This window comes from Acipenser ruthenus, unplaced genomic scaffold, assembly GCF_902713425.1.
Source record: "Acipenser ruthenus unplaced genomic scaffold, fAciRut3.2 maternal haplotype, whole genome shotgun sequence".
Lineage (NCBI taxonomy): Eukaryota > Metazoa > Chordata > Actinopteri > Acipenseriformes > Acipenseridae > Acipenser > Acipenser ruthenus.
In genome coordinates, this window is record NW_026708379.1 from 1 (window position 1) to 62,930 (window position 62,930).

The 62,930-nt window shown below is 49.6% G+C and overlaps 2 protein-coding genes across 3 annotated transcripts; both read right to left on the reverse strand.

Annotated features, from left to right (window-relative positions):
• Nucleotides 1–833: 833 nt before the first annotated feature.
• On the reverse strand, nt 834–26,975 carry tab1 (TGF-beta activated kinase 1/MAP3K7 binding protein 1; the record flags this gene model as incomplete). Its single annotated transcript, XM_059021047.1, is given in 9 exon segments — nt 834–1,059; nt 2,183–2,327; nt 4,500–4,611; nt 8,390–8,506; nt 11,270–11,408; nt 12,359–12,445; nt 14,246–14,399; nt 15,018–15,154; nt 26,824–26,975. Coding segments are annotated over 9 exon segments (1,150 nt in total), but the record flags the coding sequence as incomplete, so codon positions are not given.
• Nucleotides 26,976–31,933: 4,958 nt separating this feature from the next.
• On the reverse strand, nt 31,934–56,177 carry LOC131732037 (synaptogyrin-1-like). 2 transcript variants are annotated; one of them, XM_059021048.1, is made up of 4 exons: nt 55,783–56,164; nt 36,488–36,725; nt 35,105–35,250; nt 31,934–32,976 (listed from the first exon to the last, which is right to left on the reverse strand). In XM_059021048.1, exons 1-4 carry the CDS (start codon nt 55,879–55,881, stop codon nt 32,758–32,760), a joined length of 702 nt encoding a protein of 233 aa, XP_058877031.1. In that variant the 5' UTR covers nt 55,882–56,164; the 3' UTR covers nt 31,934–32,757. The 2 variants fall into 2 exon arrangements, with proteins under 2 accessions (XP_058877031.1, XP_058877032.1); XM_059021049.1 differs by lacking the exon at nt 31,934–32,976 and adding an exon at nt 33,938–34,879 and having other exon boundaries at nt 55,783–56,177.
• Nucleotides 56,178–62,930: the final 6,753 nt, after the last annotated feature.

A 62,930-nucleotide genomic window follows, 5' to 3' on the forward strand; every position in this document is an offset into this window, starting at 1 on the left:
TCCCTCTCCCCCTCCTCCTCCTCCTCCCTCTCCCCTTCCCTCCTCTCCTCCTCCCTCCCCCACTCTCCCTCTCCTCTCCACCCCCCTCCTCTCCCCCGCCCCCTCCCCCATCCCCTCCCCTTCTTCCCCTCCCTCCCCCATCCCTATCCCTCTCTCCCCCTCCCCCTCTTCCCCACCTCCCCTCCCTCTCCTCCTCCCCTCCCTCCTCTCCCCTCCCTCCTCTCCCCTCCCTGTCCCCCCTCTCTCCTCTCCTCCCTCCCCTCTCTTCTCCCCCTCCCCTCTCTCCCTTACCCTCTCCTCTCCCCTCCCCCTCTCTCCTCTGCCCCCTCCCCTCTCCCCTCCCCTCCCCTCCCCCTCTCTCCTCTGCCCCCTCCCCTCTCCTCTCTCCCCTACCCTCTCCTCTCCCCTCCCCTCCCCCCTCTCTCTCCTCTGCCCCCTCCCCTCTCCTCTCTCCCCTACCCTCTCCTCTCCCCTCCCCCTCTCTCTCTCCTCCCCTCTCCTCTCTCCCCTACCCTCTCCTCTCCCCTCCCCCTCTCTCTCCTCTGCCCCCTCCCCTCTCCTCTCCTCTCTCCCCTACCCTCTCCTCTCCCCTCCCCTCCCCCTCTCTCTCTCCTCTCCCCCTCCCCTCCCCTCCCCCTCTCTCTCTCCTCTCCCCCTCCCCTCTCCTCTCCTCTCTCCCCCTCCCCTCTCCTCTCCCATCCCCCTCTCCCCTCTCCTCCTCCCCCCCTCCCCTCTCCTCCTCCCCCCCTCCCCTCTCCTCTCCTCTCTCCTCCCCCTCTCTCCCCTCCCATCCCCCTCTCATCCCCCTCTCTCCCTCTCCCCTCCTGGTTTACCTTGTGTGGGTGTGAGCGCGGGGTCGCAGGCCTCGCCCCCCAGCGGGTAGTTGAAGTTCCTGATCAGCAGGGTCATGTCCTCGTGGCGCTGGCACTCCTTGGCGCGCTCGCGGCCGCTGGCGAAGGTGTCATGGTGAAGCCGGCACACCCGCTCCACCACGGCCTGAGCCACGGCGTCCAGGGAGGTCTGCTGAGCACACTCCGCGGCCACGGTCGCCACCAGCTCCTGGGGAACACGAGAGCAGCAGCGTGACCCGACAGCAGAGGCTCCCGTCTCCCGCACCCCAAGGAGGGTCTCTCTACGCCATGCCCACCAGCTAGCATGCCAACAGGCATTATTAAACACGCAGACTGGCATTTGAAACCCCTAAGGAGGAACCAACGCTGCTTAAGAACATAAGAAAGTTTCCAAACGAGAGGAGGCCCCATTCAGCCCATCTTGCTCGTTTGGTTGTTAGTAGCTTATTGATCCCAGAATCTCATCAAGCAGCTTCTTGAAGGATCCCAGGGTGTCAGCTTCAACAACATTACTGGGGAGTTGGTTCCAGACCCTCACAATTCTCTGTGTAAAAAAGCGCCTCCTATTTTCTGTTCTGAATGCCCCTTTATCTAATCTCCATTCCCCTGGTCCTGGTTTCTTTTTTCAGGTCCCCTGGGTCGACATTGTCTATACCTTTTAGGATTTTGAATGCTTGAATCAGATCGCCGCGTAGTCTTCTTTGTTCAAGACTGAACAGATTCAATTCTTTTAGCCTGTCTGCATACGACATGCCTTTTAAACCCGGGATAATTCTGGTCGCTCTTCTTTGCACTCTTTCTAGAGCAGCAATCTCCTTTTTGTAACGAGGTGACCAGAACTGAACACAATATTCTAGGTGAGGTCTTACTAATGCATTGTAAAGTTTTAACATTACTTCCCTTGATTTAAATTCATCACAATATATCCGAGCATCTCGTTGGCCTTTTTTATAGCTTCCCCACATTGTCTAGATGAAGACATTTCTGAGTCAACATAAACTCCTAGATCTTTATCATAGATCTTCAATTTCAGTATCTCCCATATGATATTTATAATGCACATTTTTATTGCCTGCATGCAGCACCTTACACTTTTCTCTATTAAATGTCATTTGCCATGTGTCTGCCCAGTTCTGAATGCTGTCGAGATCATTTTGAATGACCTTTGCTGATCAGCCACACAGTGTGGAGAAGCAAGGGGGAAAGGCAAACAGAACGCTGTCTTTTTCTGTACAAAGCACAAAGCTCGGACTCTTTCAACAACAGAAGGGCCGAACACATCAGGAGCGATCCCATTGGGTGCAGGAACCACAAGGAAGTAGATCTCTCACCTGATTGGCTTGTTCAGGCCCGTGGGCCGCCTCCAGGGCTTTGTACAGCCCATCAGACATGAGGAGGAGGAACCCGGTCACTCCGTCCAATGAGTGACCTCCGTGGATCTCCGGCTCGGCGATGATTGGCTTAGACTTGGAGGCGCTGTCAGGAACAACAAACAACCCCAGGATCTTCAATTGAACTCTCAAACTTTATCAAAAGGGATTACAGCTGACAAAACAATGCTAGCCAGTGTTCACTTCCATTAGCTACACAGCACTCAAAGGTACACTTAAACCCTGTGTAATAAACTCCAAATAAACATGAACTGCTGCTGCTGCTGCTGCACCCAGTCCTGGGGTTCAGAGCTCCCCTCAATGAAGTCTAGTATTATTAATACTGAAATGATCAGGAGCCAGGAGTTTGAGCAGGGTTACAAACTCACACTAGCCCTGCTGCTGCTGCTGCTGCTGCACCCAGTCCTGGGGTTCAGAGCTCCCCTCAATGAAGTCTAGTATTATTAATATTGAAATGATCAGGAGCCAGGAGTTTGAGCAGGGTTACAAACTCACACTAGCCCTGCTGCTGCTGCACCCAGTCCTGGGGTTCAGAGCTCCCCTCAATGAAGTCTAGTATTATTAATATTGAAATGATCAGGAGCCAGGAGTTTGAGCAGGGTTACAAACTCACACTAGCCCTGCTGCTGCTGCACCCAGTCCTGGGGTTCATAACTCCTCTCAAAGTCTATTATTGAGATGATCAGGAGCCACAAGTATGACCTCACACTAATTGTTCCTCCCTTACAGCTGCAGGAACAGCTTTTAATAACCCTACAGACTCAGGTGTGACTCGTTCACGCTGTGATCTGTGTAGTCAGCTGAATTACCAGGGGGTCTGACTGTTCAATCTACCAGCAGCTGTCCATTTCAACAATGCACTTTGCAGTCGTGGAAGTTCTGAAGTCCTGGACTGTGTGCAGCGGGGCCAGCGCACTTTCCAAGGTCTTGCGCTGGGAGTCACTGAAACAGAACAGGGGCACGTGGCTGTCCTGCCCACACAGATGACGTCAGTCTCTATATCTGGTGTCCTTTTGCACAGAGAGAGAGCAGACTGCTGGTAATACAATCCATCTCATACTCAGCACAGTGACAGCAACAGCTAAAGCACACAGCGTTTCAAAGACACCCTTCTTTTTGCAGTCAGTTGATCTGCAGTCGCTCGCCTGTTCTGCCTTTGCGCTTGGAATGAACGCACGGATATCACGATCCTGGAGTATGCGCTTCCGCCCGCTGTTGCCCTTTGCTAATGATGTCATTCCCTCGGGGTTCCATGCCACACCTTAGACACCGCTGCTCGTGAAACATCAGCAAGTTGAGCTGTCTCGGTCACTGAAGCTCCTGCCAAACGCGTCCCCCGACAATCACCCCTCTTTCAAAGTCACCGAGGTCTCCTCTTGCAGCCATGCTAGCCAGAATTCTAGGCAACCAGGCCTGTCCAGCATTTTTCTACCTGCCCCTAAGCATGCTGGGATTTGCTTAATTAACGCAGGAGCCACACCTGTGTGGAAGCCCTTGCTTTCAATATACTCGGTGTCCCTCGTTCGTCTCTGTCTGTCTCTCTCTCTCCCTCTGTCTCTCCCTCTCTCTCTGCCTCTGTCTGTTTCTCTCTCCCTCTCCCCCCCCCTCCCTCCCCCTCCCTGCCTCTCCCCCCCCTGCCTCTCCCCCCTCCCTCTCCCTCCCTGCCTCTCCCCCCTCCCTCTCCCTCCCTCCCTCCCCCTCCCTGCCTCTCCCCCCCTCCCTCTCCCTGCCTCTCCCCCCTCCCTCCCTGCCTCTCCCCCCTTCCTCCCTCCCTGCCTCTCCCCCTTCTCCCTCCCTCCCTCCCTCCCCCTCCCTGCCTCTCCCCCCTCCCTCTCCCTCCTGCCTCTCCCTCCCTCCCTCCCTGCCTCTCCCCCCTTCCTCCTTCCTGCCTCTCCCCCTTCTCCCTCCCTCCCTCCCTCCCTCCCTCCCTGCCTCTACCCCCTTCCTCCCTCCCTGCCTCTCCCCCTTCCTCCCTCCCTGCCTCTCCCCTTCTCCCTCCCTCTCCCTTCCTCCCTCCCTGCCTCTCCCCCTTCCTCCCTCCCTGCCTCTCCCCCTTCTCCCTCCCTCTCCCTTCCTCCCTCCCTGCCTCTCCCCCTTCCTCCCTCCCTGCCTCTCCCCCCCTTCCTCCCTCCCTGCCTCTCCCCTTTCTCCCTCCCCCTTCTCCCTCCCTCCCTGCCTCTCCCCCTCCTCTCCCCCCTCCTCTCCTCTCCCCCTCTCCCCCCTCTCCTCTCCCCTCCCCCCCCTCCCCCTCCCTCACCTGAACAGATCCATGTCCGAATAGCCGTACTTCACTCTGTAATCTCCGATCCTGCGAGTGCTGTTCTGTCCTCCGATCAGCCCAGCCTGCTTGATACGAGCCCCGTCCAGCCCTGCAGGGACACAGAGAGAGACGAGGCTCAGTGCAAACAAGCAGACACCTCCGTACAGAGCCCTGGCATTCGAACCCGTTACTCTCCAGAGTGAACTAACACCTCAGCCCAGCCTGCTGGATACAAACCCCGTCCAGCCCTGCATCAGCTTTGCAAATAAACCAGCGACAAACTGCTGCTCTCTGCTAGCGATCCTGTAGACTGTTTCCTGAGGTATTTGGATTCATATAAACCTCGTGTCCCATCGGCTTGTCTTTCTGTGTCTCTGCTCACGCTGTGCAGCCAGGGATTAAAACACCTGTCACTGGTATCTGTCTACAGCGACAGCAGCGTGCAACTGCCTCACAACTCCCAGGGCTCCTGGGGGTTTTGATTGGTAGGAGGCTGTGTGGTCCCAGTGGTTAAAGAAAAGGGCTTGTAACCAGGAGGTCCCCGGTTCAAATCCCACCTCAGCCACTGACTCATTGTGTGATCCTGAGCAAGTCACTTCACCTCCTTGTGCTCCGTCTTTGAGGTGAGACGTAGTTGTAAGTGACTCTGCAGCTGATGCATAGTTCACACACCCTAGTCTCTGTAAGTCGCCTTGGATAAAGGCGTCTGCTAAATAAACAAATACTAATAATAATAATTTATGACTTGAATAGGCCACAGAGCCACAAATGGTAAAACGCAGGAGACTTTTTAAGTTAAAAAGCTACAGAGGTTTGTACGCAGGTACAGCTGTGGCCAAAAGTTTACTATTATTATTATTATTATTATTATTATTATTATTATTATTATTAGTTTATTTAGCAGACGCCTTTATCCAAGGCGACTTACAGAGACTTGGGTGTGTGAACTATGCATCAGCTGCAGAGTCACTTACAACTACGTCTCACCCGAAAGACGGAGCACAAGGAGGTGAAGTGACTTGCTCAGGGTCACACAGTGAGTCAGTGGCTGAGGTGGGATTTGAACCGGGGACCTCCTGGTTACAAGCCCTTTTCTTTAACCACTGAACCACACAGCCTCCTCTGTTTAGCGTCGCCCGATAGAACAAACTCATTTTGCTTCATAAAGTCGAACGAAACCTGCTGAATAATGTCACGTTAACATATTGAATTAGATACCGCTTTGTGGTTTTCCAGATACTTCACGAAAAACTGACAAATTAAAAAATGTGACATTTCGAAATCCTCACACGAAATACTGTGCTACCATTATGGCTTCCGGTAGACTTTTGTGATCTCATTTTGTAGTTTCTTTACATGATGTTAAATTAAAGATCTAAATTATGTTCATGATAGATAGATAGATAGATAGATAGATAGCAAGAACTACATTTCCCATCATCCTCCTGCTCCCATATGTATCTGAGATGGATTTACCAGTGAGCAGGAGGATGATGGGAAATGTAGTTCTGGGAGGTCCATTACATTTCCCATCATCCTCCTGCTCACTGGTAAATCCATCTGTTACATATGGGAGCAGGAGGATGATGGGAAATGTAGTTCTGGGAGGTCCATTACATTTCCCATCACCTTCCTGCTCACTGGTAAATCCATCTGTTACATATGGGAGCAGGAGGATGATGGGAAATGTAGTTCTGAGAGTTCTGTTACATTTCCACTCTGAAAATCTGGTAACCCTAGCAACGGCAGGAATTCTTATCTCAGAACAAACAAAAGTTAGTATAAGGTGAAAGTCAACGATGAACGTTTACTGTGAGAATCCAAGGCACAGGAAGTGACCTCAGAGAGGGGGCGGGGTTTGAGTGACAGAGAAATCAACAACGTGGAAAACTGGGCAACCTCCTTTAAAACCAGAAGGCATACCGGTCCCCAAAAACCAGGACTTCACCTGCACCTCAAAACAGCAACTGGGATTCAAATATGTTGGAAATGTTTCTGTAAATCTCTAGCTGAGAGACGTTCTGGAACACACTCTCACTCATCCGAGGACAAACGACTTCCTGCAGATTGCTTATCTGAAGAAAACTGGAGCCGCTCTGGCTAAAAATGGGAGCTTGTTTAGACAAACAACGGATTTGTAAGGAGCTTTGTTTTGAAATGTCTCTCAGTTGAGTGTTTTGCTGGACTGACCTTCCCTGTGCTTTTTAAAAGACGGTGCTAGCCTGCGGCCTTGCACGCAATAACAACCTCACAGACTCCAGACAGATAGAGAGGCACTGACATCCTCCACACCCCTCCTCGCTGCGCTGTTAAACGAGCCATCTCTCAAACAACTTCTAATGAGCTGGTCTGAAGAGTATCAACAGGTTCACATATCAATACCAGAGACTGAGGAGCTCCGACATCACACTACCAGAGACTGAGGAGCTCCGACATCACACTACCAGAGACTGAGGAGCTCCAAGACATCACACTACCAGAGACTGAGGAGCTCCGACATCACACTACCAGAGACTGAGGAGCTCCGACATTACACTACCAGAGAGACTGAGGAGCTCCGACATTACACTACCAGAGACTGAGGAGCTCCGACATCACACTACCAGAGACTGAGGAGCTCCGACATCACACTACCAGAGAGACTGAGGAGCTCTGACATTACACTACCAGAGAGACTGAGGAGCTCTGACATTACACTACCAGAGAGACTGAGGAGCTCTGACATTACACTACCAGAGAGACTGAGGAGCTCTGACATTACACTACCAGAGAGACTGAGGAGCTCTGACATTACACTACCAGAGACTGAGGAGCTCCGACATCACACTACCAGAGACTGAGGAGCTCCGACATCACACTACCAGAGACTGAGGAGCTCTGACATCACACTACCAGAGAGACTGAGGAGCTCCGACATTACACTACCAGAGAGACTGAGGAGCTCCGACATTACACTACCAGAGACTGAGGAGCTGTGACATTACACTACCAGAGACTGAGGAGCTCCGACATTACACTACCAGAGACTGAGGAGCTCCGACATTACACTACCAGAGACTGAGGAGCTGTGACATTACACTACCAGAGACTGAGGAGCTGTGACATCACACTACCAGAGACTGAGGAGCTGTGACATTACACTACCAGAGACTGAGGAGCTCTGACATTACACTACCAGAGAGACTGAGGAGCTCCGACATTACACTACCAGAGAGACTGAGGAGCTCCAACATTACACTACCAGAGACTGAGGAGCTCCGACATCACACTACCAGAGACTGAGGAGCTCCGACATTACACTACCAGAGACTGAAGAGCTCTGACATCACACTACCAGAGACTGAAGAGCTGTGACATTACACTACCAGAGACTGAAGAGCTCCGACATTACACTACCAGAGACTGAAGAGCTCCGACATTACACTACCAGAGACTGAGGAGCTCTGACATTACACTACCAGAGACTGAGGAGCTCCGACATCACACTACCAGAGACTGAGGAGCTCCGAGACATTACACTACCAGAGACTGAGGAGCTCCGACATTACACTACCAGAGACTGAGGAGCTGTGACATTACACTACCAGAGACTGAGGAGCTCCGAGACATTACACTACCAGAGACTGAGGAGCTCCGACATTACACTACCAGAGACTGAGGAGCTCCGACATTACACTACCAGAGACTGAGGAGCTCCGAGACATTACACTACCAGAGACTGAGGAGCTCCGACATTACACTACCAGAGACTGAGGAGCTCCGACATTACACTACCAGACTGAGTAAAGTGCTTTCCTTTAGCAGAGCTGCGATGTGTTGTTTCTGATACACCTTCAAACCCCTGCGTTTCCTCTAATCAGCGCCGGCTGTGCTGTCAGTTTACTCACCCAGCTGGGCCAGGCGGAAGAGCTCATCCTCGTTCTCAGCGGTGTGGTCCATTCCGATCTGGGTCACCTGGTTCTGCCCGTCACTGGAGGACTTGCAGATCAGTGCTCGGTTGGTACCTAACAAGAGGAGAAGCGCCGTCAAAGACAGGATTATAATCCCTGGGCTCCCTCAGTGACACGCCCCTTAGTGATAGGATTATAATCCCTGGGATCCCTCAGTGACACGCCCCTTAGTGATAGGATTATAATCCCTGGGCTCCCTCAGTGACACGCCCCCTAGTGATAGGATTATAATCCCTGGGCTCCCTCAGTGACACGCCCCTTAGTGATAGGATTATAATCCCTGGGCTCCCTCAGTGACACGCCCCTTAGTGATAGGATTATAATCCCTGGGCTCCCTCAGTGACACGCCCCCTAGTGATAGGATTATAATCGCTGGGATCCCTCAGTGACACGCCCCCTAGTGATAGGATTATAATCCCTGGGCTCCCTCAGTGACACGCCCCCTAGTGATAGGATTATAATCCCTGGGATCCCTCAGTGACACGCCCCTTAGTGATAGGATTATAATCCCTGGGATCCCTCAGTGACTCGCCCCCTAGTGATAGGATTAGAATCCCTGGGCTCCCTCAGTGACTCGCCCCTGAGTGATAGGATTAGAATCCCTGGGATCCCTCAGTGACACGCCCCCTAGTGATAGGATTATAATCCCTGGGATCCCTCAGTGACTCGCCCCCTAGTGATAGGATTAGAATCCCTGGGCTCCCTCAGTGACTCGCCCCTGAGTGATAGGATTAGAATCCCTGGGATCCCTCAGTGACACGCCCCCTAGTGATAGGATTATAATCCCTGGGATCCCTCAGTGACACGCCCCCTAGTGATAGGATTATAATCCCTGGGATCCCTCAGTGACACGCCCCCTAGTGATAGGATTATAATCCCTGGGCTCCCTCAGTGACACGCCCCTGAGTGATAGGATTATAATCCCTGGGCTCCCTCAGTGACACGCCCCTGAGTGATAGGATTAGAATCCCTGGGATCCCTCAGTGACACGCCCCCTAGTGAGAGAGTCAGAGAGAGAGACATGCTGCCACGTACCCACGTTGGCGATGTAGAGCTTGTTGAGAGAGAGGGAGGGGGAGAGGGAGGGAGGACGGGAGAGAGTCAGAGAGAGAGACATGCTGCCACGTACCCACGTTGGCGATGTAGAGCTTGTTGAGAGAGAGGGAGGGGGAGAGGGAGGGAGGACGGGAGAGAGTCAGAGAGAGAGACATGCTGCCACGCACCCACGTTGGCGATGTAGAGCTTGTTGAGAGAGAGGGAGGGGGAGAGGGAGGGAGGACGGGAGAGAGTCAGAGAGAGAGACATGCTGCCACGTACCCACGTTGGCGATGTAGAGCTTGTTGAGAGAGAGGGAGGGGGAGAGGGAGGGAGGACGGGAGAGAGTCAGAGAGAGAGACATGCTGCCACGTACCCACGTTGGCGATGTAGAGCTTGTTGAGAGAGAGGGAGGGGGAGAGGGAGGGAGGACGGGAGAGAGTCAGAGAGAGAGACATGCTGCCACGTACCCACGTTGGCGATGTAGAGCTTGTTGAGAGAGAGGGAGGGGGAGAGGGAGGGAGGACGGGAGAGAGTCAGAGAGAGAGACATGCTGCCACGTACCCACGTTGGCGATGTAGAGCTTGTTGAGAGAGAGGGAGGGGGAGAGGGAGGGAGGACGGGAGAGAGTCAGAGAGAGAGACATGCTGCCACGTACCCACGTTGGCGATGTAGAGCTTGTTGAGAGAGAGGGAGGGGGAGAGGGAGGGAGGACGGGAGAGAGTCAGAGAGAGAGACATGCTGCCACGTACCCACGTTGGCGATGTAGAGCTTGTTGAGAGAGAGGGAGGGGGAGAGGGAGGGAGGACGGGAGAGAGTCAGAGAGAGAGACATGCTGCCACGTACCCACGTTGGCGATGTAGAGCTTGTTGAGAGAGAGGGAGGGGGAGAGGGAGGGAGGACGGGAGAGAGTCAGAGAGAGAGACATGCTGCCACGCACCCACGTTGGCGATGTAGAGCTTGTTGAGAGAGAGGGAGGGGGAGAGGGAGGGAGGACGGGAGAGAGTCAGAGAGAGAGACATGCTGCCACGTACCCACGTTGGCGATGTAGAGCTTGTTGAGAGAGAGGGAGGGGGAGAGGGAGGGAGGACGGGAGAGAGTCAGAGAGAGAGACATGCTGCCACGTACCCACGTTGGCGATGTAGAGCTTGTTGAGAGAGAGGGAGGGGGAGAGGGAGGGAGGACGGGAGAGAGTCAGAGAGAGAGACATGCTGCCACGTACCCACGTTGGTGATGTAGAGCTTGTTGAGAGAGAGGGAGGGGGAGAGGGAGGGAGGACGGGAGAGAGTCAGAGAGAGAGACATGCTGCCAACCCACGTTGGCGATGTAGAGCTTGTTGAGGAGAGGGAGGGGGAGAGGGAGGGAGGACGGGAGAGAGTCAGAGAGAGAGACATGCTGCCACGTACCCACGTTGGCGATGTAGAGCTTGTTGAGAGAGAGGGAGGGGGAGAGGGAGGGAGGACGGGAGAGAGTCAGAGAGAGAGACATGCTGCCACGTACCCACGTTGGCGATGTAGAGCTTGTTGAGAGAGAGGGAGGGGGAGAGGGAGGGAGGACGGGAGAGAGTCAGAGAGAGAGACATGCTGCCACGTACCCACGTTGGCGATGTAGAGCTTGTTGAGAGAGAGGGAGGGGGAGAGGGAGGGAGGACGGGAGAGAGTCAGAGAGAGAGACATGCTGCCACGCACCCACGTTGGCGATGTAGAGCTTGTTGAGAGAGAGGGAGGGGGAGAGGGAGGGAGGACGGGAGAGAGTCAGAGAGAGAGACATGCTGCCACGTACCCACGTTGGCGATGTAGAGCTTGTGGTTGAGGATGAGAGCCACCACGGCCGTGGCTCCTCCAGAGACCTCCTGCTCCACAACACTGACCCGCTCTGCAATCTGCTGAAGCTGCTGGGGGAGCTGGTGAAAAGGGACCCCCTGAGAGAGAGGGGGGGAGGGGGGGAGAGGGGGGGGGAGAGGGAGAGGGGGAGAGAGAGGGAGGGAGGGAGGGGGAGGAGAGGAGAGAGACAGAGAGGAGAGAGAGGGAGGGAGGGAGGGAGGGAGGGAGAGAGAGAGGGGGAGGGAGGGAGGGAGGGAGAGAGAGGGGGAGGGAGGGAGGGAGGGAGAGGAGAGAGGGGGAGGGAGAGAGAGGGGAAGGGAGGGAGGGAGGGAAGGGGGAGGGAGGGAGAGAGAGAGGGGGAGGGAGAGAGAGAGAGGGGGAGGGAAAGAGAGGGGGAGGGGGGAGGGAGGGAGAGAGAGAGAGGGGGGAGGGGGGAGGGAGAGAGAGAGGGGGAGGGGGGGAGAGAGAGAGGGGGGAGGGGGGGAGAGAGAGGGGGGGAGGGAGGGAGAGAAAGAGAGGGAGGGAGAGATGGAGAGAGAGAGGGGGGAGGGAGAGAGAGAGGGGGGGAGGGAGAGAGAGAGGGGGAGAGAGAGAGGGGGGAGGGAGGGAGGGAGAGATAATTTTGGTTTAATTGAACAATTCCTGCTTTGAAACTTCATGTTGTATTTGATTTATTGTATAATGTATTACATTTGTATTCAAACATGAACCAAAACTAAAACTGTAATCCAGACCGTACCACCTTAAATAAGTCATGACAGTAAAACAAGTCATGACATTTTCCCAGCATGCAAACTGACCCAATGACCAGAGTCCCCTTAAATTGAACAAATTATTTGCTTAATTGATCAATAACTTCCATGTGTTCCAAGTCTTTAGAAAATTAGCGATTTAGAGTGACCTACAAAACTTCCTGGACAGGGGCTCCCCAGGACCGGGTTCGAGCAGCACTGCTTTACAAGGTGAGCAGACAATTCTGTCTGTGTGATTTACTCCAGCAGGATGCATCCTGGGACACACGTCTGGCCTCCCCGCCTGGGTTTCTTACCTCAGGGAGCTGTGAGAGGAGGTTAGCTCTTTCTGCCAGCGCATCATCAATGGACTCCAGGAAGCTCTTCTCAACCACGTCAAAAGCCTGCGGAGAAGAGAGAGGCAATGCCACCAAATCGAGACTCACAAAAGAAACCTCGCTGCTCTTCAGAAACAAGCACTTCACTGACATTCACCCAAGCCCATTCCACACCCTCACCGCTTTAGAAGTGTCTAAGAAAGTTTCCAAACGAGAGGAGGCCCCCATTCGGCCCGTCTTTTGCTCGTTTGGTTGTTAGTAGCTTATTGATCCCAGAATCTCATCAAGCAGCTTCTTGAAGGATCCCAGGGTGTCAGCTTCAACAACATTACTGGGGAGTTGGTTCCAGACCCTCACAATTCTCTGTGTAAAAAAAGTGCCTCCTATTTTCTGTTCTGAATGCCCCTTTATCTAATCTCCATTTGTGACCCCTGGTCCTTGTTTGTTTTTTCAGGTCCCCTGGGTCGACATTGTCAGTACCTTTTAGGATTGTGAATGCTTGAATCAGATCACCGCGTAGTCTTCTTTGTTCAAGACTGAACAGATTCAATTCTTTTAGCCTGTCTGCATACGACATGCCTTTTAAACCCGGGATAATTCTGGTTGACCCCTTCGAAGACTTGAAAGACTTCAAACATGTCCTCCCTAATTCATCTGAGCTCAACAGGAGTCATTTCAGCCTATATTCGTAGTTCAGTCCTTTAGAGTAAAGGAAAATCTAGCAACAACTGTTGAAATAATGCACCTGGCATTTTTATTTTCACCGTTAACACCCTGACAACCTTTTACACCGAACTTGAAAGTCTGTTTCAAAGCTCTTTTTTCAAAAATGTCTGCTCTAGTGCTCTGACAGCGCGAGACTCATTCCCCGCACTGTCAAACAGGCAACGCAGCGAGAACGCTCCGCGATGTGGCACTGAAACGCCAGAGATTCAGGAGGACAGATCTCAACCCCCAGGGCACTAGAGCGGACATTTCGGAAAGAGCTTTGAAACAGACTTCACAGTTACAAGTGTAAAAAGTTGTCAGGATGTTAACAATGAAAATGAAAAACTCAGGTCTGTTTATTCAGCGCGTCGGGTCCAATTTATTTTCACAAGCAGTGTGGAGTAGCGGTTAGGGCTCTGGACTCTTGACCGGAGGGTCGTGGGTTCAATCCCAGGTGGGGGACACTGCTGCTGTACCCTTGAGCAAGGTACTTTACCTAGATTGCTTTAGTAAAAACCGTATAAATGGGGAATTGTATGTAAAAATAATGTGATATCTGTATAATGTGAAATAATGTATAATGTGATATGTTGTAACAATTGTAAGTTGCCCTGGATAAGGGCGTCTGCTAAGAAATAAATAATAATAATTTTATTTCACAGTAAAACGGGTTTAAAAGTCTCTGCAGATCAACAGGACTCTCAGTACTGCATCTCCAGCCCCTCTCCTTGTTCTCTGTATTTATCACATACCTCTTCATAGTCGTGCGTACCGATAAATCATCTCCTGATCGCTCGTTTCATCACCAAACTCCTCGATCACGCGATCCGAGTCGTTATTTTATTAATGTAACATCTCAAAACGCTCTGCAGATGTCTGTGATGTTCTCTGAGCGCTGGATGCAGAAGCAGCTGTCTTGTTTGTGTATGTTCGTGTTTTCTATGTGGTGTCGGGTCAGTATTCATGAGATAGGCCCCTTTTTTTCGGCTTGTCTCGACTCCTATCGGTCTCGCTCGGCCATTGAATGGTTTTCTCGGCTTTTTCCGGAGAAAAAAAACGTCTAGAGACCTGTTTTTTGCGTCTTTTTGATGATGTCGGACCAGGTCCGACACAGGACCACAAAGGGTTGAACCTGTTTTACTGTGGCTGCTCCCGTACCTGCAGCAGGACTCTCCTGACGTCCGCGTCGCTGTGGCTCGCATTGAGCTGCCCCAGCAGCAGCTCAGCAGACAGCCTCTGAGACATGAAGTTCACCACGTGGCTCCCGTCATAGCCGTTAAACACGGCGTACAGGAAACAGCCGTTCTCCCCCCTGAAACACACACACACAGAGCAGCACCAGTCAAGAGAGAAACCACTCGGAAAAGAACAGCAGTCAGTCAGTCGATTCACCCCCCTGCGCTCCCCTGACTGTGTGACTCCCCCCCCCTGCACATCACGCGGCCGTGCCTTTACCAGGGGGGACCCTCGGGGACCCCTGCGCTCCCCTGACTGTGTGACTCCCCCCCCCCCCCTGCACACCACGCGGCCGTGCCTTTACCAGGGGAGACCCTCAGGGACCCCTGCGCTCCCCTGACTGTGTGACTCCCCCCCCCTGCACACCACGCGGCCGTGCCTTTACCAGGGGGGACCCTGGGGGACCCCTGCGCTCCCCTGACTGTGTGACTCCCCCCCCCTGCACACCACGCGGCCGTGCCTTTACCAGGGGGGACCCTCGGGGACCCCTGCGCTCCCCTGACTGTGTGACTCCCCCCCTGCACACCACGCGGCCGTGCCTTTACCAGGGGAGACCCTCGGGGACCCCTGCGCTCCCCTGACTGTGTGACTCCCCCCCCATGCACATCACGCGGCCGTGCCTTTACCAGGGGAGACCCTCGGGGACCCCTGCGCTCCCCTGACTGCGTGACTCCCTGTGCTGTGCTTCACTCACTGGAATCGCATGTATCCATCCTCATAGGGGTGCTCTGCAACTGCTTTCCCGTCCGCTCCGTACACGGAATTCACCGCGGAACCGACTCCACACAGCCGGCAGAGCGGGAGATCATCCGTCCAGCTCTGAGGCTGATCCTGCAAGCAACACACACACACAGAGACGTCAATTAAACAACCCCCTCTCACACACAGAGACATCAATTAAACAACCCCCTCCACACACAGAGACATCAATTAAACAACCCCCTCTCACACAGAGAGACGTCAATTAAACAACCCCCCCTCACACACAGAGACGTCAATTAAACAACCCCCCCCACACACACAGAGACATCAATTAAACAACCCCCTCTCACACACAGAGACGTCAATTAAACAACCCCCTCTCACACACAGAGACGTCAATTAAACAACCCCCTCTCACACACAGAGACGTCAATTAAACAACCCCCTCTCACACACAGAGACGTCAATTAAACAACCCCCTCTCACACACAGAGACGTCAATTAAACAACCCCCTCTCACACACAGAGACGTCAATTAAACAACCCCCTCTCACACACAGAGACGTCAATTAAACAACCCCCTCTCACACACAGAGACGTCAATTAAACAACCCCCTCTCACACACAGAGACGTCAATTAAACAACCCCCTCTCACACACAGAGACGTCAATTAAACAACCCCCTCTCACACACAGAGACATCAATTAAACAACCCCCCCCCACACACACAGAGTCGTCAATTAAACAACCCCCTCTCACACACAGAGACGTCAATTAAACAACCCCCCCTCACACAGAGAGACATCAATTAAACAACCCCCCCTCACACAGAGACGTCAATTAAACAACCCCCTCTCACACACAGAGACATCAATTAAACAACCCCCCCCCACACACACAGAGTCGTCAATTAAACAACCCCCTCTCACACACAGAGACGTCAATTAAACAACCCCCCCTCACACAGAGAGACATCAATTAAACAACCCCCCCTCACACAGAGACGTCAATTAAACAACCCCCCCTCACACACAGAGACGTCAATTAAACAACCCCCTCTCACACACAGAGACGTCAATTAAACAACCCCCTCTCACACACAGAGACGTCAATTACACAACCCCCTCTCACACACAGAGACGTCAATTAAACAACCCCCCCTCACACACAGAGACGCCAATTAAACAACCCCCTCTCACACACAGAGACGTCAATTAAACAACCCCCTCTCACACACAGAGACGTCAATTAAACAACCCCCTCTCACACAGAGACGTCAATTAAACAACCCCCCCCACACACAGAGACGCCAATTAAACAACCCCCTCCACACACAGAGATGTCAATTAAACAACCCCCTCTCACACACAGAGACGTCAATTAAACAACCCCCTCTCACACACAGAGACGTCAATTAAACAACCCCCTCCACACACAGAGATGTCAATTAAACAACCCCCTCTCAAACACAGAGATGTCAATTAAACAACCCCCTCTCACACACAGAGACGTCAATTAAACAACCCCCTCTCACACACAGAGACGTCAATTAAACAACCCCCTCTCACACACAGAGACGTCAATTAAACAACCCCCCCTCACACACAGAGACGTCAATTAAACAACCCCCTCACACAGAGAGACGTCAATTAAACAACCCCCCCTCACACACAGAGACGCCAATTAAACAACCCCCCCTCACACACAGAGACGTCAATTAAACAACCCCCCCTCACACACAGAGACGTCAATTAAACAACCCCCCCTCACACACACAGAGACATCAATTAAACAACCCCCTCTCACACACAGAGACGTCAATTAAACAACCCCCTCCACACACAGAGACGTCAATTAAACAACCCCCTCTCACACAGAGACGTCAATTAAACAACCCCCTCTCACACACAGAGACGTCAATTAAACAACCCCCTCTCACACACAGAGACGTCAATTAAACAACCCCCCCTCACACACAGAGACGTCAATTAAACAACCCCCCCTCACACAGAGACGTCAATTAAACAACCCCCTCCACACACAGAGACGTCAATTAAACAACCCCCCCTCACACACAGAGACGTCAATTAAACAACCCCCCCTCACACACAGAGACGTCAATTAAACAACCCCCCCTCACACACACAGAGACGTCAATTAAACAACCCCCTCTCACACACAGAGACGTCAATTAAACAACCCCCTCTCACACACAGAGACGTCAATTAAACAACCCCCTCACACACACAGAGACATCAATTACACAACCCCCTCTCACACACAGAGACGTCAATTAAACAACCCCCTCTCACACACAGAGACGTCAATTAAACAACCCCCTCTCACACACAGAGACGTCAATTAAACAACCCCCCCTCACACACAGAGACGTCAATTAAACAACCCCCCTCACACACAGAGACGCCAATTAAACAACCCCCTCTCACACACAGAGACGTCAATTAAACAACCCCCCCTCACACACAGAGACGTCAATTAAACAACCCCCCCTCACACACACAGAGACATCAATTAAACAACCCCCCCTCACACACACAGAGACGTCAATTAAACAACCCCCTCTCACACACAGAGACGTCAATTAAACAACCCCCCCTCACACAGAGAGACATCAATTAAACAACCCCCCCTCACACAGAGACGTCAATTAAACAACCCCCCCTCACACACACAGAGACGTCAATTAAACAACCCCCTCACACACAGAGACGTCAATTAAACAACCCCCCCTCACACACACAGAGACGTCAATTAAACAACCCCCCCTCACACACAGAGACGTCAATTAAACAACCCCCCCCCCTCACACACACAGAGACGTCAATTAAACAACCCCCTCTCACACACAGAGACGCCAATTAAACAACCCCCTCTCACACACAGAGACGTCAATTAAACAACCCCCCTCACACACAGAGACGTCAATTAAACAACCCCCCCTCACACACACAGAGACGTCAATTAAACAACCCCCCCTCACACACAGAGACGTCAATTAAACAACCCCCCCTCACACACAGAGACGTCAATTACACAACCCCCTCTCACACACAGAGACGTCAATTAAACAACCCCCTCTCACACACAGAGACATCAATTAAACAACCCCCCCTCACACACACAGAGACGTCAATTAAACAACCCCCCCTCACACACAGAGACGTCAATTAAACAACCCCCCCTCACACACAGAGACGTCAATTACACAACCCCCTCTCACACACAGAGACGTCAATTACACAACCCCCTCTCACACACACAGAGACGTCAATTAAACAACCCCCCCTCACACACAGAGACGTCAATTAAACAACCCCCCCTCACACACACAGAGACGTCAATTAAACAACCCCCCCTCACACACAGAGACGTCAATTAAACAACCCCCCCTCACACACAGAGACGTCAATTACACAACCCCCTCTCACACACAGAGACGTCAATTAAACAACCCCCCCTCACACACACAGAGACGTCAATTAAACAACCCCCCCTCACACACACAGAGACGTCAATTAAACAACCCCCTCTCACACACAGAGACGTCAATTAAACAACCCCCCCTCACACACACAGAGACGTCAATTAAACAACCCCCCCTCACACACACAGAGACGTCAATTAAACAACCCCCCCTCACACACAGAGAGACATCAATTAAACAACCCCCTCACACACAGAGACGTCAATTAAACAACCCCCTCTCACACACAGAGACATCAATTAAACAACCCCCCCTCACACACACAGAGACGTCAATTAAACAACCCCCCCTCACACACAGAGACGTCAATTAAACAACCCCCCCTCACACACAGAGACGTCAATTAAACAACCCCCCCTCACACACAGAGACGTCAATTACACAACCCCCTCTCACACACAGAGACGTCAATTAAACAACCCCCCCTCACACACAGAGACGTCAATTAAACAACCCCCCCTCACACACAGAGACGTCAATTAAACAACCCCCCCTCACACACAGAGACGTCAATTAAACAACCCCCCCTCACACACAGAGACGTCAATTACACAACCCCCTCACACACAGAGACGTCAATTAAACAACCCCCCTCACACACAGAGACGTCAATTAAACAACCCCCCCTCACACACACAGAGACGTCAATTAAACAACCCCCCCTCACACACACAGAGACGTCAATTAAACAACCCCCCCCTCACAGAGACGTCAATTAAACAACCCCCTCTCACACACAGAGACGTCAATTAAACAACCCGCCCTCACACACACAGAGACGTCAATTAAACAACCCCCTCTCACACACAGAGACGTCAATTAAACAACCCCCCCTCACACACACAGAGACGTCAATTAAACAACCCCCCCCTCACAGAGACGTCAATTAAACAACCCCCTCTCACACACAGAGACGTCAATTAAACAACCCCCCCTCACACACACAGAGACGTCAATTAAACAACCCCCCCTCACACACACAGAGACATCAATTAAACAACCCCCCCCCACACACACAGAGTCGTCAATTAAACAACCCCCTCTCACACACAGAGACGTCAATTAAACAACCCCCCCCCACACACACAGAGTCGTCAATTAAACAACCCCCTCTCACACACAGAGACGTCAATTAAACAACCCCCCCTCACACACACAGAGACGTCAATTAAACAACCCCCTCTCACACACAGAGACGTCAATTAAACAACCCCCCCTCACACAGAGAGACGTCAATTAAACAACCCCCTCACACACACAGAGACGTCAATTAAACAACCCCCCCTCACACAGAGACGTCAATTAAACAACCCCCCCTCACACACAGAGAGACATCAATTAAACAACCCCCTCACACACAGAGACGTCAATTAAACAACCCCCCCTCACACACACAGAGACGTCAATTAAACAACCCCCCCTCACACACACAGAGACGTCAATTAAACAACCCCCCCCTCACAGAGACGTCAATTAAACAACCCCCTCTCACACACAGAGACGTCAATTAAACAACCCCCCCTCACACACACAGAGACGTCAATTAAACAACCCCCTCTCACACACAGAGACGTCAATTAAACAACCCCCCCTCACACACACAGAGACGTCAATTAAACAACCCCCCCCTCACAGAGACGTCAATTAAACAACCCCCTCTCACACACAGAGACGTCAATTAAACAACCCCCCCTCACACACACAGAGACGTCAATTAAACAACCCCCCCTCACACACACAGAGACATCAATTAAACAACCCCCCCCCACACACACAGAGTCGTCAATTAAACAACCCCCTCTCACACACAGAGACGTCAATTAAACAACCCCCCCCCACACACACAGAGTCGTCAATTAAACAACCCCCTCTCACACACAGAGACGTCAATTAAACAACCCCCCCTCACACACACAGAGACGTCAATTAAACAACCCCCTCTCACACACAGAGACGTCAATTAAACAACCCCCCCTCACACACACAGAGACGTCAATTAAACAACCCCCCCCTCACAGAGACGTCAATTAAACAACCCCCTCTCACACACAGAGACGTCAATTAAACAACCCCCCCTCACACACACAGAGACGTCAATTAAACAACCCCCCCTCACACACACAGAGACATCAATTAAACAACCCCCCCTCACACACACAGAGACGTCAATTAAACAACCCCCTCTCACACACAGAGACGTCAATTAAACAACCCCCTCTCACACACAGAGACGTCAATTAAACAACCCCCCCCACACACAGAGACGTCAATTAAACAACCCCCCCTCACACACAGAGACGTCAATTAAACAACCCCCTCACACACACAGAGACGTCAATTAAACAACCCCCCCTCACACACAGAGACGTCAATTAAACAACCCCCCCTCACACACAGAGACGTCAATTAAACAACCCCCCCTCACACACAGAGACGTCAATTAAACAACCCCCCCTCACACACAGAGACGTCAATTAAACAACCCCCTCTCACACACAGAGACGTCAATTAAACAACCCCCCCTCACACACACAGAGACGTCAATTAAACAACCCCCTCTCACACACAGAGACGTCAATTAAACAACCCCCTCTCACACACAGAGACGTCAATTAAACAACCCCCTCTCACACACACAGAGATGTCAATTAAACAACCCCCTCTCACACACAGAGACGTCAATTAAACAACCCCCTCTCACACACAGAGACGTCAATTAAACAACCCCCCCTCACACACACAGAGACGTCAATTAAACAACCCCCCCTCACACACAGAGACGTCAATTAAACAACCCCCTCTCACACACAGAGACGTCAATTAAACAACCCCCCCTCACACACAGAGACGTCAATTAAACAACCCCCTCTCACACACAGAGACGTCAATTAAACAACCCCCTCTCACACACAGAGACGTCAATTAAACAACCCCCTCTCACACACAGAGACGTCAATTAAACAACCCCCCCCCACACACACAGAGTCGTCAATTAAACAACCCCCTCTCACACACATAGACGTCAATTAAACAACCCCCTCTCACACACAGAGACGTCAATTAAACAACCCCCCCCACACACACAGAGTCGTCAATTAAACAACCCCCTCTCACACACAGAGACGTCAATTAAACAACCCCCCCTCACACAGAGAGACATCAATTAAACAACCCCCCCTCACACACACAGAGACATCAATTAAACAACCCCCTCTCACACACAGAGACGTCAATTAAACAACCCCCTCTCACACACAGAGACGTCAATTAAACAACCCCCCCTCACACACACAGAGACATCAATTAAACAACCCCCCCACACACACAGAGACATCAATTAAACAACCCCCTCTCACACACAGAGACGTCAATTAAACAACCCCCCCTCACACACACAGAGACATCAATTAAACAACCCCCCCTCACACAGAGACGTCAATTAAACAACCCCCTCTCACACACACAGAGACGTCAATTAAACAACCCCCTCTCACACACAGAGACGTCAATTAAACAACCCCCTCTCACACACAGAGACGTCAATTAAACAACCCCCTCTCACACACACAGAGACGTCAATTAAACAACCCCCTCTCACACAGAGACGTCAATTAAACAACCCCCTCTCACACACAGAGACGTCAATTAAACAACCCCCCCTCACACACACAGAGACATCAATTAAACAACCCCCCCTCACACAGAGACGTCAATTAAACAACCCCCTCTCACACACACAGAGACGTCAATTAAACAACCCCCTCTCACACACAGAGACGTCAATTAAACAACCCCCCCCCACACACACAGAGACATCAATTAAACAACCCCCCCTCACACAGAGACGTCAATTAAACAACCCCCTCTCACACACACAGAGATGTCAATTAAACAACCCCCTCTCACACAGAGACGTCAATTAAACAACCCCCTCTCACACAGAGACGTCAATTAAACAACCCCCTCTCACACACAGAGACGTCAATTAAACAACCCCCCTCACACACACAGAGACGTCAATTAAACAACCCCCCCTCACACACACAGAGACGTCAATTAAACAACCCCCCCTCACACAGAGACGTCAATTAAACAACCCCCCCCCCACACACAGAGACATCAATTAAACAACCCCCCCTCACACACAGAGACGTCAATTAAACAACCCCCCCTCACACAGAGACGTCAATTAAACAACCCCCTCTCACACACACAGAGACGTCAATTAAACAACCCCCTCTCACACAGAGACGTCAATTAAACAACCCCCTCTCACACACAGAGACGTCAATTAAACAACCCCCCCTCACACACACAGAGACATCAATTAAACAACCCCCCCTCACACAGAGACGTCAATTAAACAACCCCCTCTCACACACACAGAGACGTCAATTAAACAACCCCCTCTCACACACAGAGACGTCAATTAAACAACCCCCCCACACACACACAGAGACATCAATTAAACAACCCCCCCTCACACAGAGACGTCAATTAAACAACCCCCTCTCACACACACAGAGATGTCAATTAAACAACCCCCTCTCACACAGAGACGTCAATTAAACAACCCCCTCTCACACAGAGACGTCAATTAAACAACCCCCTCTCACACACAGAGACGTCAATTAAACAACCCCCCCTCACACACACAGAGACGTCAATTAAACAACCCCCCCTCACACACACAGAGACGTCAATTAAACAACCCCCCCTCACACACACAGAGACGCCAATTAAACAACCCCCTCTCACACAGAGACGTCAATTAAACAACCCCCTCTCACACAGAGACATCAATTAAACAACCCCCTCTCACACACAGAGACGTCAATTAAACAACCCCCCTCACACACACAGAGATGTCAATTAAACAACCCCCCCTCACACACAGAGACGTCAATTAAACAACCCCCCCTCACACACAGAGACGTCAATTAAACAACCCCCCTCTCACACACAGAGACGTCAATTAAACAACCCCCTCTCACACACAGAGACGTCAATTAAACAACCCCCTCTCACACACAGAGACGTCAATTAAACAACCCCCTCTCACACACAGAGACGTCAATTAAACAACCCCCTCTCACACACAGAGACGTCAATTAAACAACCCCCCTCTCACACACAGAGACGTCAATTAAACACACCCCCCCTCACACACAGAGACGTCAATTAAACAACCCCCCTCACACACAGAGACGTCAATTAAACAACCCCCCCCCTCACACACAGAGACATCAATTAAACAACCCCCCCTCACACACAGAGACATCAATTAAACAACCCCCTCACACACAGAGACGTCAATTAAACAACCCCCCCTCACACACAGAGACGTCAATTAAACAACCCCCCCCCACACACAGAGACGTCAATTACACAACCCCCCCCCCTCACACACACAGAGACGTCAATTAAACAACCCCCTCTCACACACAGAGACGTCAATTAAACAACCCCCCCTCACACACAGAGACGTCAATTAAACAACCCCCCCTCACACAGAGACATCAATTAAACAACCCCCTCTCACACACAGAGACGTCAATTAAACAACCCCCCCCACACACAGAGACGTCAATTAAACCACCCCCTCACACAGAGAGACGTTAATGAACATTTCTGTACTGTGGGTGTTGTCGAGTGATTGAAAACGAGACACCTTGTGTTTGATTGTAAGTCCCCATGTGGTCTTCGGAGGTTAACGTGGGTTAGTCTTTGCCCCTCCCAATAATTGGACATTACTAAACTGGGGAAAAAACTATCAAAGTAATTAGCTTATATATTATTATTATTATTATTATTATTATTATTATTTATTTCTTAGCAGACGCCCTTATCCAGGGCGACTTACAATTGTTACAAGATATCACATTATTTTTACATACAATTCCCCATTTATACAGTTGGGTTTTTACTGGAGCAATCTAGGTAAAGTACCTTGCTCAAGGGTACAGCAGCAGTGCCCCCCACTGGGGATTGAACCCACGACCCTCCGGTCAAGAGTCCAGAGCCCTGACCGCTACTCCACGCTGCTGCCCTACATATATAAATTGTCTTGTCAATTCTATTAACCTTCGTTTGTTAAGCGACTCTAGAGAAATCTTCAGAGGCCCTCCTAGTCAGTTTTTTTAACACCCTTACATTGTGAAGACCAATCGACAGCTTTGGATTCATATTAACGAACACAAGACTGCTATTCATAGAGCTGGTCTAAAACCACCAACGGAGAGACACTTTATAGACACACAACACTATTTCAAAGTCCTGTGCTATTGAGAAATGATCACCAGTCTCAGAGCTGGTGACTTAGAACAGAAACTACCACATCTAAATGGATTCATCTCCAAGCAATGCAACCTGCAGGGCTGAACGAAGACCTGTCCCGTTGCTTCCTTTGATAGTATTTGCTGTTTGCATGGATTGAGGCGTGTGCGTGTGCGTGTGCGTGTGCTAATACCTTACCGCGTGCGATATTTGCCACCTCAACATTAGGACCGACACGTTCGCATTTTATTTAGCATTTAATATCTTCTTAACCTGATCACCGGGGCTGAAAATCAGGAAACATTTAAAACCAGCCTTCCGGTGCCTCCTCAAGACTCACCTTTTCAAACAACACCTGTCAAACTCTCTCCCTCTGCACTATATAGTGCATTTAATAGACTTTAACAAGCACGTATCTGCCCCCTATTTCACTGTATTTAATCCTGCATTTAACATGTATTCATTTTAATTATATAGTGCCTTTGTGGAGCTTTATTAGACTAAGAGAAAGTGAAATGGCAGAAGGTAGAAGGTACGTTTATTGGGCAAGGGTGAGGAAATAGTGTTGCTACTGTGAGAACAGAGGGCAGCAGTGTGGAGTAGCGGTCAGGGCTCTGGACTCTTGACCGGAGGGTCGTGGGTTCAATCCCAGGTGGGGGACACTGTTGCTGTACCCTTGAGCAAGGTACTTTACCTAGATTGCTCCAGTAAAAACCCAACTGTATAAATGGGTAATTGTATGTAAAAATAATGTGATATCTTGTAAGAATTGTAAGTCGCCCTGGATAAGGGCGTATGCTAAGAAATTAATAATAATAATAATAATAATAATAATAATAATAATGAGAGGCTTGGGCAGGGTTGGGCTAGCAAGCAGGGTCTGTTTAATATGGATTGGGAGTTTATTCCATTGAAGGGGAGCCAGGAGGGAGATGGAACGGATTGGGCACAGGGCAAGGGTGGGACCGAGAGGGGCAACAGAGTTTGAGAGCGTAAGGGACGGGGGGGGGGGGGGGGAGCGTAGTAAGAGATAAGTGCAGCCAGGTAGGGTGGGGAGAGACCGTGGAGGGATTTATAGACTAGAGTAAGGAATATCCAGCTCGTATATCATAATTATTATTATTATTATTATTAGTTTATTTAGCAGACGCCTTTATCCAAGACGACTTACAGAGACTAGGGTGTGTGAACTATGCATCAGCTGCAGAGTCACTTACAGCTACGTCTCACCCGAAAGACGGAGCACAAGGAGGTGAAGCGACTCGCTCAGGGTCACACAGTGAGTCAGTGGCTGAGGTGGAACCGGGGACCTCCTGCTTACAAGCCCTTTTCTTTAACCACTGGACCGCACAACATCCTAATTGTACTGAAATTTCTTGATATGTATTTGCTTACAATTGTAAGTCGCCCTGGGTAAAGGTGTCCGCTAATAATAATAATAATAATAATAGTAATAATAATAATAATAATAATAATAATAATAATAATAATAATAATAATAATAATAATCAGTATTTTGACTTCATACACAGTATTGCACAGATCAGACTTGCTGGAAAGGAGGACTGCAGTTCAGTTTAGCGATTATAATATGAATGTTTATTGCAAATAGCAGCTTTTAAAAATCAAACTTTCTTTATCATCAAACTTCCGCATCCACCGGCGTAGTACGTGACCACGAACGCGCGCACCTGAACAACAATGACGTCGTTACGTAAACACAGCAAAGTTCAGAAAAATAATCTTCTGTTTCTTTAATAAGGTGTCGTTTGTCCGCGTGTAGCGTGATTAAAACTAAATTATCTTTGCATCGCAGCGCCGGGGCAGTTTAAAAACGCTGCGTCTGTTATATTCAAAGCACAGCAACATTTTAAAAGGTATGTTTGATAAAGAAGCTCCTGCGTGAACAACAACACGCGCCCTCTCGGCGTTACGTCATGTGGTCAGCAATAAACCTTTTATCAGCAAATGCAAAACTTGCTTCAGAAACTGAGTTTAATTAAAAAGCGTTCTTACCGTCTGCATCAGACGCCTCCTTTGCACAGCCATTTTGACCGGAACTGATGTTATTTTCCTTCAAGGGCGCCTGCCGTACAACTGCGTCCCTGATCCGCGCCATATTGATACCTAATGCCGTACAACTGCGTCCCTTCATCAGCGCCATATTGATACCTAATGCAGTACAACTGCGTCCCTGATCCGCGCCATATTGATACCTAATGCCGTACAACTGCGTCTCTGATCCGCGCCACATTGATACCTAATGCCGTACAACTGCGTCTCTGATCCGCGCCACATTGATACCTAATGCCGTACAACTGCGTCCCTTCATCAGCGCCATATTGATACCTAATGCCGTACAACTGCGTCCCTGATCCGCGCCATATTGATACCTAATGCCGTACAACTGCGTCCCTGATCCGCGCCATATTGATACCTAATGCCGTACAACTGCGTCCCCTGATCCGCGCCATATTGATACCTAATGCCGTACAACTGCGTCCCTGATCCGCGCCATATTGATACCTAATGCCGTACAACTGCGTCCCTGATCCGCGCCACCTTCTTCTTCTGTTTTCTCCATCTGGTTTCTGTCGAAACGTTTTTTGTCGCCACCTACTGTTCAGATTTGGCTATTAAAGCCGCAGCGGACCCTTCTTCAAATCTCTCTGCATGTTAAATATTCTCGCGTCTTCCAGCGTTCAGGATATATTTTGCAATACATCCAGTAATACCTTTCAGTGTTTTATAATAAACCTTATCAATGCTCTTAATTTCTATACCACCTTTCCCCAATTTAAACCTTACTTCGAGCCTTATAAAACGTCCTACCCTTTTTTAAAATCCCACATATTCTGCCATTGATTAATAATCTGTTTCTCAATTATTTTATAATATTTAAACCTTACGGCACATCCACACCCACCCTCTTTCGTTTTAGCTAACTTATCCTCTATATGACCCTGAATCATCCTCGCCGCGTTGATAGCGGCTGAACTAGAACAACAATAAGGGTGTTAAATACAAGCTTTGAGTATTGAAGGGGGGAGAGCCTGAGTTTAGCTCAAAAACCGCTACAGCTCGAAACAGCTGCATACAGACGGGAGCGGAGAGAATATATATACCTCGAAGTAATGCAGCATTGTATTGAAGATTGTGTAAGATTCTCTTTAGAAGCGTTTCTAAATACCCAGAGGTGTTGTGACAATAGTGACGTTTTTTGATGCTGTTTTGAAGGCAAAGGGTGGTCACACCAAATATGGATTTGATTTAGATTTTTCTTCTGTTCACTCACTTTGCATTTAGTTAATTGATAAATATAATCTATTAACATGTCTATTTTTGAAAGCATTCTTACTTTACAGCATTTTTTCACACCTGCCTAAAACTTTTGCACAGTACTGTGTATATATATATATATAGAGAGAGAGAGAGAGAGAGAGAGAGAGAGAGAGAGAGATCTATATATATATCTCGCTATATCTATCTATCTATCTATCTATATATATATATATATATATATATATATATATATATATATATATATATATATATATATATAGCTAACTGGCTACTAAATCATTTTCTGAATGAGATCATGAATAGACTCAGAACTCCACACGCATCTGGATCATTTTTATTACTTTTTATACAGAATTCATATTGCACTGAACTGGAAAACACAGAATAACAATATTTTACAATATATTCAGCATTTTATTAATGATAATGATCTATACCACTGACATCACGTAAAAAAAAATAAAAAAATAAAAGTTGAACAAATCTCGAGGCTGTTCTGAATGAACAGACTGTTTAAAAACCGCAGATGCAACATCCGAGCTGTGAGAATTCACATCAGCAAGAAACAGGATCAGAAACCCGAACAGCATTTAAAACATCTACAGAGAGAGAGAGAGAAAGAGCGAGAGGGGGAGAGAGAGAGGAGGGGGAGAGAGAGAGAGAGAGAGAGAGAGAGAGAGAGAGGGAGGAGACAGAAAGAGAGAGGGAGAGAGAGGAGAGAGAGAGAGAGAGACAGGGAGACAGAGAGAGAGAGAGGGGGAGAGGGGGAGAGGGGGAGAGAGAGAGAGAGAGAAGAGAGAGAGAGAGAGACAGGGAGACAGAGAGAGAGAGAGGGGGAGAGGGGGAGAGGGGGAGAGAGAGAGGAGAGAGAGAGAGCCAGGGAGAGAGAGCGAGAGAGAGACAGAGAGAGAGAGAGAGAGAGACAGAGAGAGAGGAGAGAGAGAGAGAGACAGAGAGAGAGGAGAGAGAGACAGAGAGAGAGGAGAGAGAGAGAGAGAGAGGAGAGAGAGAGAGAGAGAGAGAGAGAGCGACCATGCGTGGGTTCTTTTGCCAAGTTTCTGTTACAAATTGAAAAGGTTTCTGCACGCAGATATTGCTGATGTTTTCAAAGTGGGGATAGAGTTGTTTTTCCAGCGTTATTGATCTTTCATGTATGTACAGGTAGCGGACAAAAAATTGGACACCCCTGGGTGAATGAGGGACACCGAGTATATTGAAAGCAAGGGCTTCCACACAGGTGTGGCTCCTGCGTTAATTAAGCAAATCACATCCCAGCATGCTTAGGGGCAGGTATAAAAATGCTGGACAGGCCTGGTCGCCTAGAATTCTGGCTAGCATGGCTGCAAGAGGAGACCTCGGTGGCTTTGAAAGAGGGGTGATTGTCGGGGGCTCGCTTGGCAGGAGCTTCAGTGACCGAGACAGCTCGACTTGCTGATGTTTCACGAGCAACGGTGTCTAAGGTGTGGCATGGAACTCCGAGGGAATGACATCATCAGCAAAGGGCAACAGCGGGCGGAAGCGCATACTCCAGGATCGTGATATCCGTGCGTTCATTCCAAGCGCAAAGGCAGAACAGGAGAGCGACTGCAGATCAACTGACTGCGGATTTCAACCTGGGGCGCGAGCGGCCAGTTTCATCAAAAACGGTCCGACGAGGACTCCACAGAGCGGGATACCAGAGCGGCCCAACGCCCTGTTGAGCGACTTCACATTGGGGTTTCCATTTTTTTGTCCACTACCTGTACATACACACATAAATACTAACTTTGTCTTGTTACAGGATTTACCTTGTAGTCTTAAGTCTCATAGAAAATACCAGAAAGTGATGGGATGTGCCAACATGATGTCATGAACATGGACACAAACAGGATATTGCATCATTAGATCTGTAGATTCATTTGTTAAAAAAAAGAGAGACACAGAATATGTGTTGTGCTTTAACTAAAGACAAAACCCAATCTAGTACAGTACATAACTCTCTCTCTCTCTCACACACACGTACGTTTGTCACAGATCTACTCAACTGGGAACAAAGAAAGAGTCTGGTGGCATTTGAACCATTGACAACCACTGGAGTGAGAAAAATTCTGCTCTCCCCTTCTCTAAGGAGGTGAGGGAGGGAGGGAGCAGTTCAGTCTCCGTGCCTCAAGCCTGCCCTGGGCTGGAGGGAGCACCCTTTCTCTTAGGGAGGGAGGGAGCAGTTCAATCTCCATGCCTCAAGCCTGCCCTGGACTGGAGGGAGCCCCCTTTCTCTCAGGGAGGGAGGGAGGGAGGGAGCAGTTCAGTCTCCGTGCCTCAAGCCTGCCCTGGACTGGAGGGAGCCCCCTTTTCTCTCAGGGAGGGAGGGAGCAGTTCAGTCTCCATGCCTCAAGCCTGCCCTGGACTGGAGGGAGCCCCCTTTCTCTTAGGGAGGGAGGGAGGGAGCAGTTCAGTCTCCATGCCTCAAGCCTGCCCTGGGCTGGAGGGAGCACCCTTTCTCTCAGGGAGGGAGGGAGCAGTTCAGTCTCATTTAGCCCCACCCACCAGCCCTTACCTGATTGGCAGCCCATAAGGTACGGTGGCCAGGAGGGCCCAAAACCTCTAAGATGTCAGTTTTGTGTTTTTTCCACACGTTCGTCATTTTGCCTTTTGATCGCTCAGAAGAAGAAAAACACAATAAAAAGCCGACAAACATAAAAAAATAAATAAAACCACATTTAAAACATTTGAAAAGAGTTTCTCGAGAGTCTGTCTATTCTACTTTGGTCACAACATCGTAGTTTTTATGAATCAATTTCCAAAAGAATAAAATTATTAAAAAATAAACCAAGCTTGGTTCAGAACAGGACAACACATCATACTTGATATATATATATATTTTATACACCGATAATAAGTTCTATATACTTTTTAAACGTTATGCAATACAGTGATTTACACTTTTGAAGGATTGTAGATATTACTGACTGTGTGTTTTCGTTTGTACTGGACAGCAAGGCTATAAACGAGGCACAGAAGACCCTCAGAGTTACAAACTGACCGCTAATCCCAACACCCCGCTGTACTGGACGCTTAAATCTGTGTTTCTGCCGCAGTTACAATTTCAAACAGCAGCCTTTTGTCTATTTGCAGCGCCGTTGCAAAGACTTTTGAAGCGTGACTCTACTGCAGCACCGTGCAGAGTCCTGTAACTTGCTAAATAAACACAGGAGTGCTGGATTCAAATCACACTGCTGTCTGAAGCGAGCTGGATACTAGCTTGTTAAAAACGACCTGTTCTCAGCGAAGTGCGTGACGGATCTGTGGAAATACAGTGCGGTTGGAAAAACAGTATCTGACCATTATTCCCTTCAGGCGGCCCGGTCAACCAGATTCTTCTTAAAAACACACGCGAGAGAGACTCGGGCATAGTGAGGAAGGAAACGGACCGTTCGGAACCTCGGCGCATTTCAGACCCTGTTTCGTGCGCCTCGTTGCAAAATCGGGAAAGTTAGCATCGTTTCTGATTTGGGGGATCACGCGTGTACCTTAAAGGGTTAATGCAGGGCTTGTGGGTAATCTCAAGCTGCAGTAAATAGGGAATCCAGCCCGTTGTGTTTCAACTTGATGGCAAAAGAGATGAGGATATCTGTTTGGTTTTTTTTAGAGATGTGTGTTCCCATGGTTACTAAGATCTGAGTGGCAGGGTTAAAACGCAGCTCCCCTGCAGGGGAGGCGAATTCTTGCACCACATAAGCAAGCCTCAGACTGAAAGACAGGGGATTGGAAAGGTGGGATTCAATACAATGTGGTGCTTATCAGGGGAGTGTGTGCTGTTCCAGCCCCGCCCCCAGCCCTCAAGCCCCGCCCACACAAGCCCCGCCCACACCAAGCCCCACCCCTTTAACCCAGTCAGGTTCGTTGCTCTATTCAGAGACACCACATGGGGCGTTCTGCATAGGACAGCGTCCTTACGGGTTGGAACTGATTCTAGTGCATCGTTTCCATCTCACCACCTCCAGGGGGCAGTAGAACCCTTTCAACGAGGGATACGCAAAACAAAAGGGGGCTGTGTGGTCCCAGTGGTTAAAGAAAAGGGCTTGTAACCAGGAGGTCCCAGGCCTTTATCCATGCGACTTACAGAGACTAGGGTGTGTGAACTATGCATCAGCTGCAGAGTCACTTACAACTACGTCTCACCGGAAAGACGGAGCACAAGGAGGTGAAGTGACTCGCTCAGGGTCACACAATGAGTCAGTGGCTGAGCTGGGATTTGAACCGGGGACCTCCTGGTTACAAGCCCTTTTCTTTAACCACTGGACCACATAGGGTAATAGAAAGCATTACTAAAAGTTAAGGGAGACGCCTCTTTGTCTAAACAACTAAACCTGTGGGTATCCCTAACGTCAGTGTGAGGTCTAACAACTCAGTCAAAGGAGACTGGTGTAACCCCCGTCCATTCAGGATGACTGCCCTGCTAGATGGTTGATGGAAACGATGCCTGCATGCCCCTCCCCTTGAGTGAGGTCAGTAGTTCTGGCCCCTCCCCTTGAGTGAGGTCAGTAGTTCTGGCCCCTCCCCCTTGAGTGAGGTCAGTAGCTCTGGCCCCTCCCCCTTGAGAGAGGTCAGTAGCCCTGGCCCCTCCCCCTGAGTGAGGTCAGTAGCCCTGGCCCCTCCCCCTGAGTGAGGTCAGTAGTCCTGGCTCTGGTAGCCGGGGGTCCCTTCGAAGGCTTCGTTGGAGGGCTGCTGGTAGGGGATGGCAGTGGGGGGGCTGCCCAGGTCGTCTCCTCCAGTGTAAGAGCTGTAGGGCAGCGAGGGGTCCTGGCTGGGATCCGTGTAGTCCTGGGAGAAGAGAGCCGAGTCGGCCCCTATCCGGTACCTCTGGAACGCCAGGACGGACTGGGCAGCCTTCTCAAGGGAGGTCAAAGGGGGTCGAGGGTCAGGGTGCAGTGAGGATGGGACACGGGTTAGGGTCAGGGTCAGGGTACAATAACAAGGGTATGCGACAGAGTTTGGGAAGCGGGGGTAGGGTGTGTGGAGGATGGGGGATGGGTCGGTGGAAGTTAGAAGAGGAGGTTTTGGGGAAGGTGGAATTGTTTAAGGGATAGATTTGGGGTTTAAGGGATCAAGGTCAGATTTGGAAAAGGAGATGCGGGTACAGAGAAAAGGCAGGAATGGAATTGTAGGGTTAGGTTTGGATAAAGGAAGCATTGGGGAATGTGCGATTAGGGTTAGCATTCAGGAGAGAGAGAGAGAGAGAGAAGAGAGAGACAGAGACAGAAGAGAGAGACAGAAGAGAGAGACACAGAGAAGAGAGAGGAGAGAGAGAAGAGATAGAGAAGAGAGACAGAGAGAAAGAGAAGAGACAAAAAAAGAGAGACAGAGAGAGAAGAGAAAGAGACAGACAGAGAGACAGACAGAGACACAGACCAAGAGAGAGAGGCAGGGAGGAGAGAGACGGAGGGGGGGAGAGAGAGGGAGGGGGGAGAGAGAGAGGGAGGGGGGAGAGAGAGGGAGAGAGGGAGAGGGGGAAGAGAGAGGGAGGGGGAGAGCGAGAGGGGGGAGAGAGAGGGAGGGGGGAGAGAGAGAGGGAGGGGGGAGAGAGAGGGAGAGAGGGAGAGGGAGGAGAGAGGGAGGGGGTGAGAGGGGGAGAGAGAGGGGGGAGAGAGCGAGAGGGAGAGGGAGGGGGTGAGAGGGGAGGGAGACGGAGGGGGTGAGAGGGGAGGGAGAGGGAGGGGGGAGAGGGGAGGGAGAGGGAGGGGGGAGAGGGGGTGAGAGGGGAGGGAGAGGGAGGGGGGAGAGAGGGGGAGAGAGAGGGAGGGGGGAGAGGGAGGGGGTGAGAGAGGGGAGGGGGAGAGAGGGGAGGGAGAGGGAGAGGGGAGGGGGAGAGAGAGGGTGAGAGAGAGGGAGGGGGAGAGGAAGAGGGAGAGGGTTATGCGGGGAACAGAAGGATAAAGAAGAAAAGAGAAAAGCAGTTTGATTAGTGAGGTTCATACATCACGTTAGTCAGCTCAAGTCAAGGCATCGGCAGCGTTCTCAACCCAAACCCCAGATCAGGGTCTCGTTACCCTCCCATCGTGAGAGAGACACGCCCGCTTCAGAAGAGTCACAACCTCATAGGACACGGTCCTGCTCCGCTGCGAGAATGGAGTCCTAGACCCACGAAAGCGGTCCGTTCGGTAACTGGGTACAGTCACGGGCAGAACACTTTCCAATAATCATCACTAATTCCTAACGAATCTCACAGGAATTAGGAACAGAATCCCACAGTGGTCAGGGCTCTGGACTCTTGACCGGAGGGTCGTGGGTTCAATCCCAGGTGGGGGACACTGCTGCTGTACCCTTGAGCAAGGTACTTTACCTAGATTGCTCCAGTAAAAACCCAACTGTATAAATGGGGAATTGTATGTAAAAATAATGTGATATCTTGTAACAATTGTAAGTCGCCCTGGATAAGGGCGTCTGTTAAGAAATAAATAATAATAATAATAATAATAATAATAATAATAATAATAATAATAATAATAATGATGGATGTAACAAATACTAGAATGGGCTAGAATTGACTGAACTATTGCTGGTGTCCCAAGACTTCCTGACACCCCCCCCCCGCACACAACAACAACAGAATTTGGGTTGGTCCAGCTCAGGTTGAGTTCCTAAGACTTGGACTGTACCAAGGTGTGAGAATCTCTGGAAGGAGGGGTGGTTAGGCCTGAGGGGGAGTGGGTCGAGGTATAAAGAGTCGATTGTACTCTTCTTCAAAGGAGATGCTCTTAAGCCTCTCGAGAGACAACAGAGCTTGGGCTCCCTGTGAAAACAAAGCCATGCAGACGAGAGGATAACTTAACAGAGACTGGTTTTGCAGAGCTAAATTCTCAACCTCAAAATGTGGCATTTATTCCAGAAGGCTCAACCCCTTTAATAGAGAGTCCTTTTTGGACACAGCAATGCTCCACAAGGCCCAACCCCTTTAACAGAGTCTCCTTCTTGGACAAAGCACAGCTCTAGAGGGTCCATGGAAATGGAGGCTCACCCAGGTGAAGATGGAGAAGAAGGAGAAGGTGATGGAGGCTCTCGCTGCGTCTGCACCCTCCTTCAGGGGGTTGTCCTCTGGCTTGGACACCTGCCACTGATTGGTCAGGAGACAGAAGCCCACGAACCACATGAAGGACCAGAACGCTGTGTGAGAGAGAGAGACATTAACAACGATATTAACAAGCATTCAGAACTGGGCAGACACATGGCAAATGACATTTAATAGAGAAAAGTGGAAGGTGCTGCACGCAGGCAATAAAAATGTGCATTATAAATATCATATGGGAGATACTGAAATTGAAGATCTTTGATAAAGATCTAGGAGTTTATGTTGACTCAGAAATGTCTTCATCTAGACAATGTGGGGAAGCTATAAAAAAGGCCAACGAGATGCTCGGATATATTGTGAGAAGTGTTGAATTTAAATCAAGGGAAGTAATGTTGAAACTTTACAATGCATTAGTAAGACCTCACCTAGAATATTGTGTTCAGTTCTGGTCGCCTCGTTACAAAAAGGATATCGCTGCTCTAGAAAGAGTGCAAAGAAGAGCGACCAGAATTATCCCGGGTTTAAAAGGCATGTCGTATGCAGACAGGCTCAAAGAATTGAATCTGTTCAGTCTTGAACAAAGAAGACTAGGCGGCGATCTGATTCAAACATTCAAAATCCTAAAAGGTATTGACAATGTATTAATAATGGGGCAGGTATAAAAATGCTGGACAGGCCTGGTCGCCTAGAATTCTGGCTAGCATGGCTGCAAGAGGAGACCTCGGTGACTTTGAAAGAGGGGTGATTGTCGGGGGCGCGTTTGGCAGGAGCTTCAGTGACCGAGACAGCTCAACTTGCTGATGTTTCACGAGCAGCGGTGTCTAAGGCGTGGCATGGAACTCCGAGGGAATGACATCATCAGCAAAGGGCGACAGCGGGCGGAAGCGCATACTCCAGGATCGTGATATCCGTGCGTTCATTCCAAGCGCAAAGGCAGAACAGGAGAGCGACTGCAGATCAACTGACTGCGGATTTCAACCTGGGGCGCGAGCGGCCAGTTTCATCAAAAACGGTCCGACGAGGACTCCACAGAGCGGGATACCAGAGCGGCCCAACGCCCTGTTGAGTGACTTTACACTGGGGTTTCCATTTTTTTGTCCACTGCCTCTCTATATATGCTAAAACATTTTTTGATATGATTATGCTTACTTGACTTTATCAGCCATTATTAACACGAATTCTAAACACACAAGCTGCTGTGCAGAACACTCCACAGATACTGAAAATCTCTTTGTTTGTATATTTCTGTGCTCATGGCTCTCTAGATCACACATAAGCCCAAATTCTGCTCGGGGGCGTGGCTTTAACTCTGCAGTGGGCGGGGTCACTCACCGGACACACCCACGTCCGCCAGCACAGCTTTCTTGCGATCCTTGACGCTGCTGATCTGAGGGAAGTAGACGTCGAGGGCGAGGAAGGCCAGGCAGCACAGGAAGGCCAGCGTCCCCATGGTAACGCCATAGTTACAGGCGTTGTGGTTCCGGTTGAAGATGCAATACTCCTCCACCTCATCCGGGCGATTCACGTAGCCTTCGTTCGCAATCGAGCCGAAGATCACGATGGAGAAAACCTGGGGGAGGGAGGAGGGGGGGAGAGGTTAGGCCTGGAGCGAAACAAAGAGAGAGGGGGGGGACAGAGAGAGAGAGAGAGGGAGAGGGAGAGGGAGAGAGGAGGAGAGGGAGAGAGAGAGAGAGGGGGGGAGAGAGAGGGGGGACAGAGAGAGAGAGAGAGAGAGAGAGAGAGAGGGAGAGAGAGAGAGGGGGGGGACGGGGAGGGAGAGGGAGAGAGGAGAGAGAGAGGGGGAGGGAGACGGGGAGGGAGAGGGAGAGAGAGGGAGAGAGAGAGAGAGGGGGGAGGGAAAGGGAGAGGGAGAGGGAGAGGGAGAGAGAGAGAGAGAGAGAGGAGGAGAGGGAGAGAGAGAGAGAGAGAGAGAGGGGGGGGAGGGAGAGGGAGGGGGAGGGGGAGAGAGAGAGAGGAGAGGGAGAGGGGGAGGGAGAGGGAGAGAGAGGAGAGGGAGAGAGAGAGGGGGGGACAGAGAGAGAGAGGGTAGAGAGAGGGAGAGAGAGATAGGGTGGTGAGAGGGAGAGAGAGAGATAGGGTGGAGAGAGAGGGTGGTGAGAGGGAGAGGGGGAGCGAGAGAGAGGGAGAGGGAGAGAGGAGGGGAGGGAGAGGGAGAGAGGAGGGGGAGAGAGACAGAGAGAGGGAGAGGGAGAGAGGATGAGGAGGGAGAGAGGGGGAGGGAGAGAGAAGAGGAGACAGAGAGAGGGGGAGAGGGAGAGGGAGAGAGGGGGGTGAGAGGGAGAGGGGAGGGGGAGAGAGAGAGAGAGGGAGAGGGGTGAGAGGGAGAGGGGGAGAGAGAGGAGAAGGAGGGAGAGAGGGGGAGGGAGAGAGAGAGGAGGAGACAGAGAGAGAGGGAGAGAGATAGAGTGGTGAGAGAGAGACAGAGATAGGGTGGAGAGAGAGAGGGTGGTGAGAGGGAGAGGGGGAGAGAGAGAGGGAGAGGGAGAGAGGAGGGGAGGGAGAGAGCAAAAGAGAGAGAGAGAGGGAGGGAGGGGGTGAGAAGGAGAGGGAGAGAGAGAGGAGGAGGGAGAGAGGTGGAGGGAGAGAGGGGGAGGGAGAGAAGAGGAGGAGGGAGAGGAGACAGAGAGAGAGAGGGAGAGAGAGATAGGGTGGAGAGAGAGAGAGAGGGAGAGATAGGGTGGAGAGAGAGAGGGTGGTGAGAGGGAGAGGGGGAGAGAGAGGGAGAGGGAGAGAGAGGAGGGGAGGGAGAGAGAGCAAGAGAGAGAGAGAGGGAGAGCGAGAGAGAGAGAGAGAGGAGGAGAGGGAGAGAGAGAGAGAGAGAGAGAGGGGGGGAGGGAGAGGGAGGGGGAGGGGGAGAGAGAGAGGAGAGGGAGAGGGGGAGGGAGAGGGAGAGAGAGGAGAGGGAGAGAGAGAGGGGGGGACAGAGAGAGAGGGTAGAGAGAGGGAGAGAGAGATAGGGTGGTGAGAGGGAGAGAGAGAGATAGGGTGGAGAGAGAGGGTGGTGAGAGGGAGAGGGGGAGCGAGAGAGAGGGAGAGGGAGAGAGGAGGGGAGGGAGAGGGAGAGAGGAGGGGGAGAGAGACAGAGAGAGGGAGAGGGAGAGAGGATGAGGAGGGAGAGAGGGGGAGGGAGAGAGGGGGAGGGAGAGAAGAGGAGGAGGGAGAGGAGAGAGAGAGAGAGAGGGAGAGAGAGATAGGGTGGTGAGAGAGAGAGACAGAGATAGGGTGGAGAGAGAGTGGGTGGTGAGAGGGAGAGGGGGAGAGAGAGGGAGAGGGAGAGAGAGGAGGGGAGGGAGAGAGCAAGAAAGAGAGAGAGAGGGAGAGGGAGAGGGGGTGAGAGGGAGAGGGAGAGAGAGGAGGGGAGGGAGAGAGAGCAAGAGAGAGAGAGGGAGAGCGAGAGCGAGAGTGAGAGCGAGAGAGACAGAGACAGAGAGAGAGACAGTTGTGTTAGGTCAAACTTTGCCCCCTCAGGCTTCAAATTAGACCCACGTTTTTTATAAACGTGAAGATGCAGATTTACCTTTTCCGATCTTCATGAATAAAATATAACGCTGTTCTGTTTCCATGGGCGCAGATGGAATGCTGAATTATTCATGCGTTCTACCACGCTATGAAAATTAATTTAGAACGTTTTCAATTATTAAAAACTTGGCACCTTCAGGCAACATGGCAGCCAAAACGAGACACAAACCCAAGAGGAACAAATAAAGAAACAGAATTAAATCTATACGACTCTTCATGATCAAACAGGCAGCTGAGTTTCCACCAACGTGTATCAAAACGTACGAGCGAGAGGAGGCCGTTCTGCCCATCAGCGCTCGCCTCGTTCCTTGTGTCCGATTGATACGAGAACTTTGTCAAGTCGGGTCTTCAAAGGACCCAAGCGACTGAATCTATGATTGAAGTCTTTCAAATCTTAAAAGGAGTTGACATTGTTAACTCGAACCAGAGTGATTGCATTCCTTAGCTTTGTGTCATACAGAAGAACACACAAACGAGAGGAGGCCATTCATCAGGGTCTGAGGAGCCATTGATCTCAGAACTTTGTCAAGTCTTAAAGGATCCAAGTCTCCTTCAACAACATGACTAGACAGCCCGTTCCACCCCCTCACCACTCTCTGTGTGAAGAAGAGTCTCCTTCAACAACATGACTAGACAGCCCATTCCATCCCCTCACCACTCTCTGTGTGAAGAAGAGTCTCCTTCAACAACATGACTAGACAGCCCATTCCATCCCCTCACCACTCTCTGTGTGAAGAAGAGTCTCCTTCAACAACATGACTAGACAGCCCATTCCATCCCCTCCCCACTCTCTGTGTGAAGAAGAGTCTCCTTCAACAACATGACTAGGTAACCCATTCCATCCCCTCACCACTCTCTGTGTGAAGAAGAGTCTCCTTCAGCAACATGACTGGACAGCCCATTCCATCCCCTCACCACTCTCTGTGTGAAGAGTCTCCTTCAACAACATGACTAGACAGCCCATTCCACACCCTCACCACTCTCTGTGTGAAGAAGAGTCTCCTTCAACAACATGACTAGACAGCCCATTCCATCCCCTCCCCACTCTCTGTGTGAAGAAGAGTCTCCTTCAACAACATGACTAGGTAACCCATTCCATCCCCTCACCACTCTCTGTGTGAAGAAGAGTCTCCTTCAGCAACATGACTGGGTAACCCATTCCATCCCCTCACCACTCTCTGTGTGAAGAAGAGTCTCCTTCAACAACATGGCTAGACAGCCCATTCCATTCCCTCACCACTCTCTGTGTGAAGAAGAGTCTCCTTCAACAACATGACTAGGTAACCCATTCCATCCCCTCACCACTCTCTGTGTGAAGAAGAGTCTCCTTCAACAACATGGCTAGACAGCCCATTCCATCCCCTCACCACTCTCTGTGTGAAGAAGAGTCTCCTTCAACAACATGACTAGACAGCCCATTCCATCCCCTCCCCACTCTCTGTGTGAAGAAGAGTCTCCTTCAACAACATGACTAGGTAACCCATTCCATCCCCTCACCACTCTCTGTGTGAAGAAGAGTCTCCTTCAGCAACATGACTGGGTAACCCATTCCATCCCCTCACCACTCTCTGTGTGAAGAAGAGTCTCCTTCAACAACATGGCTAGACAGCCCATTCCATTCCCTCACCACTCTCTGTGTGAAGAAGAGTCTCCTTCAACAACATGACTAGGTAACCCATTCCATCCCCTCACCACTCTCTGTGTGAAGAAGAGTCTCCTTCAACAACATGGCTAGACAGCCCATTCCATCCCCTCCCCACTCTCTGTGTGAAGAAGAGTCTCCTTCAACAACATGACTAGACAGCCCATTCCACCCCCTCACCACTCTCTGTGTGAAGAAGAGTCTCCTTCAGCAACATGACTAGGCAGCCCATTCCATCCCCTCAGATCTGTGTGAGGAAGAGTCTCCTTCAACAACATGACTAGACAGCCCATTCCATCCCCTCAGATCTGTGTGAGGTAGAGTCTCCTTCCCTCTGTCTTGAGTCTATCTCCACTTATCCAGCTGTGTTCTCTGGTCCTTGGTTTCTGTGCTACACCTTCGTTTCTAATCTCTGGATTTGAATCTATACCTGACTCGATCAATCAGCTGCTCAGAATGGGACTGGCATTGATGGGCCGCCTCTCGTTGGCAAACAATCCAGTGTTCTGAGAATTCAAATGGAAACGCTGTGACGGAGAGCGAATGAATCCGAAGCAACCTCCCTCCCGACCTGTGGGGGCGCTGTCTAAACAGGAACAGAGTTCTGGCTGGTCATTCAGTCGGAAGCCAGCCAGCCAGCCATCCAGGAAGGGGGTGGAGTCACAGTACCCTAAAACGGTAGGCGATGTGTCAATCATGGATTGGAGGAGACGTGATTGGACTAGCTATCACAGGGGCGTGACTAAGGGTATAATCCACGATGTGACGATGCAATCTGGCCCTTTGGTTATGAGATTGCCGAGGAAGGAAACTGCGATAAGCTAATGTTGAGCGTTAAGTGTACTGTTTGCTTGTCTGTGTTGTTTCTTGCATTATCATTTCAGGACTAAACCCTTGTGGTTTAAACGCTGGCAACACACATTGTGGTGTAGAGCCAGCATTGTTATTTAACACAGTGTGGAGTAGCGGTCAGGGCTCTGGACTCTTGACCGGAGGGTCGTGGGTTCAATCCCAGGTGGGGGGGGGGGGGGGACACTGCTGCTGTACCCTTGAGCAAGGTACTTTACCTAGATTGCTCCAGTAAAAACCCAACTGTATAAATGTGGAATTGTATGTAAAAAATAATGTGATATCTTGTAAGAATTGTAAGTCGCCCTGGATAAGGGCGTCTGCTAAGAAATAAATAATAATAATAAATAATAATAATAATAATAATAATAATAATAATAATAATAATAATAATGATTATATTTCAAACCACACGCTCCCAAACCCTTAGTCTTTCCACCAGAACCCAACAAGCCGCGTCATTTTCCGAAACTACAGATTCAGAACGTTCTCCGTGTGGTCAAGCGAAACTGGCGAGTCTCAAACGGAGCCTGTCTCTCTGCGATGGCTGCTGTGGTTTCTTGGCAATTAAACACAAACACTGCTGTTGATCCCAGCGTGGAAACCCCCCCTGGGAATGGCGGATGCGTGTTCAGATATCGAGTTTCACTCCGATATGAATCAGAGCTGTGATTAAACACGATCAAAAATTCGTGCCTCTCGACTCCCCACCGTCCTCATCAGCAGAGGGTCAAGGAGGCTGTGTGGTCCCAGTGGTTAAAGAAAAGGGCTTGTAACCAGGAGGTCCCCGGTTCCACCTCAGCCACTGACTCACTGTGTGACCCTGAGCGAGTCGCTTCACCTCCTTGTGCTCCGTCTTTCGGGTGAGACGTAGTTGTAAGTGACTCTGCAGCTGATGCATAGTTCACACACCCTAGTCTCTGTAAGTCGCCTTGGATAAAGGCGTCTGCTAAATAAACAAATTATTATTATTATTATTATTATTATTATTATTATTATTATTATTATTATTATTAAGTGTCCCTGTTTATTGCATTCTAAACACAGAACACACAGCACCATACAAGTGCCTAATTAAACCACAAAATCCTCTAACATGATCACACTGTCGGTTCTATACTGAAATTCTCACACCCAGACGTTTTCATGCAGGTAGGAATACAAAGGATATATCAATGACACATCTTGAGGTGTTCCTACACATTTGATGTTCGGCTGGTTTTCTAAGCTTTCCCTCGACTTAGTTCTGGTAATGCACAGCCCTTTCTTTTAAAAAAGTCATTTAAGAACATGAGAAAGTTTCCAAACGAGAGGAGTCCATTCAGCCCATCTTGCTCGTTTGGTTGTTAGTAGCTTATTGATCCCAGAATCTCATCAAGCAGCTTCTTGAAGGATCCCAGGGTGTCAGCTTCAACAACATTACTGGGGTTCCAGACCCTCACAATTCTCTGTGTAAAAAAGCGCCTCCTATTTTCTGTTCTGAATGCCCCTTTATCTAATTTGTGACCCCTGGTCCTTGTTTCTTTTTTCAGGTCCCCTGGGTCGACATTGTCTATACCTTTTAGGATTTTGAATGCTTGAATCAGATCGCCGCGTAGTCTTCTTTGTTCAAGACTGAATAGATTCAATTCTTTTAGCCTGTCTGCATACGACATGCCTTTTAAACCCGGGATAATTCTGGTCGCTCTTCTTTGCACTCTTTCTAGAGCAGCAATATCCTTTTTGTAACGAGGTGACCAGAACTGAACACATTCTAGGGACTGTCTGTACTGTTGCCTGCTGGGCTCAGGTATAGACTGGTGAACAACGCAGACTCTATCTGCTAAATAAGCCAGCGATGTCAGATGACAGCATATTCATTCACTGAAGAGTCTTGTTAACAGACGCCTCAGCTTTTCCATTAGGAAATAAAAATGATAACGCACTTCAAAGAAAGTCTCTCCCTCTCTCTCGGGTTCAGTAAACAGCTTCGATTTGACTGTGATTGCTTTCCTAGACATTCCTACAGCCCCTGAGATTGGAGAACGCTCTTCAATTAGGAGCCTGGACACCCTTCTGAGAGTCACCGGATCAGGACCCCACGTGCCGGCTTCTACAATGCCTGCTTTCATCTCATTTCAGCTTGTGATTCACAGTCAGCTGCAATCTCGAGGGGGGGGGGGAAGAGAGCAAGAGGGAGGGGGGAAAAGAGAGAGGGGAGAGGGGGGGAGAGAGTTAGAGAGAGGGGGAAGAGAGAGAGAGGGGGGAAGAGAGAGAGAGAGGGGAAGAGAGAGGGGGAAGAGAGAGAGGGGGAAGAAAGAGAGAGGGGGGGAGAGAGAGGGGAAGAGAGAGAGAGAGGGGGAAGAGAGAGGGGGAAGAGAGAGAGGGGGAAGAGAGAGGGGGAAGAGAGAGGGAGGGGGAAGAGAGAGAGAGGGGAAGAGAGAGAGAGTGAGAAGGGGGGAGGGGGAAGAGAGAGAGGGGGATGGGGGAAGAGAGCAAGAGAGGGGGAGGGGGGAGAGAGGGGGATGGGGGAAGAGAGCAAGAGAGGGGGAGGGGGGAGAGAGCGAGGGGGGGAAGAGAGAGGGGGAGAGAGGGGAGAAGAGAGAGGGGGATGAAGAAAGAGAGGGGGAGGGGGGAAGAGAGCGAGAGATGAGGGGAAGAGAGAGGGGGAGAGAGGGGAAGAGAGAGAGGGGGAGAGGGGGGAAGAGAGCGAGAGAGGGGGAAGAGAGAGAGAGAGAGAGGGGGAAGAGATAGAGGGGGGAGGGGGGAAGAGAGCGAGAGGGGGGAAGAGAGAGAGAGGGGGAGAGAGAGAGAGAGAGAGATTAAGAGAGAGAGGGGGGAGGGGGGAAGAGAGCGAGAGGGGGGAAGAGAGAGAGAGGGGGAGAGAGAGAGAGAGAGAGATTAAGAGAGAGAGGGGGGAGGGGGGAAGAGAGCGAGAGAGAGAGGGGGAAAGAGAGCGAGAGAGGGGAAGAGAGAGAGAGGGGGAGAGAGAGAGAGAGAGAGATTAAGAGAGAGAGGGGGAGGGGGGAAGAGAGCGAGAGAGAGAGGGGGAGAGAGAGAGGGGGAAAGAGAGCGAGAGAGGGGGAAGAGAGAGAGGGGGAGGGGGGGAGAGAGAGAGAGAGAGGGGGAGAGAGAGAGGGGGAAAGAGAGCGGGAGAGGGGGAAGAGAGAGAGGGGGAGGGGGGAGAGAGAGAGAGGGGGAAGAGAGAGAGGGGGAAGGGGAAGAGAGAGAGAGAAGGGGAAGAGAGAGAGGGGGAAGGGGAAGCGAGAGAGAGAGGGAGAGAGGGAGGGACGGAGGGAGGCAGTGTGGTCTAGAAGGTAGAGATAAGAGCAGAGGAGAGGAACAGAGAGAGAGAGGGGGAGGGGAAGAGAGAGAGAGAGAGGGGGAGAGGAGAGAGGTCTGGTTAAATCTGACTGTCCTGATTTATTTGAACAGTGATCGCATCCAGGACTATTAAACGATGCACAAGGACGTCCCTATAAATATGCAAGGACTTCAATTTGGAGAACATGCGACTGCAAAAAAACGAACACAATTCAATATAAACGAGTGAGCAGAATGCTCGTTCATCCTGTATGAACCCTGAAAAGATGAACTGGATGCAGCTGATTCACGGGTCACTGTGTGGGGCGCAGGTTACAAAACACATTTTATTAAAACGATCTAAAAGGAGATCGCCTGCTCCCCTTGAAGTCTCTGCTGTTTCCCCTCAGAAGGGACTTCTGAACATCCTGCAATCAGGGAACGAGAGGCAGACCGAGATTAGTGCTTCACGCTGCAGCCCAGCACTCTAACCACTGAGCTCCTCAAACCCACTGCCTTCCACACTGCAGCCCAGTACACTAACCACTGAGCTCCTCAAACCCACTGCAGCCCAGCACACTAACCACTGAGCTACTCAAAATCCACTGCCTTCCACACTGCAGCCCAGCACACTAACCACTGAGCTCCTCAAACCCACTGCAGCCCAGCACACTAACCACTGAGCTCCTCAAACCCACTGCAGCCCAGCACACTAACCACTGAGCTCCTCAAACCCACTGCAGCCCAGCACACTAACCACTGAGCTCCTCAAACCCACTGCAGCCCAGCACACTAACCACTGAGCTCCTCAAACCCACTGCAGCCCAGCACACTAACCACTGAGCTCCTCAAACCCACTGCAGCCCATCGCTCTAACCACTGAGCTCCTCAAACCCACTGCCTTCCACACTGCAGCCCAACACACTAACCACTGAGCTCCTCAAACCCACTGCAGCCCAGCACTCTAACTACTGAGCTACTCAAACCCACTGCCTTCCACGCTGCAGCCCAGCACACTAACCACTGAGCTCCTCAAACCCACTGCAGCCCAGCACACTAACCACTGAGCTCCTCAAACCCACTGCAGCCCATCGCTCTAACCACTGAGCTCCTCAAACCCACTGCCTTCCACACTGCAGCCCAACACACTAACCACTGAGCTACTCAAACCCACTGCAGCCCAACACACTAACCACTGAGCTACTCAAACCCACTGCCTTCCACGCTGCAGCCCAGCACTCTAACCACTGAGCTCCTCAAACCCACTGCAGCCCAGTGCTCTAACCACTGAGCTACTCAAACCCACTGCCTTCCACACTGCAGCCCAGCACACTAACCACTGAGCTACTCAAACCCGCTGCCTTCCACACTGCAGCCCAGCACACTAACCACTGAGCTCCTCAAACCCACTGCCTTCCACACTGCAGCCCAGCACACTAACCGCTGAGCTACTCAAACCTACTGCCTTCCACACTGCAGCCCAGCGCCCTAACTACTGAGCTACTCAAACATACTGCCTTCCACACTGCAGCCCAGCACACTAACCACTGAGCTACTCAAACCCGCTGCCTTCCACACTGCAGCCCAGCACACTAACCACTGAGCTCCTCAAACCCGCTGCCTTCCACGCTGCAGCCCAGCACACTAACCACTGAGCTCCTCAAACCCGCTGCCTTCCACACTGCAGCCCAGCACACTAACCACTGAGCTCCTCAAACCCACTGCCTGCCACACTGCAGCCCAGCACACTAACCACTGAGCTCCTCAAACCCGCTGCCTTCCACACTGCAGCCCAGCGCCCTAACTACTGAGCTACTCAAACATACTGCCTTCCACGCTGCAGCCCAGCACTCTAACCACTGAGCTACTCAAACCCACTGCAGCCCAGCACACTAACCACTGAGCTACTCAAACCCGCTGCCTTCCACACTGCAGCCCAGCACACTAACCACTGAGCTACTCAAACCCACTGCCTTCCACACTGCAGCCCAGCACACTAACCACTGAGCTCCTCAAACCCGCTGCCTTCCACACTGCAGCCCAGCACTCTAACCACTGAGCTACTCAAACCCACTGCTTTCCACGCTGCAGCCCAGCACACTAACCACTGAGCTCCTCAAACCCGCTGCCTTCCACACTGCAGCCCAGCACTATAACCACTGAGCTCCTCAAACCCACTGCTTTCCACGCTGCAGCCCAGCACACTAACCACTGAGCTCCTCAAACCCACTGCCTTCCACACTGCAGCCCAGCGCCCTGACCACTGAGCTCCTCAAACCCACTGCAGCCCAGCACACTAACCACTGAGCTCCTCAAACCCACTGCCTTCCACGCTGCAGCCCACGGCTCTAACCACTGAGCTACTCAAACCCACTGCCTTCCACACTGCAGCCCAGCACACTAACCACTGAGCTCCTCAAACCCACTGCCTTCCACACTGCAGCCCAGCACACTAACCACTGAGCTCCTCAAACCCACTGCAGCCCAGCACACTAACCACTGAGCTCCTCAAACCCACTGCCTTCCACACTGCAGCCCAGCTCCCTAACCACTGAGCTCCTCAAACCCACTGCAGCCCAGCACACTAACCACTGAGCTCCTCAAACCCGCTGCCTTCCACGCTGCAGCCCAGCACACTAACCGCTGAGCTCCTCAAACCCACTGCCTTCCACACTGCAGCCCAGCACACTAACCGCTGAGCTCCTCAAACCCACTGCCTTCCACACTGCAGCCCAGCACACTAACCGCTGAGCTCCTCAAACCCACTGCCTTCCACGCTGCAGCCCAGCACACTAACCGCTGAGCTCCTCAAACCCACTGCCTTCCACGCTGCAGCCCAGCACACTAACCGCTGAGCTCCTCAAACCCACTGCCTTCCACACTGCAGCCCAGCACACTAACCGCTGAGCTCCTCAAACCCACTGCCTTCCACGCTGCAGCCCAGCACACTAACCGCTGAGCTCCTCAAACCCGCTGCCTTCCACACTGCAGCCCAGCGCTCTAACCACTGAGCTCCTCAAACCCACTGCCTTCCACGCTGCAGCCCAACACACTAACCACTGAGCTCCTCAAACCCACTGCCTGCCACGCTGCAGCCCAGCACACTAACCACTGAGCTCCTCAAACCCACTGCCTTCCACACTGCAGCCCAGCACACTAACCACTGAGCTCCTCAAACCCACTGCCTTCCACACTGCAGCCCAGCACACTAACCGCTGAGCTCCTCAAACCCACTGCCTGCCACGCTGCAGCCCAGGGCTCTAACCACTGAGCTACTCAAACCCACTGCTTTCCACACTGCAGCCCAGCACACTAACCACTGAGCTCCTCAAACCCACTGCCTGCCACGCTGCAGCCCAGGGCTCTAACCACTGAGCTCCTCAAACCCACTGCCTTCCACACTGCAGCCCAGCACACTAACCACTGAGCTCCTCAAACCCACTGCCTGCCACACTGCAGCCCAGCACACTAACCACTGAGCTCCTCAAACCCACTGCCTTCCACACTGCAGCCCAGCACACTAACCACTGAGCTCCTCAAACCCACTGCCTTCCACACTGCAGCCCAGCACACTAACCACTGAGCTCCTCAAACCCACTGCCTTCCACGCTGCAGCCCAGCACACTAACCACTGAGCTCCTCAAACCCACTGCCTTCCACACTGCAGCCCAGCGCTTTTTAAAGCCTCCCCTGGCTTCTCTCTCCCTCATATCCAAGCTCTTGCACTCAGGTAGAAACCTCAGCTCCCAACCATTCCCTCCCCCTCCTCTCTCCCTCCCCCCCTCCCTCTTATCTCCCTCCCCTCCCCCTCCCTCTTCCCCTCCTCCCTCTTCCTCTCCCCCTCCCTCCCCCTCCCATCCTGTCTCAATCTCATGACCTTCTGCAGTAAGACAATCAGGCAGCCCCAGGACTCAGCGGCTGTCCTTCAACTCTCCCTCTCTCCTCCCTCTTTCCTCTCCTCCCCTCCCTTCCACAATCCTGTCTTAATCTCATGACCTTCTGCAGTAAGACAATCAGGCAGCCCCAGGACACAGCGGCTGTCCTTCAACTCTCCCTCTCTCCTCCCTCTTTCCTCTCCTCCCCTCCCCTCCACAATCCTGTCTTAATCTCATGACCTTCTGCAGTAAGACAGACAATCAGGCAGCCCCAGGACACAGCGGCTGTCCTTCACACAGTCACAAGACTGTCTTCAGACAGCCTGTTTGTTCTGCCACAGTCCTTCTAGTCACGCTGAACGCACACACACACACACACACACACACGCACACGCACACACGCACACAGGGCTATTGTCCTGCTGCTGGCACATCCATCACTGCTAGGCCATCAAATACATACAGCCAGCATCCTCCAAAACACACACACAGCGACACGCATCACCTTACATTTACAACTGTTTCTTCACAGAGCGATGACATCACAGGCTTTGAAAACAATTCATACGAGAGCCTTCTTATTCCCTGCTGGTGTTTGATATCCGGAGAGAGGGAGCAGGGAGCGCGTACCCTCAGGGCTCACAGATTTCCATATAGAATAGGGATGAACCAGAATTATCCCGGGTTTAAAAGGCATGTCGTATGCAGACAGGCTAAAAGAATTGAATCTGTTCAGTCTTGAACAAAGAAGACTACGCGGCGATCTGATTCAAACATTCAAAATCCTAAAAGGTATTGACAATGTCGACCCAGGGGACTTTTTCAACCTGAAAAAAGAAACCAGGGGTCACAAATGGAGATTAGATAAAGGGGCATTCAGAACAGAAAATAGGAGGCACTATTTTTACACAGAGAATTGTGAGGGTCTGGAACCAACTCCCCAGTAATGTTGTTGAAGCTGACACCCTGGGATCCTTCAAGAAGCTGCTTGATGAGATTCTGTATCTGTTAATCCTGGAGTGGTTCACTGTATCTGTTAATCCTGGAGTGGTTCACAGTATCTGTTAATCCTGGAGTGGTTCACTGTATCTGTTAATCCTGGCGTGGTTCACTGTATCTGTTAATCCTGGAGTGGTTCACTGTATCTGTTAATCCTGGAGTGGTTCACTGTATCTGTTAATCCTGGAGTGGTTCACTGTATCTGTTAATCCTGGAGTGGTTCACTGTACTGTTAATCCTGGAGTGGTTCACTGTATCTGTTAATCCTGGAGTGGTTCACTGTATCTGTTAATCCCGGAGTGCTTCACTGTATCTGTTAATCCTGGAGTGGTTCACTGTATCTGTTAATCCTGGAGTGGTTCACTGTATCTGTTAATCTGTTAATCCTGGAGTGGTTCACTGTATCTGTTTATCTGTTAATCCTGGAGTGGTTCACAGTATCTGTTAATCCTGGAGTGGTTCACTGTATCTGTTAATCCTGGAGTGGTTCACAGTATCTGTTAATCCTGGAGTGGTTCACTGTATCTGTTAATCTGTTAATCCTGGAGTGGTTCACTGTATCTGTTAATCCTGGAGTGGTTCACTGTATCTGTTAATCTGTTAATCCTGGAGTGGTTCACTGTATCTGTTAATCTGTTAATCCTGGAGTGGTTCACAGTATCTGTTAATCCTGGAGTGGTTCACTGTATCTGTTAATCCCGGAGTGCTTCACTGTATCTGTTAATCCTGGAGTGGTTCACTGTATCTGTTAATCCTGGAGTGGTTCACTGTATCTGTTAATCTGTTAATCCTGGAGTGGTTCACTGTATCTGTTTATCTGTTAATCCTGGAGTGGTTCACAGTATCTGTTAATCCTGGAGTGGTTCACTGTATCTGTTAATCCTGGAGTGGTTCACAGTATCTGTTAATCCTGGAGTGGTTCACTGTATCTGTTAATCTGTTAATCCTGGAGTGGTTCACAGTATCTGTTAATCCTGGAGTGGTTCACTGTATCTGTTAATCTGTTAATCCTGGAGTGGTTCACTGTATCTGTTAATCCTGGAGTGGTTCACTGTATCTGTTAATCTGTTAATCCTGGAGTGGTTCACTGTATCTGTTAATCCTGCAGTGGTTCACTGTATCTGTTAATCCTGGAGTGGTTCACTGTATCTGTTAATCTGTTAATCCTGGAGTGGTTCACTGTATCTGTTTATCTGTTAATCCTGGAGTGGTTCACTGTATCTGTTAATCCTGGAGTGGTTCACTGTATCTGTTAATCTGTTAATCCTGGAGTGGTTCACTGTATCTGTTAATCTGTTAATCCTGGAGTGGTTCACTGTATCTGTTAATCTGTTAATCCTGGAGTGGTTCACAGTATCTGTTAATCTGTTAATCCTGGAGTGGTTCATTGTATCTGTTAATCCTGGAGTGGTTCACTGTATCTGTTAATCCTGCAGTGGTTCACTGTATCTGTTAATCCTGGAGTGGTTCATTGTATCTGTTAATCTGTTAATCCTGGGGTGGCACGTCCCTCCAATCTGGTTAGTTATATCACTTTTCTATATGCAGCATGCAACCCTAATGTATGACTCAGGCAGGGAATACAGGAAGAGTATTTATAGTGTTGTGATAAATCAATGTTGAAACGAAGCGTCATATTTCGACTAGAAAAGGATTCAGTACCATCAGCCAATCAGCTTCCAGCTCTGGCGAGCTTCTATCAGACAGCAGATGCTGCTGGAACCTCAGAGGAATCAAACTTAAAACCATCAGCTACTGGACAGAAATACTAAACTAAGACAAACAGGATCCGAATTTAATTTTACTAACCTTAGAAACCAGCCAACCACTGACGGAGTATCCCGTACCTACAACTGCTGATTATTAATAAGGGTTGATAGAAATGCAAATTCAGCCCATCTTGCTCGTTTGGTTGTTAGTAGCTTATTGATCCCAGAATCTCATCAAGCAGCTTCTTGAAGGATCCCAGGGTGTCAGCTTCAACAACATTACTGGGGAGTTGGTTCCAGACCCTCACGATTCTCTGTGTAAAAAAGTACCTCCTATTTTCTGTTCTGAATGCCCCTTTATCTAATCTCCATTTGTGACCCCTGGTTTCTTTTTTCAGGTCCCCTGGGTCGACATTGTCTATACCTTTTAGGATTTTGAATGCTTGAATCAGATCGCCGCGTAGTCTTCTTTGTTCAAGACTGAACAGATTCAATTCTTTGAGCCTGTCTGCATACGACATGCCTTTTAAACCCAGGATAATTCTGGTCGCTCTTCTTTGCACTCTTTCTAGAGCAGCAATATCCTTTTTTGTAACGAGGTGACCAGAACTGAACACAATATTCTAGGTGAGGTCTTACTAATGCATTGTAAAGTTTTAACATTACTTCCCTTGATTTAAATTCAACACAATATATCCGAGCATCTCGTTGGCCTTTTTTTATAGCTTCCCCACATTGTCTAGATGAAGACATTTCTGAGTCAACATAAACTCCTAGATCTTTATCATAGATTCCTTCTTCAATTTCAGTATCTCCCATATGATATTTAACTTAATAAAACTTTTACATTCCACACAGAACTGTACGCAGATGACTTCCAGTCCAGGAAGTTGTTCGACACATCAGTGCTCCCCAGCAGCCGACTGAAAACTCTTGAGAGATCCCAGCGATTCCGCGTCATCACCATGGTAACCCATTCCACGCCCGTGTGCGGACTCTATCGCCTCTTCACTCCCGGTAGACGCACGCTGAATGAACGATGGCTGAGTGATGCTGTTTCAGCTGTGAAAGCACTTTCACATCGTCTCACGTGTACTGTTACAAGGTAAATAACAGTCAACACAATGAATCAAGGCCAGCGATGCCTCTCTGTTTGGAAGTGCTGTGTTCGGATCTGCTGTTTAATTCAGTTTTGCAGATGACAACCAACATCAGGGCAGAGCAAACACAAGTAAGGGATTATACGATGAATTTACCACAGTACCGTGCCTCTCTGTGCTTTACAATGCTTCCCTATGCTTTACCAGACCTCTCTGTGCTTTACAATGCTTCCCTATGCTTTACCACACCTCTCTGTGCTTTACAATGCTTCCCTATGCTTTACCAGACCTCTCTGTGCTTTACAATGCTTCCCTATGGTTTACCAGACCTCTCTGTGCTTTACAATGCTTCCCTATGCTTTACCAGACCTCTCTGTGCTTTACAATGCTTCCCTATGCTTTACCAGACCTCCCTGTGCTTTACAATGCTTCCCTATGCTTTACCAGACCTCTCCGTGCTTTACAATGCTTCCCTATGCTTTACCAGACCCCTCCGTGCTTTACAATGCTTCCCTATGCTTTACCAGACCTCTCCGTGCTTTACAATGCTTCCCTATGCTTTACCAGACCTCTCTGTGCTTTACAATGCTTCCCTATGCTTTACCAGACCTCCCTGTGCTTTACAATGCTTCCCTATGCTTTACCAGACCTCTCTGTGCTTTACAATGCTTCCCTATGCTTTACCAGACCTCTCTGTGCTTTACAATGCTTCCCTATGCTTTACCAGACCTCCCTGTGCTTTACAATGCTTCCCTATGCTTTACCAGACCTCTCCGTGCTTTACAATGCTTCCCTATGCTTTACCAGACCCCTCCGTGCTTTACCAGACCTCTCCGTGCTTTACAATGCTTCCCTATGCTTTACCACACCTCTCTGTGCTTTACAATGCTTCCCTATGCTTTACCAGACCTCTCTGTGCTTTACAATGCTTCCCTATGCTTTACCAGACCTCTGTGCTTTACAATGCTTCCCTGTGCTTTACCAGACCTCTCTGTGCTTTACAATGCTTCCCTATGCTTTACCAGACCTCTCTGTGCTTTACAATGCTTCCCTATGCTTTACCAGACCTCTCTGTGCTTTACAATGCTTCCCTATGCTTTACCAGACCTCTCTGTGCTTTACAATGCTTCCCTATGCTTTACCAGACCTCTCTGTGCTTTACAATGCTTCCCTATGCTTTACCACACCTCTCTGTGCTTTACAATGCCTCCCTATGCTTTACCACACCTCTCTGTGCTTTACAATGCTTCCTATGCTTTACCAGACCTCTCTGTGCTTTACAATGCTTCCCTATGCTTTACCAGACCTCTCTGTGCTTTACAATGCTTCCCTATGCTTTACCAGACCTCTCTGTGCTTTACAATGCTTCCCTGTGCTTACCAGACCTCTCTGTGCTTTACAATGCTTCCCTATGCTTTACCAGACCTCTCTGTGCTTTACAATGCTTCCCTATGCTTTACCAGACCTCTCTGTGCTTTACAATGCTTCCCTATGCTTTACCAGACCTCTCTGTGCTTTACAATGCTTCCCTATGCTTTACCAGACCTCTCTGTGCTTTACAATGCTTCCCTATGCTTTACCAGACCTCTCTGTGCTTTACAATGCCTCCCTATGCTTTATCAGACCCCTCTGTGCTTTACAATGCTTCCTGCAACAGTCTCTTGACACAGGGGTTGTACCGACAGACTGGAAAATAGCAAACGTAATACCAATCCACAAAAAGGGAGACAAAACCAAACCAGGTAACTACAGACCAATAAGCCTGACTTCTATTACATGTAAACTTATGGAAACTATAATAAGATCCAAAATGGAAAATTACCTATATGGTAACAATATCCTGGGAGACAGTCAGCATGGTTTTAGGAAAGGGAGATCGTGTCTAACTAACCTGCTTGACTTTTTTGAGGATGCAACATTGACAATGGATAACTGCAAAGCATACGACATGGTTTATTTAGATTTCCAGAAAGCTTTTGACAAAGTCCCGCATAAAAGATTAATTCTCAAACTGAACGCAGTAGGGATTCAAGGAAATGCATGCACATGGATTAGGGAGTGGTTAACATGTAGAAAACAGAAAGTACTGATTAGAGGAGAAACCTCAGAATGGAGCGAGGTAACCAGTGGAGTACCACAGGGATCAGTATTAGGTCCTCTGCTAGTCCTAATCTACATTAATGATTTAGATTCTGGTATAGTAAGCAAACTTGTTAAATTTGCAGACGACACAAAAACAGGAGGAGTGGCAAACACTGTGGCAGCAGCAAAGGTCATTCAAAATGATCTCGACAGCATTCAGAACTGGGCAGACACATGGCAAATGACATTTAATAGAGGAACGTGTAAAGTATTGCATGCAGACAATAAAAATGTGCATTATAAATATCATATGGCAGATACTGAAATTGAAGATCTATGATAAAGATCTAGGAGTTTATGTTGACTCAGAAATGTCTTCATCTAGACAATGTGGGGAAGCTATAAAAAAAGGCCAACGAGATGCTCGGATATATTGTGATGAATTTAAATCAAGGGAAGTAATGTTAAAACTTTACAATGCATTAGTAAGACCTCACCTAGAATATTGTGTTCAGTTCTGGTCGCCTCGTTACAAAAAAGGATATCGCTGCTCTAGAAAGAGTGCAAAGAAGAGCGACCAGAATTATCCCGGGTTTAAAAGGCATGTCGTATGCAGACAGGCTAAAAGAATTGAATCTGTTCAGTCTTGAACAAAGAAGACTACGCAGCGAACTGATTCAAGCATTCAAAATCCTAAAAGGTATAGACAATGTCGAACCAGGGGACTGAAAAAAGAAATCAGGGGTCACAAATGGAGATTAGATAAAGGGGCATTCAGAACAGAAAATAGGAGGCGCTTTTTTACACAGAGAATTGTGAGGGTCTGGAACCAGCTCCCCAGTAATGTTGTTGAAGCTGACACCCTGGGATAAGCATAAACAGGACAATATAAATACACGGGGCGCGTTGCGATACGCTTTTAATAAAAAGGAGACTCTCTCACAGCGGAGTGGAAACACTAGCGTGCAACACGACTGCTAATATAATATCGGCGAGGTTTGCATTGCTCGATGCGTTTAACCTTGAAAAACAGTCGCGCCGCAAAAACGACAGCGAGGTTCACTTAAAGGGTAGTCTTGCTGTATCCGTAGTATTGCATTATTAGCAACAGTAGCATTAAATTTAGCGCAACAGTATTTCAAATCTATATAAAACGCTTTCGTTTGAACGCGTTTGCAGTGTTGCGTCCCCGGCGCCGTCTCGTGAGCTAGTGTCACGCGCTTGAATGAACGACCCACCCGTGCGCTTTAGTGGAAAAAAAACACGCTTTAACACCGACACGGCTAAATTCTCCGTGTGCATCTTCCAACTGCATCAATTTAGTGCCTTGTGACACTAAATTGATATTTAGCTATACACCATAACGTTGCAATTCTGCAGCTCCGACCCAAGAGCCCGGAATCAGAGTCCGGTTACAAAACCTGCCCCTCGCTAGGATCCAATCTCGCTTCAACACCAGCAGTACCGTGCAACAGAACCGGTACTGGCCCAGCCGACCGGTGCAATACCACCGTTTGCAGACTGCGCGTCTCAGATTTCAAATACTCACCCAAGACACCATCCTCAAGACCGAATGAGGCTGTCGGACGAACATCTGGGGGTCAAACGCGCCTCCCGCTTTACCGGCTCCATACGCCATGCCTTCCATTCTTAAAAACGAATTAATAATCAATGCTTAATTTAACGACGTGACGGTGTTTATGGTTGTAGTGGAATAGCACGATATAACAGAATCTCTCTCCTATACGGCCCCTCGCTCGCCCGCCCCCGTGTCTGACGATGATAACAACGCTGTTCTCCTCTCCAGCCCCCCCTTCTCTCTAATAATACCCGCGGCTCGCACGGAGATGCTGCTTTGAAGGGCGGAGAGAGAGAGAAAGAGAGAGAGAGGGATAGAGAGATAGACACATTGAACGGATGACAGCGCGTTCACGACAGCTCCACAAGAACGCGCATTATCTCTTGTCATTGAAAAAAGAAGGGGCGCGCCTGCCCGAGAAGGTGCGCATGTGTAGAGGCGTGGGTCTGCTAAAAAAATAAATACAGCTAATCCCATATTCAACACAGCGCCGTTGCTTGTACTTAATGAAATGTGGATTATTATTATTTATTTCTTACAATTGTTACAAGATATCACATTATTTTTACATACAATTCCCCATTTATACAGTTGGGTTTTTACTGGAGCAATCTAAGTAAAGTACCTTGCTCAAGGGTACAGCAGCAGTGTCCCCCCCACCTGGGATTGAACCCACGACCCTCCGGTCAAGAGTCCAGAGCCCTAACCGCTACTCCACACTGCGGCCCCTGTATTGTTGCCGTCGGTTCAGCCTAACACACTGTCTCATGTTCTTGAACCCTCGCTGTACACCGTGTTGTACACCATCTGCTTTATAAATTACCTGTTAGCGGGGTCGCTCACACAACGAAGCGCTACTCTTTTCAACCGCCAGGTGGCAGTTTCATTCACATGCTTTATTTAAACACACACGCCTGCTGCAGTCTCTAGGACTATATTAAAAAAAAGGATAGGACAATGACGTCACAAGTGGGCGGAGTTAGTAAACAGAGGCGCCATTCCTGGAGCCCGTAGAGCTCTTTCACAGCGCGCTTGCAATGCTTTTAAAGTGTTCACGCTCGCCCTGGCAAAATGTTTCTAGATATAATCAAGCATTAAATAACAGTCAGTCACTTTAAATTAACGATATGTTGTATTGTTATTAAAAAAAATAATACCGGTCTATCCTGGCTCTGCAACACAGCATCTCCGCAATGTATTCTGTAGAGTGGGCTCCATAAATGGCGCCTGTAATTGAGCACCGAATTGCATCACGGGATTGACTGTCCTATCCTGCTTTATACAGTCCTAGTTCTGTCCCGGGACATTGTCAAAAGTAGCTATCCCTTTTTACTGCGCACGCGCGATTCTCTGGTCTCTCCTCAGTGGCTATCTGTGCAGGCAGGGATGGGAATGGAAGTGTGATCCAGTCCTGGTTTTGCTGGGAGTTTAATAATCAGACACTCCCGAGCTTGTTAGCGAGACACACTGGGGGCTGAGCAAGCTGGGAGCAAAACCTGGACTGGATTTCTTTGTGTTGTTGTAAAATCCCTTCTGCAACAGAAATGGCAAAACCGAATAACAGCAACTGGACCTGATTAATATTTATTTATTAATTCATAAATTGTCCAGGGCGACTTACAGTCGTAAACAAAAATATACATACAAGATGAATACAATGACTTCGGTTCTAGCAAGTACAAGAATGTGACAAAATCCGATTCAATAACGGAGCAGATAACAGTGTCAGTGATAGTTACACCAGGATATAATTATTATTATTATTATTATTATTATTTATTTCTTAGCAGACGCCCTTATCCAGGGCGACTTACAATCGTAAGCAAATACATTTCAAGTGTTACAATACAAGTAATACAATAAGAGCAAGAAATACAATAACTTTTGTTCAAGTGTGACAAACCACAATTCAATAATACAGCAGATAATAGTGATAGTTACATCAGGATATGATTAAATAGTGATAGTTACATCAGGATGTGATTAAATACAAAGTACTACAGGTTAAACACTTGGCAGATTACAGTATTCTGAAGTACAGGATTAAATGCAGTAAAATAGGGGGCAGATAAGAGCAAAATAAAGCATATTTAAATGAAGGGTGATAGTGTCCCAGGATACTAACAGAGGAGTTCTACAGGTGCTGTTTGAAGAGGTGAGTCTTGAGGAGGCGCCGGAAGGTGGTCAGGGACTGGGCAGTCCTGACATCTGTAGGAAGGTCATTCCACCTGGGTGAGGGTGGAGAAGGAGCGGGCTCGGGAGGCAGGGGAGCGTAGAGGAGGTAGAGCCAGTCTTCTAGTGCAGGAGGAGCGGAGAGGTCGAGTGGGGGTGTAGGGAGAGATGAGGGTCTGGAGGTAGCTGGGTGCAGTCTGGTCAAGGCATCTGTAGGCGAGTACAAGAGTCTTGAACTGGATGCGAGTGGTGATCGGGAGCCAGTGGAGTGAGCGGAGTAGTGGAGTAATTAAATACGAAATACTACAGATTAAATAACACTTGTGACAGATTACAGTACTCTGAAGTACAGGATTAAATGCAGTAAAATAGGGGGCAGATAAGAGCAAGTAAAGTGCATTTAAGGAAGATTGATAAAGTGTCCAGAGGGAAAAGAGGTGTCTGAAGAGGTGAGTCTTGGGGAGGCGCTGGAAGTTGCAGGTACTGACAGTAAGTTTAACCAATAGGAGAGTCAAATATCTGCCAAGTTTACGCAGTTGTCCAATCATAATTAAGCAGAGGCCGTTCACGGTATTCTGCATGAAAATTGAAGGCGAGTGAGTAGCCAATGGGAAAGTGAAAGATCCGACAGCTGTCCAATCACTCGTGAGCAGAGGCGGGCTGTTAATATGCCGGGTCAGCATTGAATTTCACCGACTGTTATTGAGAAAAATAATACATTTCAGTATTTTGAATTGAATTTTCTCTCTCTATATATTTTTTAATTTCACCAGACAAGGGAAACACCGTAGCAGATTTAGTTACAAATCCACTTTCTCTGAATAATTGTACTGGGAGAGTAGTGTTGACAGATTTGACAAATTGACACAAAGCGAGACGCTGTCTATCCTCTTATTTTAGTTTATCCGTGTAAACATGTTATTTAAATATATTTGCATTGCGTATTTTATATGAATTATTTAAAAAATAAGCGCAGCGCGCACAATTACTGCCCGAGACTTGGCCTTATCACAGTAAACAGAGAATAACTCCCACTAAAACTCTCTATATAACGTTATACTATAAGAACCTGCGCAATACTGCCTGATAACGTGGTCCCACCGACTGCAGCTGGCGTTGATTTAATTGGAAACGACGCGGTCGGTAATAATGAGAGCTAGTGGTAGTGCCGACCACCATACTATTGAGCTACTGTGATGTGAGTGGTAACGCTGTCCACTGTCTATTCGCTGTCCACTGTCTATTCGAGTGACATGATCCAGAGCTACCGTCCTGTCTCCCTCCTACCCTTCCTCTCCAAAACCCTCGAGCGGACTGTACACCGCCAGCTCTCTGCTTTCCTGTCCAACCACTCTCTGCTCGACCCTCTCCTCTCTGCCCACTCCACTGAAACCGCCCTCCTGTCTGTCACCAACTCACTTAAGTCTGCCCGAGCTGCCTCTCTCTCCTCTGTCCTAATTCTCCTCGACCTCTCTGCTGCCTTTGACACTGTCGATCACTCTATTCTACTGACCTGGGGATCTCTGGCACTGCTCTGGCCTGGTTCTCCTCCTACCTCTCCAACCGCACTTACCAGGTAACCTGGCGTGGAGCAACCTCCACACCTCACCCACTCTTAACTGGAGTCCCGCAAGGGTCAGTCTTGGGTCCTCTCCTGTTCTCTCTCTACACCCGCTCCCTGGGCCCCCTCATTGCATCCTATGGTTTCTCATACCATTTCTATGCTGATGATGCTCAGATTTTCCTCTCCTCCCCCACCTCTGACTCCAAGGGGGGCCCCTGAAATGTCAGTAGCCCTGGGACCCCAAATACCTCAATACGGGCCTGCTAGGATATACCGGTATTATTTTAATAACAGTACAAAATATTGTTAATATAAATTGCCTGTTATTTATGCGAACTAATGCTTGATTATGTCAAGAAACATTTTGCCAGGGCGAGCGTGAACATGTTAAAAGCATTGCGAGCGAGCTGTGAAAGAGCTCTACGGGCTCCGGAAATGGCGCCTCTGTTTACTAACTCCGCCCACTTGTGACATCATTGTCCTATCCTTCTTTATAGAGTCCGAGGTCTCGATTGACTTTTGTTAAATGGTTTATTTAGATAAAACCTCTTTAATTTTCAGCTGTGTCCGCTCTCTCCTTTGTGCTGGGGGGAAATAAGAGGCTCTTGTATTTGTAAAAGCCTCCCTCTGCGCTGGTGGAGCAGAGAAAGAGAAAGGGAGGCTCTTATATTCTGTGAACAGCCTCCCTCCGTACGGGGGGAGCAGACAGTCATGCGTTCCCCCCTCGAATTAACAATGTGGGGAAAACTGGAACATTAAACTCAAACGTACTATCGATTTAGCCAAATGATGCGAGATCTGCACCCGTTTTTTTCGTGATGGGTTATAATGCGTTAGTACTTGGGTCACCAGACCCGCGGGAAATCTGGGACTGTCGCAATTCTCAGTCTACGTTAAAACTAAAGGAAAGCAAAGCGATTTATCCACGACTTGTTTAATCACTCTGATTATGTGTTTAATAATCACTCTTCTGTTTAACTGCCTGGACCATGGCTACTTAAAAATAAAATTAAAATGAAACACACACATATTTTGCCACAAATTAGCTTCTTAAATGAGTCCCTATTGTGTTTATTTAAACGCGGCATTTGTATGAGAGAGAGAGAGAGAGAGAGAGAGAGAGAGAGAGAGAGAGAGAGAGAGAGAGAGGGGGGGGGGAAGAGAGAGAGAGGGAGAGGGAGAGGGAGAGGGGGGGAGAGAGAGAGGGAGAGGGGGGAAGAGAGAGGGAGAGGGAGAGGGGGGAGAGAGAGAGGGGAGAGGGGGGAAGAGAGAGGGAGAGGGAGAGGGGGAGGAGAGAGAGAGAGAGGGGAGAGGGGGGGAGAGAGAGAGGGAGAGGGGGGGAAGAGAGAGGGAGAGAGAGGGGGAGAGAGAGGGGGAAAGAGAGAGAGAGAGGGGGAAGAGAGGGAGAGGGAGAGGGGGGAAGAGAGAGGGAGAGGGAGAGGGGGGAGAGAGAGAGGGAGAGGGGGGAAGAGAGAGGAGAGGGAGAGGGGGAGAGAGAGAGAGAGAGGGGAGAGGGGGGAGAGAGAGAGGGAGAGGGGGGAAGAGAGAGGGGAGAGAGGGGGGAGAGAGAGGGGGAGAGAGAGAGAGAGGGGGAAGAGAGGGAGAGGAGAGGGGGGAAGAGAGAGAGAGAGAGAGAGAGGAGGAAGAGAGAGAGAGGGGAAGAGAGAGAGAGGGGGGAAGAGAGAGAGAGGGGGGAAGAGAGAGAGAGAGGGGGAAGAGAGAGAGGGAGAGAGGGAAAGAGAGAGAGGAGAGAGAGAGAGAGAGAGAGAGGGGGGAGAGGGAGAGGGGGGAGAGAGAGAGGGAGAGGGGGAGAGAGAGAGGGGGAATAGAGAGAGAGAGGGAGAGGGACAGGGGAAAGAGAGGAGAGGGGGAAGAGAGAGAGAGAGGGGAAGAGAGAGAGAGGGGGAAGAGAGAGAGGGAGAGAGAGAGGGAGAGGGAGAGGGGGAAGAGAGAGAGGGAGAGAGGGAAAGAGAGAGAGGAGAGAGAGAGAGAGAGAGGGGGGAGAGGGAGAGGGGGAGAGAGAGAGGGAGAGGGGGGAGAGAGAGAGGGGGAATAGAGAGAGAGGGAGAGGGACAGGGGAAAAGAGAGAGAGAGGGGGAAGAGAGAGAGGGGGGAAAGAGAGAGAGAGGGGGGAAGAGAGAGAGAGGAGAGGGGGAATAGAGAGAGAGAGGGAGAGGGGAAGAGAGAGAGAGAGAGAGAGAGGGGAAGAGAGAGAGAGGGGGAAGAGAGAGAGAGGGGGAAGAGAGAGAGAGGGGAAGAGAGAGAGGGGAGAGAGAGAGAGAGAGAGAGGGGGAAGAGGGAGAGGGAGAGAGAGGGAGAGAGAGAGGGAGAGGGAGAGGGGGAAGAGAGGGAGAGGGGAGAGAGAGAGGGAGAGGGGGGGGAGAGAGAGATGATGATTATTATTATTATTATTATTATTATTATTATTCCCTCGGTAAACATGCTAAGCCTATACACAGTTGTTTAATCACACCGCAGTCTTAGTTTCTGCATTGAAATCCGTGCGGAGTGCGACCGGGACCAAAAGCATCCATTCAAACAAAATACCAACAAAATAAAAATAAAATAATAAAATAATTAATTAAAACAACGTCTCAAAAATAAACAAACACACAGAAACACACACGTGTACGCACGACCGACGTCACACGCAGCGGGGGCGGGGGCGGGGGCGGGGTCGAACCGGACCGCGTCGCTATAAAACCCCCGCGCGCCCCCGTCGGCGCTCTCTTTCAGTCAGACCGAAGACAAGATGGTGAGTCGAGAACAAGAAACGAGAAACCAAACGCGGCTCTATCCGTGAGATATCCGCGGCATCCTGGTACCCTGCAGCCAGAGACCCGCACAGAAATATCAAACGGGACCTAATTCACCCTCCCAGCGTGGAACGGGCTTATATTTATCAAATGTTACTACGATTTTATCGTGTTTTTATTTCACTGTCGTTTTTTTTTCGGGAAGGAAAATGGCGGCTCCTGATGTGTGTTTCTGTTTGTAAAGTCTTTGTCGTTGTTTTATATCAAACGCGCTTAAAACGTATCGGAAGACGAAATAAAATACGAAAGTGAGTGTTGCTTCAAAGTTGTATGAAGTTTAATCTGATTTTTGCGCGCTTTTTTCTCTCGTTTTGCTCCGCGGTAACGCGTTGTAATTAAAATAAAATGGTGGACGCGGGTGTCTTTAATTAATTCAGTGAATATTGACCTTTCTCTGTGTTTTTATGAGGACTTGTGTTAATGCCACGCTTTAAAATAAAAAAAACACTGTGGCTTACTAGGTCTGGGTTTATAATTTGTTGTGCGTTTCAAAATATAGCGACTACTTTTAATTTTAATAAGTAATTTTAGAAAGAAAGGAGCTGACAAAAAACGTGCAGTTTATT

Bases quoted from the DNA above. Each gene is read 5' to 3' on its own strand.
- LOC131732037 (XM_059021048.1), bottom strand. From the start codon at position 55,881: ATGGAAGGCATGGCGTATGGAGCCGGTAAAGCGGGAGGCGCGTTTGAC. The intron at 36,726-55,782 runs GTGAGTATTTGA...TCCCTCCCCCAG, and splicing joins TCTTGAGGATGGTGTCTTGG to GTTTTCTCCATCGTGATCTT. The intron at 32,977-35,104 runs GTGAGCCTCCAT...TCCCTTGAGAAG, and splicing joins TCTTCTCCATCTTCACCTGG to GCTGCCCAGTCCGTCCTGGC.